This window comes from Giraffa tippelskirchi, chromosome 1 (genome assembly GCF_054371585.1).
Source record: "Giraffa tippelskirchi isolate mGirTip1 chromosome 1, T2T-mGirTip1v1.2.pri, whole genome shotgun sequence".
Classification (NCBI taxonomy): Eukaryota; Metazoa; Chordata; class Mammalia; order Artiodactyla; family Giraffidae; genus Giraffa; species Giraffa tippelskirchi.
Window position 1 is genome coordinate 226,392,321 of NC_137275.1, and position 63,018 is coordinate 226,455,338.

The 63,018-nt window shown below is 47.0% G+C and overlaps 3 long non-coding RNA genes across 3 annotated transcripts; 1 reads left to right on the top strand and 2 right to left on the bottom strand.

Moving 5' to 3' along the window:
• Positions 1-10,125: 10,125 nt before the first annotated feature.
• LOC145541058 (uncharacterized) lies at positions 10,126-15,734 on the bottom strand. Its single transcript, XR_014078737.1, has 2 exons — positions 11,476-15,734; positions 10,126-10,700 (listed from the first exon to the last, which is right to left on the bottom strand). It is a non-coding gene; the product is annotated as an uncharacterized LOC145541058 (long non-coding RNA).
• Positions 15,735-16,817: 1,083 nt separating this feature from the next.
• On the top strand, positions 16,818-18,946 carry LOC145537990 (uncharacterized). The gene is made up of 3 exons (XR_014076579.1): positions 16,818-16,960; positions 17,808-17,932; positions 18,067-18,946. It is a non-coding gene; the product is annotated as an uncharacterized LOC145537990 (long non-coding RNA).
• Positions 18,947-27,982: 9,036 nt separating this feature from the next.
• On the bottom strand, positions 27,983-30,146 carry LOC145541066 (uncharacterized). Its single transcript, XR_014078742.1, has 2 exons — positions 29,877-30,146; positions 27,983-29,263 (listed from the first exon to the last, which is right to left on the bottom strand). It is a non-coding gene; the product is annotated as an uncharacterized LOC145541066 (long non-coding RNA).
• Between the last annotated feature and the right edge of the window lie 32,872 nt (positions 30,147-63,018).

The following is a 63,018-nucleotide window of genomic DNA, read 5'->3' on the forward strand; positions in this document are numbered from 1 at the left end:
AAGTAAGTCATGTCTGCAGTCTGTCAAGTGTTTTACAATGATTTCTATGTCATTTTAGTCATAACATTTGTGCAAAAATCACTTAAGCTGCACAAACCACATGCTTCTGATGAATAAAGGCATATTTGCCAAAATGCAAGTGAACTAATTAGAAATTCTTTACGGCCTGCTTTTCAAACCCAGCAGAGCCTACGCATCACCTGTGGATCTTTTCAAAACGCGTCCCTGTGCCCCGAGCTTCCCCAGGACCTCGGGGTATGTTTTATGCCCCTCACCCACTCCCTGTCCGGGCTCACCTCCCCACCTCTGCTGAGGGGCACCCCCCTCCCCCGGAGCTGCCAAACCGAGAGTCAGGGCCTCTGCTCACGCCTGCCCGACTTGGTGGGGTTCTCCGGGGCGCTGACAGCCCCACCAGCGTAATAGCGCTTCCAGAAGCTTCCTTCTTTCTTCTGGAATTGGGGACCGACTTGCTGAACCCTCACTGTGGGGCTGAGCCACGGGTTCCCCATCCTAATCGCCCTGCTTCCTAAGTCCCCGCGGTGTGACCATCCCTGGTTACAGAAATCAGACTTCACTGCAGCAGCTTAGGGGGTGTCCACCCGCCTGAGTCCCCATCTGACCCGTGTCCGTGTCCGTCTGTCAGTCTGCGCTTCCCCTGCTTCAGCCTGGCTCCTGCCTCAACAGTGCTGGGGGCCTCAGGCTGTTCCGTTAAAACTCACCCTGCGCTCATCTCTAGACTCTGCTCCCTCCTGCTTCTGTCTGAGACGGTGCTTTGTGTGTTGGCAGGGATTTCAGTACCTGAGCACGTCGGTCAGTCAGTCAGTTCAGTCGCTCAGTCGTGTTCGACTCTTTGTGACCCCATGAATAGCAGCACGCCAGGCCTCCCTGTCCATCACCAACTCCCTGAGTCCACCCAAACCCATGTCCATCGAGTCGGTAATGCCATCCAGCCATCTCATCCTCTGTCGTCCCCTCCTCCTCCTGCCCCCAATCCTACCCAGCATCAGGGTCTTTTCCAATGAGTCAGTTCTTCACGTCAGGTGGCCAAAGTATTGGAGTTTCAGCTTCAACATCAGTCTTTCCAAAGAACACCCAGGGCTGATCTCCTTTAGGATGGACTGGTTGGATCTCCTTGCGGTCCAAGGGACTCTCAAGAGTCTTCTCCAACACCACAGTTCAAAAGCATCAATTCTTCTGCGCTCAGCTTTCTTTATAGTCCAACTCTCACATCCATACATGACCACTGGAAAAACCATAGCCTTGACTAGACGGACCTTTGTTGACAAAGCAATGTCTCTGCTTTTTAATATGTTGTCTAGGTTGGTCATAACTCTCCTTCCAAGGAGTAAACGTCTTTTCATTTTATGGCTGCAATCACCATCTGTAGTGATTTTGGAGCGCAGAAAAATAAAGTCTGCCACTGTTTCCACTGTTTCCCCATCTATTTGCCATGAAGTGATGGGACTGGATGCCATGATCTTAGTTTTCTGAATGTTGAGCTTTAAGCCAACTTTTTCACTCTCCTCTCTCACCTTCATCAAGAAGCTTTTTAGTTCCTCTTCACTTTCTACCCTAGGACCTTTCAAAAGGCATACATATGGCCAGTTAGCAGGAGGAGTGAGGCACATTCAAATACAAAATAAAGTAAAATATATCAATTAGAAAAGTGTAGAGTTGTGGGAAGAAACTAGAAGATTCCTTTATATCTAGAACACTATACATCTAAGCATATTTTCTCTGCTTAGGGCTTTATTACCACTCCAAAGAGTACAGGAAATAAATTAATACTCAAATGTCACTTTTTAGAAAAAGTCAGTAGCCAATGTGAAAAAATTCTAACACGTTCTCTCAGATGCAACAAGCAGCGTGGCCTGAGTGCCAGCTACCCTGCGACCATGGTCTCCTGGGGCTCCCAACCTCAGCTCCCCCCAGTCCGCAGTGCCCTGGGCAGCTTTCCTTTCACTGCCTCTGTGGCTTAGTCCCATCATCTGCAAAATTAGAAGAATAGTATTTACCGCCCTGGAATTCTGAAAGAATTAGATGCCTCTGTGTCCCTGGAACAGAGACCGTGCTGAACGCCCGTCAGCTGTGGGCACCATCTCTGCTCACCACCCCCTCCTCAGACCCCGACCCTGCCGCCTCCCGAACTCCCCACCGTTGCGGAGGCTCCCCGTCCTCTCACGGACAGCCTGCCTCACTCGCAGGCTAATCACCGGGTACCTCGGTGACCGGCTCCAGGTCCCCCACGCTTCCCAGGTGAGAGGCCCCTGGTCCAGGTGAGGGAACCCCTCCTGAGCCCGAGTTTTGGCCCCCCGGGTTTGCCTGCAGTTCTGCTCTGCCAGGCCCCGCGTCTATTTTCTCTATGCCCCACCCCACAGACTGATGCTCCTCCATGGCTGCAGGCCTGACCAAACCTATTCTCCACGTCTCTCTCTCTGGACTCAGCACGGCTCCCTGAGCAGGTGGAGAGCACGTGTCTCTTCGTCTCAGGCTCCCAGGAGGATGAACTACAGGTTCTTTGTGGGACCTTCCACATCTTTTCAGCGTGTTCCTCACACTTAGGCCTGTAATGCTTTTGTTGTCATAACTCTCAAAAGTCACACCACTAAGTTAGTGAAAATCTACCCAGCTCTTGCCATGTGTCTTAAGGGATTAACAGAGGGTCTATGTTACTTACCTCTGCATAGCAGATAGCAAAATTGATATGGAAAAAGAAAAATAGACTGCATTTCAACTAGCAATGAAATGGGGAACAGCTCCAGACCTGGGTCAGGGGCGAGCCCTCATCTCCCGCTGTAACACTGGGCTGCCTGCTCGCTTGTTCCTGCTCTGGGCTCCTCATCTATGGCCTGTGTGCCTGGTGGCAACCAATGGGCAGTCCTGAGACCTTTAGTCTGGGATCTTCCTGTCAGGGGTGTTATTTGCTTGAAAATAGCCTTCATTTGTTTTGGTAGTGTCAATTCAGGCAACGCCAATTTTTTTGGAACAAAATATTAGTTTTAAAGTTGGCTTAAGAAGTACAGCTGCCACCTTTATTAGACAGTAGTAAATCAGCAAGATCAGGATTACCCGCTTAGCAGCTTTTATTTCCCGTAATTTTCCTGAACAGCAGCGGAGCAGCGGGAGCACCGCGCCTCCTGTGAGAGAGCAGGGGTGGTGCTGGGGAGAAGCCCGGGGCGGGGGGACACACAGCACGCGCTCCAGGTCACAGCCAGTGACCGAAATAACACTCGAATTGCTCAAGCATTTTATTTTGACCAAAATTGTCTTTTCCTAAGGTAAGAGAACAAACCAATTTAGGATAATTTTGTACTAAAAAATGCTTAGTACCAGAAGGTGATTATACTCTGAGTATCGCAATCATTCGAAGACTCTGCCCACCAGAAGCACCTTATCATGAATGATACGAGGTCAAGGTCTTGCTGTCCTTGGGTGCCATTCTCAGAAGTGGGAGGCCAGTGGGCAGGTTCTATTCCAAGGAAATCTTTCTCTGCTCACAAGACAAGTCATTCCTTTCAAATGTACTTGGTGACTGTCATGTATTTTCACAAAGAAACACAAAATCTTTGAAAACTGGAAGACTGTGCATCTATTCACAGCCGCGTCCCCACAGAGCCCAAAATACCCACAGTATCAACTGGATTAAGAAAGTGGAGCAGAAGCAAAACAACTTAAACAAAATCACTTGACGCAGGAAGTCCCAGCTCGTGAGGCCTCTAATCAGTCTCCTGATTGAGCTTCTGCACAGAGGCTCCGAGCTGCAACAGGCGCCGGAGTTAGACGGGGCAGCTGCTCCCGCTGCGCTCCATTCACGGGAAACCACACTTGGGCTGATTGTCGCTCTCAATAACTGTGAGATCACTGTGGAAACAGCTTGAAAAAAATAGCAAAGGAAATTTAGAAAAACCGTGCAGTAGCTAGCTATGCTATGCATTTTGGAGAAATTGCATATTATAACCAGAAATTTCACTATACCTATTAATAAGCCAAAAGCTAGAGATGCAAGCATAGCTTTTAACAGACATTTAAATCCTGAAAGATGGATTACTGCTTTATTTTCTATTCTTTTAATTTCTTGAAAGTTTCTTTTGAAACTATTCATGCTTCTTATAAAAAGAAAAGAAAATTAGAGTTTTTAGAAACCAAGTTTGAAATAAGACAAATGGGGTAATTAATGACAAGAGGGTAGTTTGATGTGGCCTCATCACGCAGAAAAACGATAGCTACGTGTGGACGCGACAAGATGATTAGCTTGACTGTCGTGACCATCTCACCATGTGTATCAAACCTTCATATTGTATGCCTTAAATATACACAATTTTTATTTAAAAACATACAAATACATTTTTTAAAGTAAAAAAAGAGTGAACGTGTCAGAGAAGGACTGGGATTCATATCTGTCTACCCTAAACAATTCACTTATCTTAGTGGTCAGATTCATTTTCTAAATAAGAAAAATTTCACTCAATAAATATATTAGCCATAGAATAAACACAGAGTGAAATTATCCGTTTCTTACAGAGAATTCACTAAGACACGTTTTGAATATGTTATCCATTGATTATTAGTTTGGTACCATACTAATAAAGAGCCCAGACATTACTTTGCCGACAAAGGTGCATAGAGTCAAAGCTACGGTTTTTCCAGTAGTCATGTATGGATGTGAGAGTTGGACCATGAAGAAAGTCCAAAGAACTGATGCTTTTGAACTGTGGTGTTGGAGAAGACTCTTGAGAGTCCCTTGGACTGCAAGGAGAACCAACCTGTCCATCCTAAAGGAGATCAGTCCTAGGTGTTCATTGGAAGGACTGATGTTGAAGCTGAAACTCCAATACTTTGGCCATCTGATGTGAAGAGCTGACTCATTGGAAAAGACCCTGATGCTGGGAAAGATTGAGGTCAGGAGGAGAAGGGGATGACAGAGGATAAGATGGTTGGATGGCATCACTGACTCAATGGACATGAATTTGAGCAAACTCCAGGAATTGGTGATGGACAGGGAAGCCTGGTGTGCTACAGTCCATGGGGTCACAAAGAGTCAGACTCGACTGAGCAACTGAACAACAATAACCATACTAATATAAAACTGATACAGTATTATTAGTATCAGGCAGCGTTCTAGAGAGAAACAGAATTGATAGGATATACACACACATACCTGTGTGTGTGCACACATATGTACATGCATGTATAGGACTGGTGCTTGTGGTATGGAGGCTGAGTACCCCCAAGTATTCAGTCTGCAGGCCTGAGAACCAGGAGAGTTGATGTGTTGGCTGTTGCCCAAGCCTGGGGCATGAGAAGACTGAGGCGCAGCTCAGAGAGCACCAGGCCTCAGCACAGCAGATCCTCACTTGCTCGTCTTCTGTTCGTCAGGGGCCCACGAGGCTGGGGGATGCCCCCCGCACGGTGGATGGCAGCATTCTCTACTCAGTCTACGGACTACACCCTCCCAGACGCACCCATGATAGTATTGACCAAGTATCCTGGTGCCTGGAGCCCAGTCAAGTTGATACATAAATATTAACCATCACAATAGACATGTCAGTTAGTACTTTCAACCGAAATTGGTAATAAGTCATTTCCTAAGTCTTCCAAGACTGCCGCTCTCCGCTCCATCCCCCAGGCTGCTGCCCACCGCCTGCCCCGTCTTCCAGCAACACACAGCAGGAGTCAGAGCCCAGCTCCAGAGAGGAGGCCCCGCCAGACCGAGACCCTGCCCTGGGCTGGGCGTCCTCCCAGGAGGCGGAGGCTGCAGAGGGTGTGCCCTGGCTGGATGACGCTGGGCAGCTCTTCCCATCACAGCTTCCTCACCTGCGTTGGGGTGGTAATAAGATGACCCCTAGGTTCCTTAAAACTTCACTATTTTAGTTTATGGTCTTCCTTGTTACAGTCCTGGAATTGGGATCTTTTGTCACCTACACGGAAGGCCTTTTCCTCCCAGAGGGGCCTTGATTGACAGGCCATTCTTCCTCGTGCTGGAGAATGCCCAGGTGTCAGAAACCACACCACACTGTTCCAACAGACGGTGTGATCCTTGAAGGCTACGGACAAATTCTACTCATCTCCACATGTTCAGCTCTTACACAGGTTCCTGGAAAGTAATGCATGTTTATTACACTTATTACAAGTAATACATGTTTATTACATATATTATATTAACATAAATATAACATTCATATTGAGTTAATATGTGCTCCTTTGTCATTGAATCATTTTATATGTTTCAGTAATTTCTAGATACATATCAAGTTTTTATTCAATACAAATTAAATGTCATTATTTTCATAGAAGATACATACTTTTGTCTTTCTTTGGGAGTATCTACAAGAGAGTCATGAAGAAAAATATTTGAAATGGATAATCTGGTTTCTACAGACATGGGAAGGACTGCTCACAAGAGAATGAATCCAACTTTTATCCTCTTCATTATTATTAGACTCAAAAATCAGATTACTGTGTAAAGATGCTTCTAAATGTTTGGGGCTTCCTAGGTGGTCCAGTGGTTAAAAATCCGCCTTTGGGCTTTGCTGGTGGCTCAGATGGTAAAGAGTCTGCCTGCAGTGCAGAGGGCCTGGGTCTGATCCCCGGGTGGGGAAAATCCCCTGGAGGAGCAAATGGCAATCCACTCCAGTATTCTTGCCCTGGAAATCCCATAGGCAGAGGAGCCTGATGGGCTACAGTCCACGAGGTCGCAAAGAGTCAGACATGACTGGGTAACTTAGACTAGAAACGCTTGGCAATATTAAGATTGTCATTGTAGGTTAAAACAAGCAAACAAACCAAAACGTAGTAAATATACATGAAAATGGTTATGATCTTTCAGTTCAGTTCAGTTCAATTCAGTCATTCAGTCGTGTCTGACTCTCTGCAACCTCATGGACTGCAGCACATCAGGCCTCCTTGTCCATTACCAACTCCCAGGGTTTACTCAAACTCATGTCCGTTGAGTCGGTGATGCCATCTAACCGTCTCGTCATCTGTTGTCCCCTTCTCCTCACGCCTTCAATCTTTCCCAGCATCAGGGTCTTTTCCAATGAGTCAGTTCTTCACATCAGGTGGCCAAAGTATCGGAGTTTCAGCTTCAGCATCAGTCCTTCCAATGAATATTTAGGACTGATTTCCTTTAGGATGGACTGGTTTGATCTCCTTGCAGTACAAGGGACTCTCAAGAGTCTTCTCCAACACCACAGTTCAAAAGCATCAGTTCTCCGGCGCTCAGCTTTCTTTATAGCCCAACTCTCACAACCATACATGACTACTTGAAAAACCATAACTTTGACTAGACGGACTTTTGCTGGCAAAGCAATGTCTCTGCTTTTTAATATGCCATCTAGGTTGGTCATAACTTTTCTTTCAAGGAGCAAGCATCTTTTAATTTCATAGCTGTAGTCACCATCTGAGTGATTTTGGAGCCCCTAAAACTAAAGTCTGTCACTGTTTCCACTGTTTCCCCATCTATCTGCCATGAAGTGATGGGACCAGATGCCATGATCTTAGCCTTCTGAATGTTGCGTTTTAAGCCAACTTTTTCACTCTCTTCTCTCACTTTCATCAAGAGGCTGTTTAGTTTTTCTTCACTTTCTTCCATAAGGGTGGTGTCATCTGCATATTTGAGGTTATTGATATTTTTCTTGGCAATCTTGATTCCAGCTTATACTTCATCCAGCCCAGTGTTTCTCATGATGTACTCTGCATAGAAGTTAAACAAGCAGGATGACCAAAAAGAGCCTTGGTGTACTCCTTTCCCTATTTGGAACCAGTCTGTTGTTCCATGTCTAGTTCTAACTGTTGCTTCCTGACCTGCATACAGATTTCTCAAGAGACAGGTCAGATGGTCTTGTATTCCCATCTCTTTAAGAATTTCCCACAGTTTGTTGTGATCCACATAGTCAAAGGCTTTGGCATAGTCAATAAAGCAGAAATAGATGTTTTTCTGGTACCCTCTTGCTTTTTTGATGATCCAATGGATGTTGGCAATTTGATCTCTGGTTCCTCTGCCTTTTCTAAATCCAACTTGATTTTAGGATAATGCAAGTATTTATAAAATAATGTCTACACAAGAAAACTATTATTTATTACAAAGCAAATGTCAACGATGAGCCAAACCATTTAAAATATCTTTAAAAATTTGAAGGTGGATAGACAAGTACTAGGGAATTTTGAAATGCTGGCCCTAGAGGAAAAGAACATGGCATATCCCGGCGTCTAGCCCAACACGTGAAGAGCTTGGCCATTATCAGTCCCATCCTTACAGTAAGAAAACAGCTGAATAATTTGAAAATCACCAACTATTTATATTCATTGGAGAATTGAGGTTGCAGGGCAAACAGTCACCCTGAAACCTGAAGAGTGCAGAGCATCACCGCGTAAACAGAAGGCTTGGAGCCATCAGCAGGCAGGAGCACTTCACAGCTGGCTGAGGAATTTCTGCAGCTTGAGTATGGACACATTTGAGAGACAAAAAAAGGTTCTTTGGGGCCAAAAGCCATTTGGAAGCTCCCCAACTTTTGTGAGTTTTACCTCCAGGAACTGTACCAGGTCCTCAGAGTGAAGACCAGAGAACATCCCCCTCACGCTTTGGCAGAGGGAGGGGAAAGTAGCTGTTTTGAAATGTGCCCAGAGTACTCCGTCCTGCTTATGAGGCTTGCCTTCAGGGGAAACCATGTTACCAGAGACCAACCATTTGAGGGTTTATCAGAGACTAACCCAGCACAATTTTTCTTCAGAAGTGAAGGAAAAGTAAAGACTTTCGTGGACAAAGAAAAATAGATTTGTAGCCAGTAGATCTGCCTTATGAGAAATATTAAAAGAATTTCTGCAGAGAGAAGGAAGGTTATACAGGCCTGAGACTCAGACCTACATAGAAAAAGGAAGACTATTAGAGAAGGAATAAATGAAGATAGATTTAGGGTCTTGAAATTAATCTGTGCGACACTGTAATGATGGATAGATGACACTCTGTGTATGCTGAAACTCATAAAACTACACAGCACAAAGAGTAAGCCATAATGTAAACCATGGACTTTGCTTAATAAAAATGTGTCAACAAAGATTCATCAGCTGCAACAAATGTGCCTCACTAACACGAGATACTGCTAATAGGGAGACAGTGGGCGGGGGTGAGAGAGGGTATATCAGGGGCTCTTATTACCTTCTGCTCAATTTTTCTGTGAACATAACAGTGTTTTAAAAAAACAAAGTCCCTTATTTAAAAGAAAAAAAACACATAAATGGCAACAAATAAAGGGCATCTCCACTGTCCCCAGACTAATTTTTCTCAGATTTATCCACCCAGCAATCACCATCCCAGACAATACAAATACGACTGCAGCTTCAAGAGAATGAGTTTCTATTACCATCCTGCCTATTAATACTCATCGTACACCTGCAGGCAGACATGCAAAGGTGTGCTCTGGATGCAGAGTCAGTGTGTTGAGGGAAAGGGAATTGTGTGATCTTTAAGTGATCTCTCTGGAGGATAAAGAAAGAGAAGAGGACTGATTTTAGGACTGTGAAACCTTCATCTTTCTCAGCTGAATCACACTTGCATGTCTCTGTCGTCAGGGGACTTGCCAAGGGGGTCTGGTGGAACATTTGGAGATTATTAGACTTTAGAAACTAAACTATAAATTTGGCCTCTTCACTTGCTGAGATGACAGATGGGGCTCAGACACACACATCATTCTCCCTGCATCAGACTACCACTGCTCCTCTTTATAATTCTATGAACTTCAAACAGTGCTTTTAAGAGCATGAAGCCTGGTTACACTCACAAAAGCCTCCAAGCTGCTTCACCGTCAACTTTGAGCCAAGGGCAAGTGAGGACAAAGAATCTCTCTGTGTGGGAACAAGCAAAGTCTGAGCTGGGGGCCTGTTGAGACTGAGAGGTGATCCCTCACAGTGAAGGGAAGAACGTGAAGCACAGAGACGCTTCCACAACATTCCCTCCCTTCATACACACAACTCCCGGGCATCTCAGGAACATGCCTGCAAGCGCTGCGCCCTGTAACAGCAGCACAAAGGAGCCTGAGGGACTCCAGCCCAAAGAAAGAGCATGGGTTCACGCAGCATAGTTGATCTTTTCAGATTAAACTGGAAGAAAGGCAGCAGTAGTCTCTGACATACGGTTCTTTGTTGCCAAGGCATCAAGCTTTATTACAGAAGCACGTGGACCACAGAACCACATGAACCACAGGACTGCAGGCCCAGTGGACAACATTGACCACAGGGTTGTAGGGCCACAGAGACCACAAGACCATAGCTCTCTGCCGTGTAACCAGAATGAGACAGGAAGATTCAGCTATTTGATTTTTCTTTTTCTGTCTCTATTCTTGTTTAATTTTTGAGTGTAACAGTCCAGTATCTTTCTAGAAATGAGTTTCCCAGATGAAATGGACTGCCCTGTGCTATTTTCCTTATCTTTGGGCCACAGAGGACTCTCCTGATTAAATGCTGATGATCAACTGTCCAAGTCAGCGAAACAGGGGTGCAGACATAGAATGTGCATTTTGACAAGATCACAGGCGATCCTCAGGCAGGTGGGTCAAGGGTCCTATGTTGAGAAAGTCTCCATGGGAAGCATCCAGACACTTCATGCAGGTGCCCAGATTCAGGGTGAGGCAGGCTGTCCATACCGTCCCTTCTAATCTCCAGATTCTAGGGTTCATTGCTCAAATCTCTTCTTTGGGAAGACGAATCTGTAATACAGGTGCAAAATAGATAGGATCAGAACTCACAGGAAATGGAAAGACCACTGAGAAATCTTTGAACTCTTCCAAGTAAAACATCACGCATCCCTGGGCTGGTCCAGGGGGATAAAACTAGGCTTGTCTACTCCCTTTCCTCTGCGTCTGAACTGATGACACCAAACGTTAAGTAATTGACATTATTGTTAAGCCTTGTCCAGATTTCCCACAATTACCAGATTGTCACATGGTGTTCTTTGCTGTAATTACCTAGCAAAAAATTTAAGTCAAATTGACAAAATAATTAGTCTATTATTTTTCCCTAGAAATTAATCATAGCTCAATGATAAAATAATGAAACACAGGATTGTAGAACTTGGATTAAAACTCAGTGACATAGGAAAAATTAACAAGTCACTCCTGAGTGCTTAGATGACCGGCACCATATCCACTGTAACCCCGTTCAGATGGAATGCCTATCGGGATTATAAAGTATAATAAGGAAGACAGAGTAGGCTCCACGCTATTTGGGAAGAACCTGAGGGTGGTCCCAGGCTGGGCGGCTGCTCTGATGGAGGTGGCTCAGCTTTCCAGCCACTCTGCTTTCTTGGAGGAGGATGTCCTTGCTTGCTGCTATTTCCATGACAGCAGCACAGCCCAACTGGAAGCATCCTGTGTTCACCCCCATCTCCTCCTACCCAGAACCAGGTTGTTATGACATATGAAGGCAAAATATTCGATCATGTTAAGTCGTCAGTATATTTTTGGAGTGTCCAACTATGCTTACCTGCTGGCTTGGTCTCCCAGGAGAGCTTAACAGCTGCTCACTTTGACCTGGACCACTCACACCATCACCTGTGAGCACAGGAGACCTGTCAGCACAAGAGCACCCACTGTCAGCACGCCTCGCTGCCTGTCTGCACTCATGCACCTCACCAGGGTCTCCAGCAAAGACCGAGCTTCTCAGCTTCAGTTTTGAAGCACCGTGTGGTCGGTCCTGAGCTGGCTCCAGGGGAATTCCTGCTGGGAAACGCCTTTAATTTTCCAGGGTCAGTCTTGTCCCCTGGACATTGGCCACAGGTCATCTCAACTATTCCAAAGAGTCTAAAAATTGGAGGGTTCTTGAGAGAGTCGAGACCTTCCGATCATATTCTGACTCTAATTGCTCTGGAAATTTTCCCATTTCCCTACAAAGACAGCATGTGGAATGTGGATGATCTGCCATCCTTTCGAGCAAAACTGGAATTAAACAGCAGATTTATCTTTGTCATTTTCTAAAGTATCATACTAAGCTTATGAAAATCGACATTGAAAAATGACACACGTTCAATAAACATGCTAAGAGCAGAGACAGAAATATGGGCGCACAACCGGAGAGTCGATGATGCGGGGGGGAGGTGGGCATTGACCTTTCCAGCCAAAATGAGGTCATGGCTGTGGAAAATCATTTTGATCTTCCAGCCATTAAAATAAAACACAACAAAACTTCTCCTAACATTTCTTTCTTCAGCTCATGCCACTGACCTGACCTACTAATGTGGTTATTGCTCAGAGTGGTTGAGACAGCGCTAATTTTGCAATTGTGTTTGGGGACTGCTGTGTATCAGGCATTGCACTGAATTCTGGAGAAATTAGAAACATCATTAACCTCAGAAACTTTCCCTCCTCTTGAGGAGACTGAAGGTCAGTCCAGAGTTGAGAGCACCCATGGGTGATGCCATGAAAATGATTCACACCATTTATCTTAGTGGCACAATTTGGAGGTCTGTTAATATTAATTCAGTTCAGTTCAGTCGATCAATCGGGTCCGACTCTTTGTGATGCCATGGACTGTAGCACACCAGGCCTCCCTGTCCATCACCAACTCCCAAAGTTTACTCAAACTCAAGTCCATTGAGTTGGTGATGCCATCCAACCAGCTCATCCCCTGTCGTCCCCTTTTCCTCCCACCTTCAATCTTTCCCAACTCAGGGTCTCTTCCAATGAGTCAGTTCTTCGCATCAGGGGGCCAAAGCTTCCATATGCCTCTTATCCTTATCCATCAGAGGGCAGACAGAATGAAAACTACAATCATAGAAAACTAACCAAACTGATCACATGGACAGCAGCCTTGTCTAACTCAATGAAAGTAAGAGCCATGCTGTGTAGGGCCACCCAAGATAGACGGGTCACGGTGGAGACGTCTGACAAAACGTGGTCCACTCGAGATGGGAATGGCAAACCACTTCAGTATTCTTGCCTGAAGAACCCCAAGAACGATATTAATATTAATAAATAGGCCTATTAATGTTTTCTTTAATTTGTTTTTTTCATAAGTATACAGCATACTTATTCTACATAACAGCGAATTACAAAGATTTGATTTCAAAAGGTGTTTGAAGTTACTGAATATGATTCAACCCAGTGTTCTTCAATGTTCCACTGATCTTAACTAGTATGCATTTTCTTATATAGAAATTGTGGGAAAGCATACAACTATATTTAGAATGATGTCTAAAACAGCACCATTATGACAGTGGCCTCTATTACTAATATTTAAGAAGCTTCCATGCAAAATAACACTACATTAAAGAATCAGTTCAGTTCAGTCACTCAGTCATGTCCAACTCTTTGTGACCCCATGGACTGCAGCACACCAGGCCTCCCTGTCCATAACCAGCACTTGGAGCTTGCTCAAACTCACGTCCATCGAGTCGGTGATGCCATCTAACCATCTCATCCTCTATCGTCCCCTTCTCCTCCTGCCTTCAATCTTTCCCAGCATCAGGGTCTTTTCCAATGAGTCAGTTCTTCACATCAGGTTGCCAAAGTATTGGAGTTTCAGCTTCAACAGCAGTCCTTCCAATGAATATTCAGGACTGATCTCCTTTAGGATGGATTGGTTGGATCTCCTTGCAGTCCAAGGGACTCTCAAGAGTCTTCTCCAACACCACAGTTCAAAAACATCAATTCTTCGATGCTCAGCTTTCTTTATAGTCCAACTCTCACATCCACACATGACTACTGGAAAGATCATAGCTTTGACTAGATGGACCTTTGTTGGCAAAGTAATATCCCTGTTTCTTAACATGCTTGTCTAGGTTGGTCATAGCTTTTCTTCCAAGGAGCAAGCGTCTTTTCATTTCATGACTGCAATCACCATCTGCAGTGATTTTGGAGCACAGAAAAATAAAGTCTCTCACTGTTTCCATTGTTTCCCCATCTATTTGCCATGAAGTGATGGGACTGGATGCCATGATCTTCTTCTTTTGAATGTTGATTTTTAAGCCAACTTTTCCACTCTCCTCTTTCACTTTCATGAAGAGGCTTTTTAGTTCCTCTTCATTTTCTGCCATAAGGGTGGTATCTTCAGTGTATCTGAAGTTAATGATATTTCTCCCAGCAGTCTTGATTCCAGCTTGTGCTTCATCCAGCCTGGCATTCTGCATGATGTACTCTGCATATAAGTTAAATAAGCAGGTTGACATATACAGCCTTGATGTACTCCTTTCCCAATCTGGAACCAGTCTGTTGTTCCATGTCTAGTCCTAATAGTTGCTTCTTCACCTGCATACAGATTTCTCAGGAGGCAGATCAGGTGGTCTGGTAGTCCCATCTCTTGAAGAACTTTCCACAGTTGGTTGTGATCCTCACAGTCAAAGGCTTTGGTGGAGTCAATAAAGCAGAAGTAGATGCTTTTCCTGGAACTCTCTTGCTTTTACTCTGATCCAACACATGTTGGCACTTTGATCTCTGGTTCCTTGTCCTTTTCTAAATCTAGCTTGAATATCTGGAAGATCTTGGTTCACATGCTATTGGAGTCTGGTTTGGAGAATTTTGAGCATTACTTTGCTAGCGTGTGAAATGAGTGCAGTTGTGCAGTAGTTTGAACATTCTTTGGCATTGCCCTTCTTTGGAATTGGAATGAAAACTGACCTTTTCCAGTCCTGTGGCCACTGCTGAGTTTTCCAAATTTGCTGGCATATTGGGTGCAGCACTTTCACAGCATCATCTTTTAGGATTTGAAATAGCTCAACTGGAATTCCATCACCTCCACTAGCTTCGTTCATAGTGATGCTTCCTAAGGCCCACTTGACTTTGGACTCCAGCATGTCTGGTTCTAGGTGAGTGATCACACCATCATGGTTATCTGAGTCATGAAGATCTTTTTTGTATAGTTCTTCCGTGTATTCTTGCCACCTCTTCTTAATGTCTTCTGCTTCTGTTAGGTCCATACCATTTCTGTCCTTTACTGTGCCCATCTTTGCATGAAATGTTCCCTTGGCATCTCTAATTTTCTTGAAGAGATATCTAGTCTTTCCCATTCTATTGTTTTCCTCTATTTCTTTGCATTGATCACTGAGGAAGGCTTTCTTATCTGTCCTTGCTATTCTTTGGAACTCTGCATTCAGATGGGTATCTCTTTCCTTTCTCCTTTGCCTTTAGCTTCTCTTCTTTTCTCAGCTATTTGTAAGGCCTCCTCATATAACCATTTTGCCTTTTAGCTTTTCTTTTTCTGGGGGATGGTCTTGATCACTGCCTCCCGTACAATGTCATGAACCTGTATACGGTGTATAAATGAAAGTGTTGGGTTTAACGACTGTCTTATATTACCCATACCAGATGATCATTATGAGTAAGTTTTTGCCATGGAGAGAGGGATGAGAGAAAATCCCTTGTCCCCCGACCAAGGACTTTACCTGGTGAGTGTGTACATTGTGGTCACGCCCTTTGCTCACGCAAGTGGGAGGAAGGGGTCAGGGATAGCTGGGTCACAGGAAACCAGGCTGTCCTGGCATGACCACTGTGTTACTAAGGGCCCCTCTCTTTAGTGAGGCCCAGAGTGTCCTGACTTCAGATCAGGAGACATAATTTTCAGTGGGTACGATTTTAAATCACTTCATGGAAATCATGATTTTTGAACTGAAAATAAATGGAGAAATTTAGAGGCAAAAGAGTGAGTTTAGAATTCTAGGCTATCATTGCTCTGTGTGGGTCTCGGGATGTCACTCACGTGTGTTGTGGCTGCAACAGTCCTGCTGTTTCTTATGGTTGTAAGACGCCTTTGGCAGTAACCGTGGGGAGACTTTGAAAACACAGAGATTCTCTATTGACAGGACCTGGGGATTACAAAGCAGACCTGGTCACATGGCGAGACCAAGGTCGCTGGCGGGGGGCGGGGGGGGGGTGGTGGCGGTGGCTGGGGTCCTGTTTTCACTGAGGTGGGGGGTTTGGGTTTCCGGGGATCCCTCTTTGTTGGTGAATTTAAACACAAGAGCAGGAATTTAAAGCCCAGGAAGAGCAAAAACAAGTGGCCCAAATGATCAGTTACTGAAATCAACCCAGATCTCTAAACATAGGAACCGGCGCGGGGCGGGGGTGGGGTTCCTGGCTCTGTCTGGCGTGTGGACGACAGTGTGTTGCTACGAGCTGGGCCCCTCAGAGCGGGTCCCTGGGTGAGCAGAGCTGAAGTCAGGCACTTGCATTAAAGAGAAGACAGCTGTCAGCGTTTACACTGCGAACGTGAGTATGACTAGAGCATGATGGTAAGCGCATACTCGATGGTGGCAATGCTCCGCGCATCTCCATGCTGAGCCCCTCGGAGACCTCTGTGAGGCTCTTGCACGGTAAGCTTTGCAAATCCTTAATAGAGGAAGTTGGCTTAGGAAGCTGAGACTTTCCCAGAGTCGGTGATTATAAACCTCGACCTTCTTCCCTGGAGGCAAGCGTTTTCTGTACAGGACGGTCTCCTGTGGGACCGAGGATGGAAGCAGCCTTTGTCAGAAAAGGAGCGCAGCACTTCTGAGAGACGCGTGAGAGTCGCAGGGCCGGAGAAGGGGTGGGAGAGGGCGACGCCGAGGGTTCAGGCAGATCTGCCCAGCGCTCTGCAGCCCCCAGGCCAGGGACGTGAGCCCCAGCGGTGCGAAGGTCAGTCCAGAGAGTGGGCAGGGGCTTGACACCCTCCAGCTGGGCTTCCATCTGCCTGGGGCTCCTCACCTCACCTCCAGAATCCACAGAGTGGCAAGTTGAATAGTTCAACGAAGACACAAATTCATCTACTTGATGAGTTAATAATGGCAAATTATTCGTGTCATAGACATGGGGCGTTGGCATTTGAGCAAAACACTTGTACTGCGGTTGGGTCTCATCACAGACAGCAGAGTAACTGACAAGTCAATTGAAAGTGCCCAGATGAGGAGGAAGGGGGTGGTGAGGGGAGAGGACAGACCGATCTGAGCTCAGCAACCCCGGGCAGTTCTGTCTTCCATCCATCAATCAGCTCTTTTTTCTGAGTGAGTGTATGATGGGGAAAGACATCTGTGATACACATGAAGGAAAAGGCAAGACTGAGAGGCTAATGCATACGAGACAAGTTACAAAGAGTTCGTTACAGAAGACACTATTAAAGTTAGGATCTGCCAGAGGTTGTTTGGGCCCAAGTACTGTGTGGACGTGTGGGATGAGGGGCTGCCTTATTTGGTTGTAACCTAAAATCTCCAGAACCTCCCAGACTTTGTTCCTGGGTGATATTAGATAAGAATTTTGTATTTGCATTTTGTCCTTGTTTGGTTGTTGGTTTATTTTGGTTAGTAATTGGCCCCTGATGTTTGCAATAGCTGCCATTCCTAATTCATGAATCCCTTACTTGTCTTTTTCTAATTACTTTTTGTTTTAGTTGAAATATAATTAATTACAATGCTGTGTTAGTTTCAGGTGTATAGAAAAGTGATTCAGTTATGATGGTTTAGTCGCTAAGTCATGTCCAACTCTTGTGACCCTGTGGACTGTAGCCCACCAGGCTCCTCTGTCCCTGGGATTCTCCAGGCAAGAATACTGGAGTGAGTTGCCATTCCTTCTCCAGGGGATCTTCCTGACCCAGGAATCAAACCAGGGTCTCTTGTATTGCAGGCAGATTCTTTACCCGCTGAGCTACAAGGGAAGCCTCTAAACTCTTGTCCTTTGAGCTGCATTCAGTTATACATATATATATTTATATATTTTTTTCTGATTCTTTTCCCTTATAGATTATTACAAGATAACAAGTTCTCTTGCACTATACAGTAGGTCCTTGTTGTTTATCTATTTGTATATAGTAGTGTATACATTAATCCCAAGATGTTAATTTACTTCCTTTTCAAGGGAGCAAAGAAAACACCATCGGCCAAAGCTGCATCCATGAGGCTCCAGCGAGGTGTCTGTGCTCAGGCATCGACCTTGAACCCAGAGCTTTTGGGAGCTGCTGAGTCCTGGCAGGTTCCTGTGAGGTCGTGTCTTTTTTGTGCTGTTGACCGAAGATGAGACAGGTCACAGGCCAAGCGTGTGGAGTACATACGCTTGCAGGCCAGCAACCATGTCTTCGGCCCTGTTTTGACAGAAAGTGGTCTTCCCTTTTCTGCAGGAGGAGCACAGCTGGCAGAGCCCAGTGCTGGGAATAACACACGCACAACACACACACACACACACAGGCACACACGCATGCATATATACACCACACACACGCACACACATGCACACACATGCACACACCACACACCACACACACACACACTCCATGCCACAAGGAGCCCGTCAAAGCAGCCTGAATGACTTCAAAGCTGCCCTGGGAACCACAGCGCCGTGTGTATCCCAGCCTGTCTGTGGTTGCGAGGTGAGGGAGGGAGCGCAGTAATCAGGATGTTTGCTGAGAGACCGGACACGGACACGCTGGTCTGTCCGTGAATTACGTGCATGACTCAGAGACGTCACCTGCGCTCCCCCCAGTGTGCACGTGGTTCGTGGAGGGATCAAGTTCGATTCCAGAGTCCTCGGTTTCCATCAAGACGGTCGTTTAAGCAGCTTTCTCTGGATGATCTGTGGCTCAGTGTCTGGGTGCGTGGAGGGGAGCTCTTGCCGAGGTTCCGCAGCGGCCGTCGAGCTGAGCAGTCCCGCAGCTGCGGCTCCGTGTGTGACCATGATCTGCTCCAGACCCTGGAGAGCTGCCCCAGAAAGACCCTGGAGCTGAAACACCGCAGGGAGAAGTAAACAGACCGAGCAGGCCAGGAGGCCTCCTTCCACCCGCCCCGGCACCGGAGACGTGAAAAACAGGAACAAAACAAAACCCGTTTCTTGGCGCATAGCTCCCTTCTTCGAACTGAACTTTACCAAAGACGCCCAAACATCTGGTTTCAACTTTCGTCATTTTTTTCCACCTTATTTTCTGTTAAAAGTATGGTAAACGGAATACTTTGAAAGACAAAAATTTTAAGCCTGACCAATGAAATAAATTATATGGAAACTAATTGACTATTTAGACTATTTTAACTAATGACACAGGGATTTCCTCATGGCGCTTTGAATACACGTCCAGAGCAAAGACAGAGAATAATAACCCCTGTGCTTCCACAGAAGAGAAACTGGGTAACCGAGGGTGAGCACTCCGTGCCCGAGTCTGAGTCAGGCCTCAGGGAGCTGAAGAAATGGAGGCATCCTCAGGCCTCAGACTGCTCTCCCGGGGGACGGCGCCCCAGGGCCGCACTCACGCGGAGTGCGCACACACAGAGCTACAACACAGCGCGCACACAGACACACAATAACACGTGGAGAGATACACACAGAGACACACACAGTGTGCGCACACACAGACACACAGATACGCATACAAACACACAGAGACACACATACAATATACACCCTGAGATACACACACAGTGTGCACACACACAGACACACAGATATGCATACAAACACACAGAGACACACATACAATATACACCCAGACACACACACACAGTGTGCACACAGGGACACACAATAACATGCGGAGAGATACACACAGAGACACACAGATATACATACAAACACACAGAGATGCACATACAGTACACACTCAGAGACACACACACTGTGTACACACAGAGACACACAATAACACACGGAGAGATACACACAGAGACACACACAGTGTGCACACACACAGAGACACAGATATGCATACAAACACACAGAGATACACATACAGTATACACCCAGAGACACACACACTGTATACACACACACAGAGAGACACACACAATAACACATACACAACAGATATACAATATACAGCCAGAGACACACACAGATATACACACACACACACAGACACACACACAATATACACTCAGAGAGACACAAGAGCACACACAGATACACACACAGTATATACCCAGAGACACACACAGATACACACACAAAACACACACATGCAGATCCTCTACACTCCCCAGCCCGAACACCAGAGACACGTGGGTGGGCTGAGCCCTGTTCCAGGTCAGCTCAGACCCCCAGGTACCAGGGATGCGCGTTATGGGGTCTCACGTGGACACCAGAGGCCTCGCCTGGCTGATCTGTCAGGCTCGTTCCGAAGGTTGAGCGGGAATCCTCGTTTCGGTCCCTGGACGCTGCTCCCGCCCAGCATGTCTGCCCATGTGATGGCTGGAGGGCCCGCAGGGCTGGGGGCAGGCAGGCTCCTCACTGCAGACCCCCCCCGCCTGGGGCTACCCTCCCGCGCCCGCTCCAGACACACGGGGCCCTTGGTGCCCGGATATTTGGCTATTTTTCTATTTTCAAGAACAAAAGAGAAACAGAAGCAAGCCTCCCAAGGAATGTCCAACCTAGTCAGAGATGAGCCGCTTCTCAGAAAGTCCGTCAGCGGGAAGCTGTTGAAAGCGGCCCCGTGCCTGCGGGACAAGCAGAAACTGTTTCTTCAGAGACGCAGCGGAGCTGGGGACCAGCCTGCAGAGACCAAGGCCAGACGTCCAGCCCTGCTGCTCGCAAGTCACGGGTGGCACTGTGGCTTTGAGCTGGATCTTCTCCCGCCAAACCTTTGCTTATTTCCTGTCCTCAGGCTTACTTCTGAGATTCCAACACAGGTGCAAGGGAAACTTTTGAGATTCCACTGAGAAACATGACGAAATATCGAGACTAACAAGTTTTAGGAAGCAAAGTGAGGGATTTCAAACAGTGACAGAAGCCCAGTAATTGCTGTGCAGTAAGTGTTCCTCCATCAGTCTCCTTCATTGCAACAGGCTGTATTCGGGAGCCCAGGAAATGCGGGGTGTCGTCATATTACCTCTTATTAAAATGAGACTCCCCTGCCCCATAAAAATGCATTTGTCTGTTTTTTTCCTCTCTACTAAAGATAGAAAGTCAACTGGCGGAATTGTCCAGTAGTCGGCAAACACTGAAGCTGCAGCTTCGGCTTCAGAAATTCTCCGTCTGGTCATCTCCCTCGGGCCTTCCTGGTCTAACCTGAGCGCATCTCTCCTCAAGCCCCCTCGCTTTGGCGGCAGCAATTTATCAGACATTTCTCCTAATTCATCACCTCGAGAAGTATGTTAGCAAATGCTCTGTGCCAGACACTGTTCTAAGAACTAGAAACACCCGTGTGAACAGAGAACCGCTCCTGTCCTCCGTGAACTGGCTCCTGAGGATGAAGTCAAACCTGTGGATGTTCAACTGTGACGAGGGACAACGATGAATATAAATCAGTAAACAGAGGACACGGGGCGGAGGCAGTTCCAGACACGTTTATTCGGGTGGTGAGACGGTGAGGCTGGACAGGGTCAGGACCATGGTTTTAGAAAGGCTGCGTGAGAGAGGGCCCTTGGTCCCCAGGGTCGGGGTGGCTGAGTGGGAGCTGGCGTGTGGGTTCAGCGAGGAGGGAGGCGAGGTCCTCGGCAGGCGGAGGCCAGGCCTTGGGGTGAGTGAATCATAGGCGGGCGGATGAAGACCCAGGGGTCTGCAGGCCCGCCTGGGAAGAGGTGGGGTCCCGAGGCCAAGGGGCAGAGTGGCCTCAAACCGGACGGGCTGGTGCAGGCTGGCCCGCTGGGTCTGAGGCAAGTGGTGTGCATGGTGAAGTGAGGGTGGAAAAGTACCCACTGTCAGGGGGCAGAGAGGGGCGCCGCCACCCCAGCCATCCCCTGACAAAGAAGAGCAGGAGGTCTTGGGGTGGCTGCAAGGGTGCGTTTGATTAAGAAGATGCTTTAAAGGCATGAGAAAGTAAACTTGTTGATGAGAATGGTCCAATAAAAAGAAAACATATAATGATTCAGGGAGCGGAAGGGATGTTTGGTGGAGTGACGTCCTTGAGTAGAATAAACGAGTGGGTTCACCGCACACCTGGAGACTCTGCCCTCAGCCTGGACGAGACGCACCCAGGACACCAGGAGGCGAGGCGGTGGCAGGATGGAGGCTTCTTCAGTGGAGAGGGACGTGTGCTCATCCGCCAGGAGCGACGGGGCCTGCAGAGAGAAGGGGAGCCGACGTGGTCTCGGGAGGGTCGTGGAAACCACCCGTCGAAGCGAACAACCCAGAGCAGGGCTCGGTCCCTCAGTGCCGTCTGCCCAGCCGTCTGCCCAGCCGTCTGCAGGCCCGTCAGCCCGGGTGCGGCTTCTCACCTTGTTCAGGAGCTGAGAGCAGAAGTGAAGCGGGGAGGTTTGCCCATCGCCCAGGGATGGCTGAGCCCTCCGACACCTGGAGCGGAGAGGCGGGAGGAGGCAGGGTGCAGAGCAGGAGACAGAGACGGGACCGTTCAGACCAAGCGTGGAGGGCCCGCGGCTGAGATGCAGGAAGACACCCTCAGAAGCACGTCTTCATCTGCTCTTTATCCTTTCATTTCCCGCTCGGAACAGAACAAGGCTGCTGAGTTTTCTGCTCTTCCTTTGAGATCTGCTTCAGAGCACTTTCTCATAGTCGTTTTTCAAACTTTCGGTTGCATCTCTGCTGGATGTTCTAATATTTCATTTTCCAACTTTATATGGGTGGCACTCTCACCCCTTGCTTCTTCTACATGAAAACTCTCCTAAACTGCATATTTAACCAATTTTAACATGTGCTACATTTCATTTATCTAAAACATGATCATTGCCCTAGGGTTTCTTGAGGCCCAGGAGTGAAATATCAGCATTTTAAATTCCACTAAGCAAGATAAAAACTCCCCTACCCTGAGAAAGAGGGAACAGGGTGGGTGAGGGGAGGGAGCAGAAGAAGGAAATTCTAAGGGAGGAGGGAGGAAGGGTGAGAAAGAAGCCAGACCCTGGTCCATCTAGCTGTCACATAAACAGCAAAATTCTTCATTCATCCAGTTAATTGAAAACACAACCGCTGTCAGGGATCAATTATCATTACATCTTACTTTAAGATGTATTTATTTTTACAAAGAAACTTCTTGACTCAAGAAACACACAATTTCACCAACTTAATGTTCCAGAGAGAATCGTGTTATACCAACACTAGATGATATTCAGGCAGAGAAAAGTTAATTGTAAGACAATCCTTGAGAAGGTAGCCCAGCAGGACCACCAGAACTTCTCTCATTAAAGAAACAATGACCCTGTAAATTAAAGACCTCCCACATGTCAGACACTCGCCAGGTGAGGGGGCGAGGCCCGGTGCTGTCCTGCCCTCAGAAAGCACAACATGAGGTTCTTGAGTAAATGTCTTATTAATTTCCAGTTACTGCGAACTTAGTCCAAGGAAAGAATGTGCTTGTCATTAAGGTAAGCAGTGAGGTCATGACTGCAAAATTCAAACAGCAAATGTCCCGTTTCTTCATATGTTCCCACAGCTCCTTTTCAGCTGATTTCTAGATGTTTTACGGGATGGTATAGAAAACATTCTTTCTAGCCTGTGTGATTGCAAATGGAGCATTAATTGCCTGCTTTTTACTTCCTCGCCTTTCGGGTCAGCATGGAGGAACATGTCACCTGACCAGGGACTGCTCAAGTATTAGTTTCTCGAGTTCTTGCCTTTGGCCAAGACTCCCCAGAAGTGGCCGTGTGAACTCCTGGCTGGAAGCCGAGCTGGGGAGAGGCTGGGCCCTCACCTCTCCCTGTAGGGATGCTCCCTCTCCACTTGGGGTTGGAACTCTCGCTTCAGCCGTAGGAGGGTCCCTGCCTCCGGGGTCTCTGCTGGGGGAGGCAGCAGTGCTCAGACCACACGCACACCCGTTGGGGGACCCCCAGGTGGGGCTCCCACCCCGGCAGCATGCAGGGCTCCCCGGAGACCAGGCAGCCAAGTCTGGGAGTGCGTTCTGCCCCCAACTCTAGGGTGGTCTTGCTCCCCCGCGGGAGCTTATTAAACGCACATCATCTCCAGTCCCAGCCCAGACCTCCTAGACCACCATCTGTTTGACAGGAATCCCACGGCACATTCAAGCCTGAGGAGCACAGCTCCAGGAACTGGAGCCCCAGGGCCCTGTGTCTCCAGGATTCTGCCAAGGCAGAGAGGTGAGGTCCAGGCTCGTGGGCGGCAGGGGCTCTGGAGTCTAAGCTTCTCACGCAGCAGCAGGCTCCCTGAGCCTCAGAAGCACATGCACAGCCTGACTTCTATGCACAGGGGTCTCAATTCAGAGGTCTAAGGGCCAAGAATGTGCACTTCTAACGACTTCCAGGTGATGCCCACACAGCTGGTTGGGGACCACACTTGGAGATGCACTATTCCATAGAAAAGCTATGACAAGCCTAGACAGAGAATGTTAAAAAGCAGAGACATTACTTTGCCAACCAAGGTCCGTCTAGTCAAGGCTATGGTTTTTCCAGTGGTCATGTATGGATGTGAGAGTTGGACTATAAAGAAAGCTGAGCGCCGAAGAACTGATGCTTTTGAACTGTGGTGTTGGAGAAGACTCTTGAGAGTCCCTTGGACTGCAAGGAGATCCAACCAGTCCATCCTAAAGGAGATCAGTCCTAAATATTCATTGGAAGGACTGATGCTGAAGCTGAAACTCCGATACTTTGGCCACCTGATGTGAAGAACTGACTCATTGGAAAAGACCCTGATGCTGGGAAAGATGGAGGGCAGGAGGAGAAGGGGACAACAGATGATGAGATGGTTGGATGGCATCACCGACTCAATGGACATGAGTTTGAGCAAGCTCCGAGAGATGGTGATGGACAGGGGAGCCGGGTGTGCTGCAGTCCGTGGGGTCACGGGGTCAGACATGACTTGGCGACTGAACAGCGTTCCCCAGGCTGAAAGGTGCCCGCGCTTTCAGCCCTTTACCTGGACTCTCAGGTTAAGTGCACATCAGCCTGCAGTTCCCATAACTTTCTGAAGGTTTATTTGGGGGGGGTGTGATTGCAGGCCTCTGCTGCACCCCAGGTCCACCCGTTTTCCTGTTTCCTGTATCTTGTTCACACTTTACTTCCATCTTTTTTCTCAACTTGAGTTTTTCCCCTTATTTCTTGGCATTTTTCATCAGCCCTTTGTTTTGTTTTTTCTCTGTTTTCCTGCCTTCAATTTCACAGTTTTCTATTCTTGTTTGTTATTTCCTTCCTACTGTTTGCCTCAAGTTTATTTTTCTCTTCTTTTTCTAGTTTCTTGAGGTAAAAACTTGGATTACTAATTTGAAGTCATCTCTATTCTCTAATGCAAGCATTTAGTGCTAGAAATTTTCCTCTCAGCACTGACTTACCTGCATCCCACAATTCGACATGCTGTATTTTAATTTTCATTTATTTTTATTTTCTTTGCGATTTTATCTTCCACCCATGGGTTGTTTAACACATGTGGTTTCCACAGAGCTGACTGCCCCCACCTCATAAAACCTGGTTAAATCTCACTGTGCCCACTAAGGATGGACCCCACAGGTACTCTCCTGGTTGGAGACTCAAGGCCCTGCCTGCCTTTGCTCTGGTGGGGTGGAAGGAGATGACTTTCCTTTTCTTCTTATTAAGACCATGGTGGGGACCATCTTCTGGAATAAGGCAAATATTATCCTTTGTCTTCTGTGGCTAGATCCCCACTGCCTAGACCTTGGCTAAGGAAGTAGGTTTTCCTTGGAGCTTTGTGGCTGTGACCATCAGTAGCTCTGGTCGGAGGTTACATAGCGCCCATCTAGGATATGTGGGAGCTTTGAGGGAGCAGGGCACCCACCTGTCCAGGAGTACTGGGGCCACAAGGACTCCAGGGGACTCATCTGTCCAAAATGAACAGGAACTACAAGGACTCCTGGGGACTCGCCTGTCTAGGATGTACTGGCTCTGTGAGGAGGCTGGGCACTAGCTTGAGTATTGTTCCCCGGTCCCAAGGTCCAAGGCCCGCCTTCTCTCTCACCTTCCCTGTGGTTGCGCTGTGTCCAAGGTGTTTCCATTGTAAGGCGAGGAGCTGGGAGGAATGCGTCTCCTCCATCGCAGGCAACACGAAGTCCCGCCTCATCCCGCTGCCGGCTTTCCCGAACGCCTGTTCTGTGCTCGCAGTTCCGGTGCCCTCCTGCAGGCACAGCTTTTGAGTACAAGGGCTCACTTCCCCAGTCGTGGGCTCTGTTGATCTGGGGGTGCTCGCAGCCAGACTGGACTGTGTGAGCCCCCAGCTCCCCTGGCTGGCGGCCTCAGCGCTCACCTTCCGCTGGTGCCCTTGCACGGTCTGGAGAAAGGGCAGGAGGCCTGGCTTGGCACGTGCATGCCATCCGTGCAGAGAAGGCCGTCTTCGTCCCCTTCCCTCCGGCTTCCTGACAGCGACGTGCGTGAGACGGGAAAACACGGGGACTGCGTCTCCCCTCAGCAGTCTACCTCACATGTCCACCAGCTCACGTGAGCGCAAAACAGCGGAGCAGCAGCCAGGGCCGAGGGTGGACCAGCGTGAGCACAGACGCCGCGGGCACCGTGTGCTCAGAGGGGTGAGCTGGAAAGCTGGGCTCCGTGTCCACTGGAGGGACGCTGCACGTTCCCCAGCCCTGAGCTCAGACTGCGCTTGGCAACATGGCCTCTCCCAATTCCTCATGATGGGCTTTGGGCAGACTTGCCAGAGGACACTCACAGGTATTGTAGGAAAAGTATTTCCAAGTCTCGTATGAGCTCTGCCTTCCCCAGAGAGCAGCATGTTAAAATCATACCTGGAGAGACTCGCTTATGCATACGGGACGGAACTGATGCTCACAATAGCTAACACAAGGCAACACTTATTGTGAGAATGGCCCAGTTACTAAAGTAAAAATTTATACTCCTGACTTTTCTCTTGTAGAAAATAGAAATGTATGAGGGTTCACATACCACTACGGTTTAAGCTTGTATTTAAAAAAAAATCTACCCTAGTCTTAAAGCACCACCCCCCTCCAAACCACATAGAAAACTGCTCTCAATAAGATAGTCACCTCACCCAAAATAATAGTGACCTGCAAAATGAGGTCAGCAGCTTAGTTAAAGCCTCAGGATCTGAGCTAACTCCCAGCACAACCAAAGGTGCCCGTGTCGGCGGGGCACTGACCAGGAGGCGCACGGTGGGGTCCAGGAGGAGGCACACGGGGAGGCCTCGGGCACGGCTCCGTGCAGGCCGAGGAGGTCCCTGCGGGGCAGGCCTGTTCCGAGCCAGCGGGCAGCGCTGGGCCCCCTCCACGCCCCGCAGAGCCCAAGGACAGTGTCTGGCGTTCCACCTTCCTGCCTAATGCGCTTGCTGCACAAATTGGACTTCCCGGGCTTTATTGTCCCCTAAGGGGAGTACTGCTGGATGGCGTTCATGTATTCTTTTTCATTCTTTATCTATTATTTACAGCAGGAAATATCCCTGTTTTCTTTCTGAAAATCTGCAGTTATTCCTGGCATTAGCAGAGGATTTTTGTCAGTTTCATCAATTACCTATTACTGTAGTTTCCTGACCTGCTCACTGCCCAGTAAGTCAGGACCGAGGGTGCGTCGTCACTGAGGCTGAGGTGGGGGCGAGGAGCCAGGAGTCACCCTTTGTTTCCTCGGTTACGACCCTGCAGTCTGGGGGGCAGGGGGAGCCCGGGGGTCCTCCCGAGGGCCACCCGCCTGCCTCGTGGGGACCCCCAGGAAAGGGGCTCGGAGCACTGACCCTTCCTCCCTGCGCTGCAGGTCAGCCTGGAGCGCCTCTCTCGGGGCAGCTCGGGCTCTGCTTCCCAGGCCGAGTGTCAGGGGCCCTGCTACTCCCCGTCGAGCCCGGAGTCACGGGCCTCACACCCCCCTCCCCCCCTGAAGGCTTTCCACTTCTCCTGAGTCGTCCCAGCGCCCCCCACCCGGCCCCCAGCCCAGGAGGCTACTCTGCTGTGTGTCCCCCCTGCTCAGACGGGAACCCTGCCCACCCCTCCGTCACACCCCCTCCAGCAGTGACCGCGTGGACTTGGGCGGGCTTAGTAGCTGCTCTGACTTGGCTTCCTCCATTCTGACATTCAGTTAGTAAGTGGCCACTTACGAGGCCAGGATGAGTGGCTGAAGACGCTTGTCCTTCTCTTCTGTCCTCTGCAGGGACGGGGCCTCTGAGCTGGCCCCGTCAGGCTCACGTCTGACTTCCCTGTAAAATGTCTGGTTTGTGAACTTGTAAATGATCAATCCAAGACGTTCAGGGGCATGTTTATTCTGGTCATTGGTGAACTGAGAACACACGATCTACATTATTTGGAAACTGTATAGAATAATCTACCCTCTGTACAGGCAGACGTTACAAATCTCTAAACTGGATTCTTTCTGTAAATGATATTTTACTCCTAAACACTTTACAGAAAGCCAAGTTATTTTCACTCACACATCAGCAGGGCTTCTTTGTAGAGACCCCACCCCGACTCCCGCCGGGTGGACAGGACCATGGCCAAGAGCCTGGTGACCCCAGAGGACAGTGCCCCTAGGGGTCCCCTGATCCCGCGCCACCCCAGTGAGGGGGGGAGCACACTAACCCTGCCAGGTCCCGGGCTGAGGACAAGCAGGGCCAGACAACCGTCTCTCCCACCTGTAGGGGAGGCTTCAGGGGAAACTGAGCTCAAGGTCAGGCTGCCCAGAGGGAACCAGTGAGCTGGCTGTGCGGGAGCAGCCCTTGCCTGTTGAAGGAATTTTCTGCCCACGAAGTAGGAGAGTGAGCTGTCAAGGGACCCCAACACCAGAACCCTGACTCACACACAGGCCTGGCCATGGCCAGCAGAGCAAGCTCAGCCGAGTCACATGAGCCCCAGGGTTGTAGCCCTGGTTCTGGAGGTGAGCCGTGTCTGTGATTGTGATCACAGCAGAGACACGCTCAAGGGGCCTGCCAACTCGTGATCTGAGCTCATCAGAGGCTCTCATCACTACCTTGTTCCTGGGTTAGTATTTTAAGTAAAATCCTCCGTCTAAAAGTTAGGCTTTTATGGTGTGAGTGAGGGATCCTGTGAAAACCCTGAAATTCCAGAAGAACAGAAAAGGAAGTGTGAGACGGTCACAGGGCACAGTAGTTGGGTGACGCCACACCAAGGGAACAAAAGCCAGGCTGCACCGTGAACGTCCAGAAACGCCTTCCAGGGCGAGTGCGGGTCTTGGTCTTTCACAGACGGGGCTGGGGAGACTCCAAGGCACGAGGCTCAGAAGCTGACCTAACCAGGCCGGTGCGGGGGGTGGCATGTGGGCTGCAGCTCCCTGGCCCTGGGGACCGTCGCATCACCTCGCTCCAGACTGGGCCCCTCGGGTTCTGCTGGACATGTCAGCGGGACTGACGATCCATTCCACAGGAAACTGCGAGGACCTCCTGAAGCAGCCGGAGCAAGGCACCTGCCAGCGCCCATGCAGACCGCAGCCATTTGAGCGATTCTTCACCCTGGACCAGAACACAGGTGTTCTGCCCATCTCCTACTTTCATCGAATGAATATAGCAGTTGTTTGCTAAAAACATGGAAAGTTCAGGATTAATTAAGGTGCTTCTCTCCATCCTGGGAACAGGGGGTATGTATCCCACAGGTCCTCCATGGAGCAGTGTGTGTGTGTGTGTGTCTGTCTGTGTGTGTGTGTGTGTGTGTGCGCGCGCGTGCGCACCTACGACATGGCGTCCTTTTAAAGATCAAAAGTTTACTCGTAGGAAATACAAGAGAAGAACGCCTTTCATCATATATACACAAATGCCATATTCCTTTTTTCAGGCACAGTTTAAAGGTACCCTCTTTCTCAAATGTTCTTCCTTAAAACCGCAAACCTGACACCAAGCAAATGCGTAAGTGGACTCTGAGCTGGGTCAGGACCTACGTGCTGGGAAACTCAGATTTCCTAAGGATGTGACTTTTTCCGCTCTAAGTGTCAAAATTGCTGTGGGAGCATCCCAAGCCTCTAGTGAATATACAGATGGCCAAGAAAAATAAGCATAGCCCAGATTTTGCGAGTGGAAATAGTAACCAGCGCCGGCAAACCCTATTCCATGTTTATATACAGAATTAATTAAGTAACTTCAGCTGAGTTTCTGGTCAAGTGTATTTCATCTGAACAGCATCATCTAGGGCATTACCGGTAGGAAGAGTGTTTGTCATCAGATGGAAAGGAATCACCCCTTTTATGAAGTGGGCCCTGGTTAAGGAGGCTCTAAGAAGGCAGGTGCTGCGGCTACCCCCGTGATCATGTGTGCGAGGAGCCGGGCGCCCTGTCGACTGCTGCTGGGGTCCCGCCGAGGCAGAGCGACCCCGGGGCGGGCCTTCCAGCGGCGGTTCCCGGAGACCCTCCTGCTTTCTGCACAAAGTGAGGGAAGCAGCTGCTTCTGCAGGAGGTTGCCTTGGAAACCGGCCGACAGCAGCAGCCCTGCCCCCACCCAGGCTCCAGGGACCATGGACGCACCCCCAGGCTGGCCAGGTGCCCTAGCTCTGACCCGGCAGGAGTGGGAAGCCCCCGACAGGCAGGCTCAGCGGACCTTAGGGCAGCGGGCCCCCCGGCAGGCGCTCTCAGAGAGGCATGGGGGGGGGGGAGGGCGGAGGGATCCCCCGATGAGAACCGGCATCGGCCACCAAGGGCCGGAGGAGGGGCAGACCATCTCATCTCTGACAAGGAATTTCTGGGGCGAAAATACTGTTCATGCGAAGTAAGACAAATATGTACAAATAAAAAAAAATTGCAAATGATTGACTCCGTACTAATTTAGAGTCTCAGATCCCTGGACCTGGAACTTAGAGCTGAGGTGGCCAGATCTCAACAATTTGCTGAGCAAGACTGTCCAAGAAGGGAAGTGGCCTCTGAAGACACCGGCAGCCGGGTCAGACGCTCAGCCTCTGGGATCTGACGCCCCGACCTCCCTGAGAGCCCCGCGTCCCGCCTAGAGGCTTATTCTGTTTTGCAGGCTAAGGACACTTTTGTGTTACTTATGATTTACCGTGACTGTTTGGTAACTTACATAATGTTCAAGGGATTTTAGTGATACCTGTCTGAGAGAGATAATTAGTTATCCTATCAAATAATGAATGTAATTTTGTTGGAAGCAAATTTTTAAAGCTAGAGAATTGCATGCGCCTACCTTTGAAAAAGTAGATGAGCAAATGTTGATGCATGTTTTCACTTAATTGAACCCTATGTCATGTTTCTACAAAGGCGCGTTCCCAGGCTAAGCGGGGATTTTAGGCTAAAAGAGGAGCTACGGGACACGCTGGAGGCCCCGGACATCCCCAGGCGCCAAGTCCCTTCTCCCCCATTGCGGGAACAGCTGTGTGCTGGGAACTCATGTAATTTACATGAGGAAATAACTTTAGCTATGAAGCTTTCTCATTTTAATTGGCTCGTTTATAAACAAACTCATGACCCTTTCTTTGAGACCATAAACTAGGGGGGTTTTCATTATTGCCTTTGCAACCTCTGAAAGTGGTCTGAACACATTTGGGGGAATGATTTTGGGCACTGAGACTTTCATTTGTAAAAAATCACTCATTCATTAAAACGTTAGCATAAAAAACCCTTTTATCCATAAAACTAAAAGAATGAGTGCATTACATTAAACATTAAAGAAAATACATGAAGCCATTTGAAAGAAAACAGTGATTTTTCAATTCACTGCCTGTCCCAGAAGGAACATATCTTTCTGAGCACCTGGAAAGTGCTCGGTAATGATGTGCTGTGTTTGCCAAAACAGCTCCTACCGTCCTGGTGTCAAGGGACTTGCTTCCTCCACAATAAATGCTGGGTTTATTAAAGCTCAAACTAAATTCAAGGGGCATACTTCTAACTGAGACAGGAAAGGAAGGGAATTTAATAAATAACATGGAAGATACACATATATCCAGATATCTGTAAAACTGATGGAATCAATGTGGAATTTGATTCAATTGGTTTTAATAAATTATAATATGTATAGATATGACCATATATTCATAGATAAAATATTAATAATTATTTGACTATTATGAAACACTATTAAAATTCCTTCAAAAGTCAATCTTATAAGAACATTTCAATAAACCAGTACTAAGTAAATGAGAATCACAAATAGCTGGAGTTGCTGCCATTTTCTGTTGGAAAAATAGCAAAAGTAAATACACTACATCAGATAATTAGGAATAGATCATCCAACCAAGCTTGCCAATTACACTTACCTCAATTTGCACCTATGACAGATGCCTGAAGAACTATGGACGAAGGTTCGTGACATTGTACAGAAAGCAGTGATCAAAACCATCCCCAAGAAAAAGAAAGGCAAAAAGGCAAAATGGTTGTCTGAGGAGGCCTTACAAAGAGCTGAGAAAAGAAGAGAAGATAAAGACAAAGGAGAAAAGGAAAAATATACCCATCTGAATGAAGAGTTTCAAAGAATAGCAAGGGGAGATAAGAAAGCCTCAGTGATCAATGCAAAGAAATAGAGGAAAACAATAGAATGGGAAAGACTAGAGATCTCTTCAAGAAAATTAGAGATACCAAGGGAACATTTCATGCAAAGATGGGCTCCATAAAGGACAGAAATGGTATGGACCTAACAGAAGCAGAAGATATTAAGAAGAGGTGGCAAGAATACACGGAAGAACTACACAAAAAAGATCTTCATCACCCAGATAACCACAATGGTGGGATCACTCACCTAGAGCCAGACGTTCTGGAGTCCAAAGCCAAGTGGACCTTAGGAAGCATCACCATGAACAAAGCTAGTGAAGGTGATGGAATTCCAGCTGAGTTATTTCAAATCCTGAAAGATGATGCTGTGAAACTGATACACTCAATATGCCAGCAAATTTGGAAAACTCAGCAGTGGCCACAGGACTGGAAAAGGTCAGTTTTCATTCCAGTCCCAAAGAAGCACAATGCCAAAGAATGTTCAAACTACCACACAATTGCACTCATCTCACATGCTAGTAAAGTAATGCTCAAAATTCTCCAAGCCAGGCTTCAACAGTATGTGAACTGAGAACTTCCAGATGTTCAAGCTGGATTTAGAAAAGGCAGAGGAACCAAAGATCAAACTGCCAACATCCACTGGATCATAGAAAAAGCAAGAGAATTCCAGAAAAACATCTACATATACTTTATTGACTATGCCAAAGCGATTGACCATGTGGATCACAACAAACTGTGGACAACTCTTCAAGAGCTGGGAATACCAGACCACCTTACCTGCCTCCTGAGAAATCTGTATGCAGATCAACAAACAACAATTAGAACTGGACATGGAAAAACAGACTGGTTCCAGGTTGGGAAAGGAGTACGTTAAAGCTGTATATTGTCTCCCTTATTTAAGCTTATTTAACTTATGTGCAGAGTACATCATGCAAAATGGCAGGCTGGATGAAGCACAAGCTGGAATCAAGATTGCCGGGAGAAATATCAGTAACCTCAGATATGCAGATGACACCACCCTTATGGCAGAAAGTGAAGAACTAAAGAGCCTCTTGATGAAAGTGAAAGATGAGAGTGAAAAAGTTGGCTTAAAACTCAACATTCAAGAAACGAAGCTCATGGCATCTGGTCCCATCACTTCATGGCAAATAGATGGGGAAATAGTGGGAACAGAGACAGACTTTATTTTCTTGGGCTCCAAAATCACTGCAGATGGTGACTGCAGCCATGAAATTAAAAGACACTTACTCCTTGGAAGAAAAGTTATGACCAACCTAGAAAGCTTATTAAGAAGCAGAGACATTACTTTGCCAACAAAGGTCCGTCTGGTCAAGGCTATGGTTTTTCCAGTGGTCATGTATGGATGTGAGAGTTGGACTATAAAGAAAGTTGAGCACTGAAAATTTGATGATTTTGAACTGTGGTGTTGGAGAAGACTCTTGAGAGTTCCTTGGACTGCAAGGAGATCCATTCAGTCCTTCCTAAAGGAAATCAGTCCTGAATATTCATTGGAAGGACTGATACTGAAGCTGAAACTCCAATACTTTGGCCACCTGATGGGAAGAACTGACTCATTGGAAAAGACCCTGATGCTGGAAAGATTGAGGCAAGAGGAGAAGGGGACGACAGAGGATGAGATGGCTGGATGGCATCACCGATTCGATGGACATGAGTTTGAGCAAACTCTGGGAGTTGGTGATGAACAGGGAGGCCTGGCATGCTGCAGTCCATGGGGTTGAAAGAGTCAGACACGACTGAGCGACTGAACTGACTGAGGAACATATGTAACCGAAATCCATCTTTAATATGAAAACCTCAAGTAAATTCAAGCAATAGCTGTTGTTAAACACGTAGCATCTTTGGTTCACGGCATCTGAGATGAACTGTGGGCTGAAACCTTTTGGATGGAGGAGGGTTTTGGAGAGGTAGACACCTTCCACATAGACTCCTGAAAGAAGTCAGATTGTATGATTCCTTTTATACAGTTTTTCTTAAAATACATGTGGAGCTAAAATATTTGTTTTCGAGGTGAAGATTTTACAGCTGCAATAGGAAATCAAAGGAATGAACTTTTTAGAATAAAAATAAGAATATTCCAATTACAAGTCTTAGAAAACTCAGTCTCAGCACATGCTCCTCGGCCTGCCACCCCAGAGGGGTTGAGGGGGGCTGCTGCAGGTCCCTGGGGTCTGAGATCCAGGGCTTTCTCGGTTATAATTTCACACGTAGGATCCAGGAATGTATATCCCGACCAGTTTCCTGGGTCTGTACTAGACTCATAATTATATAGTCTGAGAGTCCTGTTTTATTTGTCTTTTTGCAGAACTATGACTGTAATTTTTTACGATAGGAGGAAATAGTGGAAACAAAATGTATCCAACCTTCTAGAGTTCAGAGCTTGAAGAATTTGTCAGGAAGGTGCAGAAGCGGATGGTGGAGGGTGACCTCAAGGAAGAACGAGTCTATGAGCCAGTGAGGGCAGAGACCAGGGACACAAACCCTTCTGAGGCTGCAGGTCATCAGGTCGGAGGAGAGGCAGTTTGCGGCAGGAAAGTCACCACTACAAGTGTCACAGGACCTGTTTTATGATGGGGAAATAGATTAGTGACTTTTAATGCCAGCTACGACTGCTAATGGGTGATTCCCAGGTGGTGCTAGTGTTAAAGAACCCGCCTGCCAATGAAGGAAACGTAAGAGACGAAAGTTCGATCCCTGGGTTGGGGAGATCCTATGGAGAAGGGAACAGCAACCTACTCCAGTATTCTCACCTAGAGAATTCCATGAACAGAGGAGCCTGGCGGGTTATAGTCTATGAGGTTACAAAGAGTCAGAGAGGACTGAAGTGACTTAGCATGCCTGTGACTACTAATAAATAAAATTTTTTCTTTAGGTTGGCGCTTACTGATATTCAAGAGACTAAGTTTAGTGCATCACAAGCTTTGACATGATGTGAAAAGGAATGATAAATCCTGATTTTGAGGAGGTTTTCTTTTTACAAGGCACAGGAAGGAAACCCTCGTTCCCAGAACCTGCGTCAGCGCACTTGTTCTTGTCTGTCCACACCCTCGTGCTTTAGGCACCTGCCCAGGCTCCTGATTTCACCTGTCACTGGTGTGAGGTCACCCACCCGACAATCCCTGTCGGGGACATGTCATGCTGGAACCTCAACCCCTTCTGTGTCTTTATGAACAGTGACTTTGAACTTTCACGTACAGGAGAGTAATTTGACCCATGTGATCTCGTCAAAGCTTTCCTGCCCCAGTGGTTTCTGATTTTGTGTGTTAACGTCTTTAAATCTTGCCTTACGAATTTACACGGTGCGCTTATTCTCTAAAACTTAAGTGATGAGCATTTACATTTATATCCAAAGTTCTGCTTTGACCGGCTCTGGGGGCGGCATGCCCATGTGCTCCATTGCTTTTCCCTCGGGGATCCACGGGCCCCTGTCGCTGTCTTCACCCCCCTGTTTGCAGCCGGTGCCCTGGGTCACTGGCACAGTCAGCCTGGCCGTGAGAGCCGCCTCTGTGACAGGCTGCGCTCTGTGGCTCTCTGACTGCTTAGTCTCACTTAGCTGTTGGTTTCCTTGGTTTTAAGTGGTTTTTCCGGAGACATCTTGCTTGCTTCGCCTCGTTCTTCAGAGCTGAGACTCCTGTCCTCTTCTGCTCCGCGTCCCAAACGGTGAACAGATGGTGGCGGGCGGGGTGCCGGCGTGGCTCCTCGCTGGTGGAGAGGGCACAGCTGTCTGCTGGGCTGCCAGAAGGATGTGCACAGTCAGGCTGCTGCTGTTTCTGTTACTCTCTGCCGTGCTGCTCCAGAACATTCCTCAGGTGTCGGAGTCCCTTTGCTTCCCTATCTATCACTTTCTCCTTAACTCAACTGATGTCTTTGCTATTCCCCTTTTCATTTGTTTAGTTTTTCTCAAAACTATCCACATTCCTCATGTCTGTGGAAATTCTCTTTAATGAGCCACACCAAGCAATCGCAGTTGGTTTTTTCTTCTGATGTACATTTGTATCTGCCTTTCGTGTTTTGTGCTACAATCCTTCTGTCTTTATTTTGGTCCTTTCTACCTACTGTCTCAGAGACACCACACCCCGGCTCAGCTGTTTGGAAGGATGAGAGGTGGCGCTGGGACAGCGCACCCGGGGTCTCTGCGGGTGGGGGCTGATCAAGGGCGGGGTGTGTTGCTGCTGTAGTTCAGCCCTGACTGGCCAGCTCGCGGAGACTTCTGCCCGTTTACCTTCCGACACTGATGGGGAGGAGCCCCCACTTTCTGCCACACTGCACGCTCTGCTTCCCGCAAGAGCCTCGAGTCACGGGAAGGGACATGAAGCAAGAGTCCCTCCTCCCCAGGGTCGTCGCCCAAGATGCCCACGGCTTCACAAGCCTGGGATCCTCTCTGCCCCCAAGAGACGGCACAACTGGCCCTGTCCGCCCTCTGGAACCGAGCTCAGCTCTTTCCTGCTCTGGGCAGCTCTTCTGACAACTCAGGGCGGCCTGCACCAGGCAGCTCGTCTCTGAATTACTGTGTGTGGATTAGTAGATGTCTCACAATTCCTCCCGGCTGTGGTTTTCCCTCCATTTTGCTTCTGTGGTTCTCGGGACAGTGAGGGGAAGACTGTAACCTCCAGTCAGGCTACTTGGCTTCTGGACTCACAGGTAATGTATCTCCTCCAAGATTTTAACAAATATTTATGAAGGACATCAAAGATCTGTACACAGTGCTCTTTTTGAATCACTGTTTAACGTTGATGCTTACAAACTCCACTCCTGGCCCTTGACTGCTTGTCAGTCACACAAAGCACTTGAGTTTCCTGGGATGGGTCCCAGCTGTTATCCCAACTTTGCTGGTGTCTCCCCACCTTTCCCAACTCCTAGTCATGTTCCTCCCTCAGATTCCCGACCATCAGGAGGCACGTTCCCATGGCAGATAAGAGGGTGGAGAGGGCATCTGTGCTCCTGTGGCAATAAAGGGGGGTTGAGTCAAGATTTCTCGAGTAATTGAAACGTTTACAAATACACCCTTTTCCAGGGTACAGTTATCAACAATTTTGAGAAGCAGAGTCAGTTTCTACAAGACTTAATCGGAGTTGTTCTATGATGCCACCCAAGATGTTCTCTGTCTTGTCACTCGCATATTCCGACAGTGACTCGGGCACTGCTTGGAAACATGGCAGTGGACCACCTCATGCACACCCATGGTGGATTCATGTCAATGTATGCAAAACAAATACAACACTGTAACGTTAAAAAATAGAAAATAAACTAATTAAAAGGAGAGCTCAAAGAAAAAAAAAGAAGAAATCCATAACTTAAATTTGTATTTACTATATATATTAAACACCAATTAAACTGTGTTCTTTAAGTTCTCAATTATTCTGTGCTCTCTGAACTTAAAAAATTGTAAACAAATTAATAATTTTAAGTGATTATTGATGACAGTACAGCCCAGAAATAAAATATCAAGAACATAATATTAAAACTTAAAAAGCATTAAGAGTAGAAGACATTGTAGTACATGGGAAAAATTGTCAGCTTGTAATTCATTTTTCTGGAAGCAATCTATAAGCACATCACTCAGGGATGCTCATGGAAAACTCCCCTCTCCCGGGGTCCGCCCTCCCTTCCCTGTTTCCAGGCTCAGGTCCTTCTTACCGTCCCCGACCGCGGCTGCTGCGGGAGAGTCTCAGCCTTGCCAGGTGCGAGCTCAGGAAGCCGCAGGTGGGGAAGGGCATTCACGCTTCCAAAGTGCAGCCCTGCTGGGTGGGGGGCTTCTCACAGGACAGCGGGTTTCTGGGAAGCATCCTTAGGGAGGCGTTTGAGGGGCATCACAGAGCCCACACTCACCGCTGACCCAGGGCCAAGGGCAAAGGTTACAGCTCCATGTGCAGGACAGGGAATGCCCGCTACGTCCCACTGTCCACACTCATGCCCATCAATTATCCTTAGCATAAAATACGGCTCACAAGAGTAAACTTGGAAATAGCAAAGTCACGGAGCTGAGAGAAGAGCCAGTTGCTCTTTTTTTTTCATTTTTATTTTAAATTAGAGGATACTTACAATATTGTGATGGTTTCTGCCATACATCACCGTGAGTCGGCCATGGGTGTACATACACCCCCTCCCTCCGCACGTTACCCCTCCAGGTTATCACAAAGCGCTGGCTTTGGGTTCCCTGCATCGTACATCAAGCTCCCACTGTCTCTCTAGTCTACACACGGTAAAGTTTATGTTCCAATGCTACTCTCTCAAATCACCCCACCCTCCCATTTCCCTACTGTGACCAAAAGTCTGTTCTCTATGTCTGCGTCTCCTGCTGCCCTGCAAATAGGATCATCAGTCTCATCTTTCAAGGTCCCATATACATGTGTCACTATCCGATGCTTGTCTTTCTCTTTCTGACTTACTTCATTCTGTATAATAGGCTCTAGGGTCATCCATCTCATTAGAACTGATCCAGATACATTCCTTTTTGTAGCTGAGTAATATTCCATTGGGTGTACGTACCACAACTTCTTTATCCATTCATCTGCCGATGGACATCTAGATTGCTCCTGTGTCCTAGCTGTTGTGAACAGTGCTGCAGTGAACACTGGGGTGCATCTGTCTTTTTAAATTATGATTTCCTCAGGGTTTAGCCACACAGCCTGAACAACAGGCACAGTGAAGCTAAGACGCAGAGACTCCAGCACCACACACCGGCGCACAGAGCGAGCTGCTGTGGGAGCCGGGCACGCACAAGGAAACCCTCAGCAAACCCACTGAAAATGCGGAATCTTGGAAAAGATGTGCTTTTGGTAGCGTCTACTGATTATATTGTGCTTTTTAAATTTGGAACTCAGTATCGCTGGGATCTCCATTATGTTTTAATTGGAGGCTACACAAAGCTCTTCTAATCACAGACTAGGATTCTGGTGAAGTGTAGCATGGAGGGGGCATGTGCCTCCTGCAGCACTCAGGCCGTGCCTGCGGGCACCACCCCAGTGGCACCTCACAGCGGATGCGGTGGACGCTTTCCTTGGCCAGAAACTACTGAAGGGCCTGGGGTCTCTCAGGGTAGTTAGATTTCTGTAAAATAACTCTCCTTCATTTCAGTCCTTATTGAGCATGGTATTATTTTTGAATTTTTTACTTTTAAATACGCTGATTTAAAAAGATTCTGAAAATATACACATACAATTACAGCTGTTTGTTGTATTTTACAAAATACGGTTTTTCAAAGTCTCTCAGGAATAAATGAATAGCTTTTTTCATAATTGAAAACGCCTCTACTGGGGCTTCCCTGATAGCTCAGTTGGTAAAAAAAAAAAAAAAAAAACCCGCCTACAATACAGGAGACCTTGGTTCAATTCCTGGATTGGAAAGATCTGCTGGAGAAGGGCTAGGCTACCCACTCCAGGATTCTTGGGCTTCCCTTGTGGCTCAGCTGGTAAAGAATCTGCCTGCTATGCGGGAGACCTGGGTTTGATCCCTGGGTTGGGAATATCCCCTGAAGAAGGGAAAGGCTACCCACTCCAGTATTCTGGCCTGGAGAATTCCATGGACTGCATAGTCCATGGAGTCGCAAAGAGTCGGACATAACTGAGGGACTTTCACTTTACACTTACCTCTTAGGTAGATTAGAATTACATAGAAAATTTTGGTATCAAGTATATGTTATTCTTAGTTATAATTATGAATTAGGACAAGATCTTAACACTTTCTTCATTTCTTTAAAACCTCTTTAATTTCCTGATTTATGAAGAAGGACAGAAGAACATAGATCACGGTCCTACTGTGAGGACTAACTAAGATCTGTGTCAAGAACTGGGATGCCACCGTGACTGGTCTTTGAACAAGAGTCTCCTGAAGTGATCAGTGGTCACATGGAGTCCATTTGTGTCTCTATCACTTAGAACAGGAGCTGACGAATAAGCAACGCTCAGCAAAGGAAAGAAGAAGTGAATGACATTCAGATGATTGGCTGAACATGTGAGCTTGAAGCACGTTTACTTAATGTGCTGTCCTCGGAGTTAGACGAGCTGGGATTGTTATTCCCTAATTCCCAGACAACAGGCTAAGCTCAGGTTCTATTTGTGGCTGTTCCAGGGTCCCAGGCTCTGGTCAACAGCGCTGCCTGAAGCCGCCCCTTCTGACAGCACAGCCAGCTCCCCTTCAGCCTCCTCCAGCCCTCGGGCACCACACGCGTTCCAATTTGGATGTTCCTGTGAACCCACAGCGTCAGCTGAGACATTCTGCGAAGGTGACCTTAAACTGAGGTGCTCAGTGGTCTGAGGCACTTGCGAGACAGCTGAAATATTTACCAAACCACATGCCTGAGGGTCAGGACTCCCAACAAGTCTGCTGAGCCCCTGGCATCTGAAATGTATGGCCGTCACCGCAGTATATTTTAAAGGATTGCAGAAATTAGTCCATTCTGTCATTCAAACTTGCTGCATTTTAAATATTTAGCTCTGCTTTATGTGGCATCCTCCCAAACTGTCTTACTTTCCCAGGCCTCTGATCACCCTGGGTCAAGAACTCTAGTAGGAACCAGTCTTTCTCTGTAATATGTTATAACTGTATTTCCAATCCAGAGAACATTCACTGAGCCCATAGTACACAGGAGGCACCATGACACCACTGTCCTCATCCTGATTCCCTCACATCACAGATGGGAAATTAAGGAAGAAAACACACTGACCGAGCTCATGTGTTTAAAGTATCTAGTCCTTGTGACCACAGCGCCGGAGGGGAGGAGCTGGGGGCCAGGGTTGGGGCTGGAGAGGATGCTCTCGTGGCCCCAGGACAGGTGACCAGAGCTGGATCAGTACCAGCCATCTCCCGAAAGAGCTGCAGGCAGAAAACAGTGTAAATGATGGTTTAAAGTGATTCTTCATTTCATCCTTTACAGATCTTTTTCTTCGTGGATGTTTTATAATGAAAATGATATGGGAAACCACTCCAAAATTAACATATTTAAAAATAGCTAGAATTTGCCATCAAAACAGCTTGGCACCCTTGTTCTATAGGATGGAAATTAATAATAAACACCCATCCTGAGGCAACCTATCCTGCCTATTGTCGCTGTTGTTCAGCCGCTCTGTCATGTCCGACTCTCTGCAGCTCCACAGACGGCAGCGCGCCAGGCTTCCCGGTCCTTCCCTATCTCCCAGAGTTTGCTCAAACTCATGTCCACTGAGCCAGTGATGCTGTTTAGCAATCTCATCCTCTTCCACCTCCTTCTCCTCATCTCAATCTTTACCAGCGTCTCAATCTTTACTCTTTTTCTATGAGTTGGCTTTTCACACAAGGTGGCTAAAGTATTGAAGCTTCAGCTTCAGCCTAATGTTAGGATCAGGTAAATGTACACAAAACCCCACCAACTGCCATCAAAGGTTAGACACAGAAGCAGAGGATGGAGGATGTTTCACACCAAGTTCAGACACTCTGGTGGCCACTGGGTCATTTTCCATCCCACGCTCTTTCACCTGTGACGCTGCGCTGTGTTCCCAGGGATGGTGCCCTCCCTAGAGGCGGACAAAGCACCTGGCCAACCTCTGTTCTGCAGCCTTGACCCACTATCTAATGAAATCAACATTTTGAACATTACTTTTGCTGCATTTTTACATTACTTTATGTTTACATATCTAAGTACGTAAAATCATTCATCTTGATATATTGAATACTAATGTATAAAATTAATTTTATAGAAGTGCAAAAGTCATGTACATATATAGAAATGTCGAAAGAGATAAAAAACATGGGCCAAAATAATAAAGAGGAATTACCTTGGGTTCATGAAAAAAGGTTTTCCTTCTTTAGTATCATTTTATTTTCAACAAACTTTAACATAAAATATCAATTTATAATCAATAACTGTAACAGTAAATATTACTTAAAAAGACAAAGCCACAAGGTCATTAAAAAAATCATTGGAGAAGCTATCCTTCAAGGGTCTGAAAATGGTGCTCTAGTGAGGAAAGTTGACACAAATTCTCACTTACTCAGACTGATTAGAGTTTAATTAATGAAAGACCCGGCGAGCATTACACCGCAGAAGCCCACAGCCTGCTGGTGCAGGGTTTGGTGGCCCCGCTGTGGCTGCCCTCTGTTCCCACGGGAGGAGCCTGAGGCCCAGGGCTGCTGGACTCACCGCTGTGGGGTCAGTGACTGCACGACGGCGGGGCTGGGGCTCTGGGCTGCCCGGTCACCGTGTGCTCACTCCCCGATTCCTCCCCCAGCTGGCTGCACCCTCAGGATAGCCGACTCTGCTCTGGGGGGCTTCCCTGAGTGGCCCAGGAACAGAAGCCAAGCGCATGTGAGTTCCACAGCAGAGTGAGCCAAAGAAGGTCCAGGAAGGAGCCGGCAGGTGCCTGCCGCCTGCCCTCCTCACGGGCTTGGCTGGAAACCGAGTATCCTTCAAGCCCGACGTCCTCCCATCCGCCCGTGTCTGCTGCCTCACTTCAACACCCACCCCCCACCACACCTGGGCTCCTCTGTGGGCTTGTTGGAGGAGATGAGGAGGAACAGAGGCCTGAAATATCCTCTCCATGAATCATGCAGACAAGCCTCCAACATTCATTTTGGAAGCCTTGAAATCACTTAGGGGCAAATACAAGTTAGCTGACTTTTTATTCTCCAGTGGAACACGAGCACAGCCCCAAACTCCTGTGATCAATTATATACATTCACTCATTGAACAGATACTCCCTGAATGCCAAATACAACCCCAGCCCCACAGAGAGGTGAGCAGACCACCCAGTGTGGCCCTCACCTCTGGGGAGTCCCTTTAAGAGGAGACAGCTGCATGCAGCTCCTGAACAGACGGTGACTCCCCAGGCTGAGGGGCACACTGCGGATTATCTCACAGGTCAGTGTCTGGGGTGACGTTAATGCTAGACTTCCGGTTCTGTACACCTGATCAAAACAGAAGTGTCAGAGGTGTCTGTGGAGGGACTGGAAATAGATGTTTCTTCACCATTGAGGACCTGGGATGAACAGCAGGAGAACGTCTGACAACCTGTACCCACCATGGGCGAGGCTGGGTCTTTGTGAGACAGTCTCCTTCCAGATGAGAATTACCATCGTTGGAAGAGCAAACCTCTTGTTACGTACGTAACACACCATGTGGTCTATACGTCGTGAGCTGAGACACCCAACTGCAGACTGAGATACTTGGGCGTGGGACCTTCTATCTCTGTATCTCCCAAACCCACTGTGATCGCTCCATAGACCAGCATTAAAACAGATATCAGTCATAAGAATGACTCGATATATGAATCTAAAATCACATTATAATTATGCTGGATCACCACTTAAGAGTAAAATTTATCCCCAAAGGGGATATTTCTCTATGAAGATATATTTCCTTCTAAAAATAATGGCCAACTTTGACTTTCAACTGAGACCCGTCAGAAAAAAATGGAGAAGAGGTGAGACGATAAAAGTTTTTATCAGTGTTGAAGCCCCTGGGTAATGAGCCACGTGACAGCACACAGGGAATGCGGGAGACCCTGCTTGTTGGATGGTTACTTGCTCGGTATCCATGTCCCGCACCCCAGAGCCGCATGCGAGGGCTACCGCTTTATTGTAAAAGTCGGATACATGTAGGAAAATGTCTGCCTATTAATATAAAGCTATTTGATCCTGATACCACTTCCCCCTCACATCTAAGGTGTACAGCCTCTGCCGCATATCAATAATATATCAAGAGAAAATGCACCTTCAAGTTCCAACAGAGCACTAACACATTAAAGCTACTGTGCGGGTGATAATTAGGAGGAGGAGAGTCTGGGATTCATCAGAGGCAAAGGCACGAGTCAATTACAGATGCCGTGGACACAACACAACTCTGACACGCGGTTCTAACAGTCCTGCATCCGAGCTCCCAAACACCCATCTACTGCTCCCGAGGTCTTTGCCATTCTCATCAGTTTTCTAGAGTTCTGATGGTAATTGCACCCTGAAACAAGGCTCTGTTTCCCAACACACTTCCTTCCTGCGGTTTGTCTTACCACAGCCCGAATCACCGGAGAGCTTTACGGAAACTGCAAAGGACGTGCTTCAGGGTCTTACAGGCAGTGAGGTCACGTCCTGAGGAGCGAGGGCACCTTTCAGCCCAGCCTTCTCTGCTGGAAGGATGCTCTCGGCGCCCCTCCCCGCCCCTCCGCACACTTCCCCAGCATCACGATTAGGCCCGGGATGTGGATCGCCTAGCTCAGCTGAGCGCCGGGAACCAACCAAGAGCCAGCCCACAGGGAGACAGCTGGGGCGTCTTTACCTCTCTCTGCTCCTATCTCTACCTCCTTCTCTGTCTCTAACTTTCGGATTCGGACACTCTCTTTCTGTCTTGAGAACCCATAGGTAGTCTATGATAAGTCTCGGGTTTGAGCTAAGATAATACATAAACACCTTGCAGTTTCCTGGTTTGGACATTATAGGCTCAAGCTCAATTTTTAATGTTTATTTTCTTTTTTCCATTGTTCCTTTATATACTTTCACAATTAAAAATGTGAAAAGGAGCAGAAGTCAGGTATTCCTGGATAACATATTAATATCATCAAAGCCTATCTGTGAATTACAGTAGTCAAGAGTTTGCTTGCTTCTCATCAAAAATAAATAAATAAATATGTGAGGTGATGACATGTTAATTAACTCTACTATGGGATCCTCTTGCAATGTTTATGTAATAATATATCAAATCATTACTTTGTGCACTAGAAATATATTACAACCTTATCTGTCAATTATATCTCAATAAAGCTGAAGAAAGAATGGATTGTAATTGGATCAAAATGAGGATGTGAGGTGAACAATCTCATATATAATGAACAGTTTCAGCATTAAAATCCATCCCACTTCACAAGATAAATATAAAACAATGCAAAGAGCAGAAGAATAAAACTGGACTCGAGCAGACCAAGCAAAGAAGAAATGGGAAGCTGACACACACTCGCTGTCCCCTCTCCTGAGTGTGAATGGAGACCAATTTCAGGCCCTTGTCTAGTTTCTTAGACACACACTCGCTGTCCCCTCTCCTGAGTGTGAATGGAGACCAATTTCAGGCCCTTGTCTGGTTTCTTAGACACACACTCGCTGTCCCCTCTTCTGAACGTGAATGGAGACCAATTTCAGGCCCTTGTCTAGTGTCTTAGGCCCCTGGAAGTGCCTCTCTTTTCCTCACCAGAGGCACGTCACTGGTGGCCTTTGTTTCTGACAAGGCAACAGAACTGTTTTTATCCAGAACATACATGTAAGAAGAAAATCTCGTTTGCAGTAAAGGCATGAAGGCTATTAAGAGGACATAGATGTTTATGCTCTGTTTTGCTGAGTTAAATTATGTGCTGTGAAGTGCCACATTTTTAAAGACAAAGTCTAAGGACGAGTTCTGGCACATGTATATGCCCAGACCCAGCACCCCAGATAAGGTTTCTCACCCAAAAGTTCCCGTGTCTTTTATCCCAGGTAACCCCACTCTAGAGGCAACAACCGGTTTTTTTTTTAACACCTTAGATCACATGTGTCCATACGGGTAAATTCCACGTAAACAGAATTGTGAACTGTGAGATCTTTCTGGTCTGGCTTCTTTTGTTCAGAAACAGGTTGGTGAGAATCACCGTTGAAGCTGGGTGTATGGATAGTTTGCTGCCTTTAATCATGAACAGTGTTCTGTTGAATGAATACATCTCCCACAATGTATTTATTCCTTTGTCGGTGGGATTCGCATATGTTCGAGTTTCTGGCCGTCAGAAGGGTGAATTCACTGTGACTCTTCTTTCCGAGTCTTCTGAAGACACGTGTCTACATGTTTCTTCAGTCAAAATCTGGAAATGGGTTGGTTGGCCACAAAGCAGGTGCAAGCTAACTTTCAGGACATTACCAAACCTTCTTACCTCTCATGAGGAGGGGTGAAGGCCCATTTGCTTCACCTCCTCAACATCCTTGCTGTTTCCAAGAGGTGGAATAAAAATTCTTACTAGAAATTCATCCTGCTGTCAGGGATATACTTAGGAAAGCAAATACTGGTCATGGCAGGTGACTTTCAAAGTGAATGTGAAAGTCACTCAGTCTTGTCCAACTCTTTGCGACCCCATGGACTATACAGTCCATGGAATTCTCCAGGCCAGAATACTGGAGTGGGCAGCCTTTCCCTTCTCCGAGGGATCTTCTCAACCTAGGGATCGAACCCAGGTCTCCCACATTGCAGATGGATTCTTTACCAGCTGAGCCACAAGGGAAGCCCAAGAATATTGGAGTGGGTAGCCTAGCCCTTCTCCAGCAGATCTTCCCAACCCAGGAATCGAACCGGGGTCTCCTGCATTGCAAGCAGATTCTTCCCCAGCTGAGCCATCAGGGAATCCTGCTCTCAGGGAGATACTCAGGACAGCAAACGCTGGTCACGGCAGGGGACTTCCAAAGTCAGAGGCAAAGGGAGACTGGTGGCTCAGCTCTCCACCACTCCTAGAGACATGCCTCCCACACGCCTGGAAAGCGGAGAGGGGAGGGACTGCGACCATTTAAGGAAAGGGGGTGGCAGATGGGCTTGGAGACCTAGGAGCAGGGGCATCTTGACATCAACAGAATCCCCAAGGCTTTCCCAGCCAACCCTGCCTCTGCCCCTCGACATGGCCGCAGACTCAGGGCAGGCAGTGTCCTGTAACAGCATGATCGGAGTCTACAGAGACAGCACGAGGGCCCAAGTCACGGGGGGCGGGGGGGCTGCAGGAGGGAAAGGAGGCACCATCCCAGCCTGAGAAGTGAGTGGCCGGGTGCGGTGACCCAGCAGCTTGTCCGGCCTCTCCAGGCACCAGCTCTCTACCCAGAGAGCGCAGGGCTGGCAGACCGCACATCACAGACCAGCTGGGATATTTGTAGGTTCTTCACTGAGCAAGTAACCACTATGTGTTTTGTCTCCAGAAGAGCCCTGGGCTCCTGTTAGTTTGGCCACCACTTTGCCAGTCCTCACAGAAACTTCATAACCCTCGTCCACTGCCAGACGGAGACTCACTGTCCCCGAGGTTGCCGCCCTTCAGCTCCCAGAGGGGACGTTCCAGCCGGAAGGTCAGGGGTCAGCCCGCAGGAGCTGCCGGCCCCCAGCTTCGTGCCGATGGCTCTGGCCCTGTGAACATGTTTGCTCACTCACTAGGGTTTACTCTAAGCACAGACTCATTTGTTAATAGTTTTCAGCAATTGACTCTAGAATTTTCAAGCTGATAAAAAGTTAATCTGCTCTTTTTAAATTCCAATATCATGTTTTCAGTGTTGGTCTTAAAATGTAAAAAACTCATGGAGAATGAAAAGGCATCACGGATGAGACCGTAAACACATTACCCTTGAACCCAAGTCAGTGTTTCACTCATTTCCCTCCTGATGATCCTGTAATAGTGTTGTCAGAATGAGGGAGAAATGTGCAATTTTTATACTTTTTTTCCTGTCACACTAGTTTAACTTCCTGGGCAAGTGCTCTGTGTTCAGCCGTCCAAGGAGGCATCACACCAGGTCCTGGAGATTCCTGGAACTTTCCGCTTGTAAAACCACCCGTAGATATGTTCACTAGATTTGCGTAGTTTTTATTATGTGCCGGTGATGGAGGTTCTGTACTCACTGTATTTCTAACCCTAAGATGCTGGAATGATGAGATCAGTCGGGGTGAACCCAGCGATGGCCACGTGCTGCGGTCAGCGGGGAGGTGACGGCTGCAGCGGTAACGGGCTCGTTGCCGCCCTCTGTCCTGGGGAAGCCACCAGCAGGTAAAGTCGACCAGTCCTGGCAGCCGGTGTAGGAAGCAGGGTAACTGACTCTCCTCCGTGTCCAGGGAGATGGTCTGCATGCAACTCGCATGTGAAAATGATATAAGCCTTTTATTGACTCGGTTTGACACTCAAGTAAATTGTTACTGATTTTGGAACTCAGTGAAGAATTCATATTTGGTGCAATGAGCCTACGGTACAGCTACAGGAAGAGTCGTGGAGATGAGAGCATTTTTAATTGTCGGATGAAACAGATGCCACACTTCCTCCCCCTCCTCCCTGTCCTTCCCCTCAGAGCTGGGCACGCAGCTTCCTCCCCCTCAGAGCCAGGCACGCAGCTGCCTGCAGCCCGCAGTGAGGACACACCGCTGCCCGAGCCAGGCGCGCGTCTGGCGTCAGAACGGAGTCACGACCCGGCCCCGTGAACACTGTTCATTCGTGTGCATCTTCATCCAAAGAATGCTCCCCCACTGGGTCCTCATGGACCTTGTCCAAGGCAAAATTAAATTTAAAAATTTATGTCCACCAATAAACCGAACTTCTTTCTTTGGAAATAAGGCTCATCAGCCAGAGCCATGATATCTGATGAAGACGCAGAAGGCGGAGGCGGCTCCCCCACAGGGGCACCTCAGTGTTTCCAGAAAATAAAACTGTCTCCGCAGGACTTTCTGAGTCTGAGGCTCTGGCTCCAAAGTCCAGACTCGGTGCACACCCTGAGGGTCCCCCTACCTGCCCAGGGCTCAGGATTGGAAACTCACAGCTTCTTGGAGGACAAGGGCAGAAACCGCAGAGGAAACCGCAGCGTAGATGCAAACACCCAACCGTGAGGACACGGCTGCCCCTCGTCCTCCTTCCTGAGATGAACCTCAGGGAAGGGAAGGGACTCCTGGGATCCGAGGAAAGGTTTGGGCAGACACACGTGGAGGCGGGAAGAGGAGCTGGAGGCCCTGGTGGAAACAAGATGCCGGGGAGCAAAGCCGGCGTGGGGGCCGTGGGTGGAGGGCAGGAAACCGGGCCGGTCAGGGCTCCGTCCCCGCTGGGGAGCGGGGGTCACAGAAAATGAATAACTCGTCATCAGAGAACCAGAGATGGGAGCAGAGTGAGCTCACCCACGAAGGACCCCCAGCCTGTGATTCCCACCAGGAACTTGGCACAGACGGGCCGCAGCACCTTCCACCTCTTAGATGCTTAAGGTGACCTCAGTTTCTGCTGCTCTGAAAGAATATAGCATATTTTATAGGGACAGTGGAGCACAGAGAATGCCAGAGAGATGTTACCTGTCAACATCCATTTAAAAACATGTATCATGTGCTTAATTCTGAAACGCAGAATGAAGGGGTCCCTCTTCTCTAAGCAGAGAGAGGCTGGAGGGATCAGTGGGGCTGGCAGAGGCTCCTGCTGCCCTTGCGGGTCACTGGCTGCGGAGGGGCTCGGAATCCACGCTCAGATGCAGAAAAAGAGCATCTCTCGTTTGGGTTTTTTAAAGCTGTTTTGCAGATGACCATCTATTACCGTAGCTCCACTCCGGAATCTTTCCTAGAAGAGTCCACTAGCCCTTAGCTGTCAAAGGTTGATGGGAAAGGCTCACCCTCTCAGCAACTGGAAGCGATTTATCCTGGTGGTTTTTCCTTGAATCACAGAAGCCGACCTCCATTAACTTTATTATAATGTGAGATCTGTTTTTGAAGGCTTCTACTACTAAAGACAAAACAATGTACATGAAAGTTGTAAAATAATCTGCAGAGTTTCCTAATTGCCTTCATTGTTGGTTGCCTCGATCCGTTTCTGTTATGTGAGCATTTTGAGGAAAGAAAGCTGGCTTCCTTTTTTATAATGTAAAAGATGGAGCTTTTTCAAAATACGTCACCAGAACCAAGTATGGACTGCTGGCTGTTGTGTCTGTGTTATGAACAGGACTGTGATGGGATCTTGTCTCCCAGGGTCTTGCATTACGGTGGGCACTGAGACTGTCACACAAGCAGTGGTTGTCAGCACAGCGCCCCGCCCTGCCCCGGCCCAAGGCGCAGCCAATCAAGCTTTCCCTTTAACTGCCACTGAATTTCCTGTGGTCTCATCATTAGGACACAGACTGATCTGTAGATCTGAGGTCCCCGACCCAACTCCACCCCCGGGGGAACACGGGACACAGGAGCGCACGCTTGGGGACAAGCCATAGGAGGTACCTCGAATGGCAGAGAAGAGCAAGGACCAGGTGTGGGGAGCTTTACAGAGAAGCCTCCAGGGAGCTGGGAGGACCCAAGAACCTGGCTGGGGCCAGAGCTCAGCTCCGCTGACCCGGTGACCTTCAGGAACGTCCCCAGCTCTGCCCACATGCCGGGAGCCACTCCAGATGACCACGTGTGTCTCCCCATGAACGTCTCAGGGTCCCGCTCTGACTGGGGGCCAGATCAGAGGCCCTCCTCAAAAGCTGCCAAACATTGTGCAATTGGAGTTGGTGGAGGAAGCCTGGGGGGCAATTTCCAAGGGTGAGAAAGCTTGGCCAGGGACACCCTGGAAGAGGGTTCCCTGGAGGGCTGGTCCCAGAGACTGAGTGTGAAGGGACCTCAGCACGTTGCTCTGAGGGCTCAGTATGGCGCTCGCCAAGGATTAGGTCTGCGTGCAGCAAGCGTGTCTGGGGCGGGAGACTGGCCCTGGGACGCAGACGTGCCAGAGATGGGAAGGCAAGAGGGAAACGGGCTTCAGACTCAAAGCCTCCCCTGAGGAAGTCGAAGTCGGGGTGTACAGCCAGAGGGGTCTGTGTCCTCTCAGACGGCCGACTCTGCCTCTGCCATCTTCTGTGCTCCTGTGGGAACACAGCTCCACCGTCCAGACTGCTGGCGACCAAGGCTCTTCACGAGTTAATTCTGAGCCACTCATGCTGAGCCGTGCTGTTGCTGAGTGGTGTCCGGCTCTTTGAGACCCCGTGGACTGCAGCCCGCCAGGCTCCTCTGTCCATGGGATTCTCCGGGCAGGAATCCTGGAGTGGGTTGCCATTTCTTCCTCAAGTCACTCCTCAAGTTAGAGTTACCAGGCTTCCCTGGTGGCTCAGACGGTAAGGCATCCGCCTGCAATGCAGGAGACCCGGGATCGATCCCTGGGTCGGGAAGATCCCCTGGAGAAGGAAATGGCCACCCATCCAATATCCTTGCCGTGAAAATTCCATGGACAAAGGAGCCTGGCGGGCTACAGCCCATGGGGTCGCAAGAGTCGGACACGACTGAGTGACTAACACACACCTCAAGTCACCCGTGGTACTTTTCAAATCCAGGAATATCTGAGCAGTCAAGAAACCATCCCCACGTGCTGGCGTCAGGTAGAGTGATGAGAGAACCGAGCTGACACTTAAAGAGGGATTGAATGCCACGCTCTTCAAATGTCTTTGAGCTTTCCCCAGAGAAGCGGGCTGTAGCTAGTGAAAGCTGGGATGATCCTGAAACGGCCCAAGAACCTGCAAGACGGTCTTGGCCTGTTGGTTACCCAGGGCATTTCCCAGGGCCTGGAATGGATGGTGGGAGCTGTGATCATTCACAAAGAAAATGCAAGGCCTGCCGAGAAAGTCTCTTCATGTGAGTCCAGGGCAGACATCGAGCCGCCGACCTCCTTGTCTTCAGGCCTCTGTTCCCTTGTCTACAAAACTGGTTTCGTTCGAACTAATTCATGGAAGTCTTGAGAACGGTGCCTGGCGCGGGGCAAGCTCTTAATAAATGCCAGCTCCTTCCCTCCCCCCTCTTTAATCTCGGGTCTACCCCAGCTCCCGCCTTGTGCCAGGCACGTAGTAGATGCTCAGTGAAATATGCCAGAGGGTCAGTGGGCAGAATCCTGACTGGAGAAGAAAACCAGTTAGTCCATCGCAAGGAGCAAAAGAGCCAAGTAGCGGTGGGCGCAGAGCAGTCTTGTAACTGTAAACAGATGATATAGGGAACATTTAGAAGAAATTATGTTTACTTTACTGAAAAACGGCCTTACAAAAATAGATGGGATGCTTAAAATTAGCACTAAATAACAAGAATTAGCTAATTACCGATATGAAATATTAAGTGGTCTGAAAGAACAATGGGAAGGAAATTGCAGAGCAGAAGTCGCACTAATGTCCAGAGGAGACACATTAATAGAACTGCACTTTCCTATTAAAATGAGTCAGTGATCGAGAAGAGGCTGTAAAGATGCAGCCGAGCTTGTGCCCTGAGAGCTGAGGCAGGGCCTAGGGAACCCAGGCTCAGAGAAACTAGCCGTGTGGCCTGTGTTACCGCACAGCTTCCTATGCCTTCTTGCTAAGAATCACAGTCGGGTCGAAATCTCTCAGGTTCAGGGAGAAGGATATCAACTTTTCTATAAAGTGGGATGGTATGAACCAGAATTCAAAAAGTAATAAGGCACAGGAAATTAATAAAACCGACTTCCACACTCGTGGGTGAAGGCATGTTAACCCAGGCTGGTGGCTCTGCACAGAGGTCCTGAACTTCTGAAAAGCAGTTCTGTCAGCTTACAGAAAATGTACACTCTGACCACTGTTTCCGCTCCTGGGAATAATTATAAGGAAGCAATCAATGGCTTGTAGATCCAGCTTCCCTCACATTCTCCAGTGATACTGTGCGATCCTGCCGGCGAGGGTGAGCACTGTCTGCGCTCCCTCTGTGGACAGTTCGATAATAATCAAACCAGCAAAAGCGGCAGCAGGGTCTTCCTGCTATGCACTGGAATGTTAAATGATGCCGAGAATGAAATACCCCTCTCCTAAACAGCTTGGTGCTAATCTAAGCTCGAAATAATTGCTAAGGTTCCTACTGAGTTTTAATAATATCTGTTAACTTCAAATTATCATGTTTTATTGTGCATTCTTTCATAACATGGTATTCCTGGCGAACACTGGATCTGAGACACGTTACACACGCGTCTCCCCCCCAACAGCATGCCCCTTCAGGGGCGGCGCCCTTGACTTTTAAGCGGCAAACTCGTACTGAACACAGTGACGCTGTGGTTAGAAACACAGAGTGACATAGAACGTGAGACCAGCAACAGCTCCCTCAGAGTTTTTGTGTTTAAAATTTTAAACAATGAAAAAAAATTAAAATGATAGAACTGTAGGAACTTTGAGGCATAATGTTGTCGTTTGGGAATTTTACTCAAGCAATGAAACCCTTACTGGAACAGTATCGTCGAAATTGACTTTATCCTATACAAGCAGTTGCTGCTGCTTTCAAATAAAAGAACAATTTAGGAAATAACATTTTCAGGACCAGCACAGGCAGCCCAGAGGCCAGGAGGCCTGGGCATGATGGAAGGGGGTTGAGGAGGGTGCTCGGCCATGAGGGACCCCAGAGAAGGAGAGGATGAAGAGCTGCTGAGGACAAATGCAGAGGCACCTAAGGAGGAGCGAGCGTGTGGTTGCAGAGCCACACGCACCTGCACACAGGTGTTCATGCATGTACACACAAGTACATGCTAACATGTGTACACACATGCACATGTGCACACATATACATGTGCACACACATATACATGCACACACATGTACACAAACCGTGGATGACTCTAGGTGGGCATGTTACCATAAAGCTAAATTAATTGTAGGCATTTCACTAAGAGAAAACATGGATGGATGGTTTTGTAACCTATGATGCAAAATACAGAAGCACTAGGGGCGAGGCGGTGGGTCTCTTGGTATTGAAGTTATTCGCACGGTCGTCACGAACATGTAGACAGAGGTCTGCTCCAGGGAGTCCGCCTGATCCAGCACTGCTTGTAAAACCAATTAAAGTAACAGGCACACAGACAGACATACTGGAAAAACAGCCTAGATGTCCATCAAGAGGGGTCTGGTGGGAAAAAAAAAGCGTGTTCTTTTTATACAAGAAATAGTATGCAGTTTAAAAATGAATGAGAAATATCTCTAGTACATATTAACAGTAAAAGCAAGAAGGAAAAAAAAGTACTTATTTGCTTGTATTGAAAAAATGATAAATTATATATTGCATTCCCTATAACCTACCATCCAGTTATAAATTCATAACTCACCTTGTCTCATCTATAATACCTCCCTTCCCAATTTTTTTGAAGAAAAATGTCAGCCATCTTTTAGTTTCCAAGAGCTGCCATAAGAAATCACCACTAACCGGACAGCCTCAAACAAGAGAAATCTACTCTCCCCAGTCCCGCAGGCAAGAAGTCAGAGATATTCTATCCGGCTGCTTCTATTATTACATCTTTCTCTCTTCTAATTAAACTCTATCGAGTATAGTTGCTTTACACTGTTATGCTAGTTCTACTGTATAACAAAATAAATTAGCTTTAGGTATGCATGCATCCTCTGTTTTTTGGATTTCCTTCCCATTTCGGTCACCACAGAGCACTGAGTAGAGTTTCCTTGGCTATACAGTAAGTTCTCATTAGTTATCTATTTTATACACAGTACTGTATATATGTCAATCCTAACCTCCCAATCCATTCCCATCCCTCTCCCCCCACCCCGATACCCATAAGTTTGTTCTATACATCTTTGTCTCTATTTCCACTTTGAAAATAAGATCATCTATACCATTTTTCTAGATTGCACATTCATTCAGTTCAGTCGCTCAGTCGTGTCTGACTCTTTGCGACCCCATGGACTGCAACATACCAGGCCTCCCTGTCCATCACCAACTGCCAGAGTTTGCTCAAACTCATGTCCATTGAGTCAGTGATGCCATCTAACCATCTCATCCTCTGTTGTCCCCTTATCCTCCTGCCTTCAATCTTTCCCAGCATCAGGGTCTTTTCTAAGGAGTCAGTTCTTCGCATCAAGTAGTCCAAGTAATTGGAGTTTCAGTTTTAGCATCAGTCCTTCCAGTGAACACCCAGGACTGATCTCTTTTAGGATGGATTGATTGGATCTCCTTGCAGTCCAAGGGACTCTCAAGAGTCTTCTCCAACACTGCAGTTCAAAAGCATCAATTCTTCAGTGCTCAGCTTTCTTTATAGTCCAACTCTCACATCCATACATGACTACTGGAAAAACCATAAATTTGACTATATGGATCTTTGTTGGCAAAGTAATGTCTCTGCTTTTTAATATGCTGTCTAGATTGGTCATAGCTTTTCTTCCAAGGAGAAAGCGTCTTTTAATGTCATGGCTGCCGTCACTGTCGGCAGCGATTCTGGAGCCAAGAAAATAAACTCTGTCATGGTTTCCATTATTTCCCCATCTACTTGCCATGAAGTGAGGGGACTGGATGCCACGATCTTACTTTTTTGAATGTTGAGTTTTAAGTCAGCTTTTTCACTCTCCTCTTTCACTTTCATCAGGAGGCTCTTCAGTTCCTCTTCACTTTCTGCCATAAGGGTGGTGTCATCTGTGTATCTGAGGTTATTGATATTTCTCCCAGCAGTCTTGATTCCAGCTTGTGCTTCCTCCTGCCCAGCGTTTCTCATGATTTACTCTGCACAGAAGTTAAATAAGTAGGGTGACAATATATAGGATTGACGTACTCCCTTCCCAATCTGGAACATTCTGTTGTTCCACGTCTGGTTCTAATTGTTGCTTCTTGACCTGTATACAGATTTCTCAGGAGGCAGGTAAGGTGGGCTTGTATTCCCATCTCCTTCAGAATTTTCCACAGTTTGTTGTGATCTACACAGTCAAAGGCTTTGGCATAAACAATAAAGCAGAAATGGATGTTTTTCTGGAATTCTCTTGCTTTATCTATGATCCAATAAAGGTTGGCAATTTGATCTCTGGTCCTTCTGCCTTGTCTAAATCCAGCTTGAAAATCTGAAAGTTTTTGGTTCATGTACTGTTGAATCCTGACTTGGAGAATTTTGAGCACTACTTGGGTAGTGTGTGAGATGTGTGCACTTGTGCAGTAGTTTGAACATTCTTTGGCACTGTGCTTCTTTGGGATTGGAATGAAAAACTGACCTTTTCCAGTCCTGTGGCCACTGCTGAGTTTTCCAAATTTGCTGGCATACTGAGTGTAGCTCCTTAACAGCATCATCTTTTAGGATTTGAAATAGCTCAACTGGAATTTCCATCACCTCCCCTAGCTTTGTTCGTAGTGATGCTTTCTAAGGCCTGCTTGACTTCACATTCCAGGATGTCTGGCTCTAGATGAGGGATCATACAATTGTAGTTATTTGGGTCATTAAGGTCTTTTCTGTATAGTTCTTCTGTGTATTCTTGATACCTCTTCTTAATATCTTCTGCTTCTGTGAGGTCCATACCATTTCTGTCCTTTATTGTGTCCATCTTTGCAAGAAATATTCCCTTGGTAGCTCTAATTTTCTTGAAGAGATCTCTAGTCTTTCCCATTCCATTGTTTCCCTCTATTTGCACTGATCATTGAGGAAGGCTTTCTTATCTCTCCTTGCTGTTCTTTGGAACTCTACATTCACATGGATATATCTTTCCTTTTCTCCTTTGCCTCTAGCTTCTCTTCTCAGCTATTTGTAAGGCCTCCTCAGACAACCATTTTGCCTTTTTGCATTTCTTTTTCTTGGGGATGGCCTTGATCACTGCCTCCTGTACAATTTCATGAACCTCCATCCATAGTTTTTCAGGCACTCTATCTATCAGACCTAATCCCTTGAATCTATTTGTCACTTCCACTGTATAATTGTAAGGGATTTGATTTAGGTCATACCTGAATGGTCTAGTGGTTTTTCCTGCTTTTTTAAATTTAAGTCTGAATTTGACAATAAAGAGTTCATGATCTGAGCCACAGTCAGCTCCTGGTCTCGTTTTTGCTGACTGTATAGAGCTTCTCCATCTTTGGCTGCAAAGAATATAATCAATCTAATTTCAGTATTGACCATCTGGTGATGTCTGTGTGTAGAATCTTCTCTTGTGTTCTTGGAAGAGGGTGTTTGCTATGACCAGTGTGTTCTCTTGGCAAAACTTCATTAGCCTTTGCCCTGCTTCATTTTGTACGCCCTGACCAAACTTACCTGTTACTCCGGGTATCTCTTGATTTCCTACTTTTGCTTTCCAGTCCCCTAGGATGAAAAGGACATCTTCTTTGGGTGTTAGTTCTAGGTCTTGTAGGTCTTCATAGAACCATTCAGCTTGTTCAGCATTACTGGTTGGGGCATAGACTTGGATTACTGTGATACTGAATGGTTTGCCTTGGAAATGAACAGAGATCATTCTGTCATTTTTGAGATTACACTCAAGTACTGCGTTTTGGACTCTTGTTGACTATGATGGCTATTCATTTCTTCTAAGGGATTCTTGCCCACAGTAATAGATACAAGGGTCATCTGGATTAAATTCACTCTTTCAAGTCCATTTTAGTTCGCTGATTCCTAAAATGTCGATGTTCACTCTTGCCATCTCCTGTTTGACCACTTCCAATTTGCCTTGATCCATGGACCTAACATTCCAGGTTCCTATGCAATATTGCTCTTTACAGCATCAGACTTTGCTTCCATCACAAGTCTCATCCACAACTGGCCATTGTTTTCGCTTTGGCTCTGTCTCTTCATTCTTTCTGGAGTTATTTCTCCACTCTTCTCCAGTAGCATATTGGGCACCTACCAACCTGGGGAGTTCATCTTTCAGTATCCTATCTTTTTGCCTTTTCATACTGTTCATGGGGTTCTCAAGGTAAGAATACTGAAGTAGTTTGCCATTCCCTTCTCTAGTGGACCACGTTTTGTCAGAACTCTCCACCACGACCCATTCATCTTGGGTGGCCCTACACAGCATGGCTTAGTTTCATTGAGTTAGACAAGGCTGTGGTCCATGTGATCAGTTTTATTAGTTTTCTGTGAATGTGGTTTTCATCCTGATGGATAAGGATAAGAGGCTTATGGAAGCTTCCTGATGGCAGAGACTGACTGTGGGGGAAACTGGGTCTTGTTCTCATGCCATGCTCAATAAATCTTTAACCCAATTTTCTGTTGATGGGTGGGGTTGTGTTCCTTCCTTGTTGTTTGACCTGAGACCCAAACTATGGTGGAGGTAATTAAGATAATGGTGACCTCCTTCAAAAGGTCTTGTGCACACACTGCTGCACTCAGTGCCCCCAACCCTGCAGCAGCCCACTGCCAACCCACGCCTCTGCTGGAAACTCCTGGACACTCACAGGCAAGTCTGGGTCAGTATCTTGTGAGATCACTGCTCCTTTCTCCTGGGTCCTGGTGTGCACAAGGTTCTGTTTGTGCCCTCCTAGAGTCTGTTTCCCCAGTGCTGTGGAAGTTCTGTAATCAAATCCCTCTGGCCTCCAAAGTCAAATTCTCTGGGCATTCTCAGTCCCTTTGCCAGTTCCCCAGGTTGGGAAATTTGTTGTGAGTCCTAGAACTTTCTTAATAGTGTGAGAATTTCTTTTGTATAATTGTTCTGCAGTTTGTGGGTCATCTGCTTTGTGGTTCTATGGTGGCTTAATGGTGACCTCCTCCAAGAGGGCTTATGCCACATCCAAGTGTGCTGCACCCAGAGCCCCTGCCCCTGTGGCAGGCCACTGCTGACCGTACCTCCACAGGAGACTCAAACACAGGTCTGGCTCAGTCTCTGTGGGGTCTCTGAGTCCTGGTGCGCACAAGCCTTTGTCTGAGCCCTCCGAGCCTCTCTGGTGGGTATGGGGTTTGATTCTAAATGTGATTTCACCCATCCTACCATCTTGCTCAGGCTTCTGCTTTGCCCTTGGACATGGGGTGTCTTTTTCTGATGGGACCTAACAGTCTCCTGTCAATGGTTTTCCAGCAGCCAGTTGAAACTTTGGAGTTCTCGCAGGAGAAGATGAGCACACGTCCTTCTACTCTGCCATCTTACGCTGGCTGAGAAGATTCCACATATATAGTTAATATATTTGTTTTTGCCTGTCTGACTTACTTTACTCTGTAAGACAGTCTCTAGGTCTATCCATGTCTCTACATGCAATTTTATTCTTTACTTTCATTTTTGATTATTTCTTGAAGCTAAATAACCTAAAAGTGTAATTACTGAGTTAAATGGCATAAAAACTTCAAGAGCTTTGAAAGCTGTTTTCAAATTGTTTTTTAGCAAGTTCACATCAGTTTTCTTTTAACTTTTATTGGAGTAGCGTTGATTTACAATGTTGTGTTAGTTTCAGGTGTACAGCAAAGTGAATCACTATACGTATGCATATATCCACTCTCTCTTTTTTAGATTCTTTTCTGTATAGGCCACCACAGAGCATAGAGCAGAGTCCCCTATACTATACAGTAGGTACTTATTACTTATCTATTATATGTGTATATATATATGTATGTGTGTGTGTATGTCAATCCCAACTTCCCAATTTATCCTTCCCCTACTCTATCCCCTGATAACCATAGATTTGTTTTCTACATCTGTGACTATACTTCTGTTTTGTAAATAAATTCACTTGTAACCTTTTTTGTTAATTAAAAAATGCTGTTGTTGTCGTTGCTGCGCCATGGGGCATACAGGAAATTAGTTCCCCAACCAGGGGTCAGACCTGTGCCCCCTGGACTGGAAGCACAGAGTCTTAACTAAAAAACGCTGGACTGCCAGGGAAGGCCGCTGAACCCTTTGTTTTATATTCCACATGTAAGCAATATCATGGTATTTGTCTTTCTGTGTTTGACTTACTTCATTCAGCATGATAGACAATCCCAGGTCTATCCATGCTGCCGCAAATGGCATTATTTTGTTCTTTTTTATGGATGAGTAATATTCCACTGTTTATATACACTACATTTTCTTTATCCATTCCTCTGTTGCTGAGCACTTATAGACTGCTTCCATGTCTTGGCTATTGTAAACAGAGCTGCAGTGAACATTGGGATACATGTGTCTCTGAATCATGGTTTTCTCTGCGTATATGCCCAGTAGTGGGATAGTTGGGTCATATGGTAGTTTATTTTTAGTGTTTTAAGGAATCTCCATACCATCCTCCATAATGGCTGCCCCAATTTGCACTCCCACCAACAGTATAGGAGCATTCCCTTTTCTCCACAGTCACTCCAACAATTATTGTTGAAGATTTTTTTGAGGGTGGCCATTCTGAATAATGTGAGGTGATACTTCATTGAAGTTTAGATTTGCATCTCTCTAATAATAAGGGAGTGGCAAACCACTTCAGTATTCTTGCCTTGAGAACCCCATGAGCAGTATGAAAAGGCAAAAAGATAGGATACTGAAAGATGAACTCCCCAGGTCAGTAGGTGCCCCATATGCTACTAGAGATCAGTGGGGAAATAACTCCAGAAAGAATTAAGGGATGGAGGTAAAGCAAAAACACCCAGTTGTGGATGGACTGGTGATAGAAGCAAGGTCCAATGCTGTAAAGAGCAATATTGCACAGGAACCTGGAGTTAGGTCCATGAATCAAGGCAACTTCGAAGTGGTCAAACAGGAGATGGCAAGAGTGAACATCAACATTCTAGGAATCAGTGAACTAAGATGGACTGGAATGGTTGAGTTTAACTCAGATGACCATTATATCTACTACTGTGGGCAGGAATCACTTAGAAGAAATGGAGTAGCCATCACAGTCAACAAAAGAATCCGAAATGCAGTACTTGGATGCAATCTCAAAAATGACAGAATGATCTCTGTTCATTTCCAAGGCAAACCATTCAATATCACGGTAATCCAAGTCTATGGCCCGACCAGTAATGCTGAAGAAGCTGAAGCTGAACAGTTTTATGAAGACCTACAAGACCTTTTAGAACTAAGGCCAAAAAAAGATGTCCTCTTCATTATAGGGGACTGGAATGCAAAAGTAGGAAGTCAAGAAACACCTGGAGTAACAGGCAAATTTGGCCTTGGAGAACAGAATGAAGCAGGGCAAAGGTTAATAGAGTTTTGCCAAGAGAATGCACTGGTCATAGCAAACACCCTCTTCCGACAACACAAGAGAAGACTCTACACATGGACATCACCAGATGGTCAATACTGAAATCAGATCGATTATATTCTTTGCAGCCAAAGATGGAGAAGCTCTATACAGTCAGCGAAAACAAGACCGGGAGCTGACTGTGGTGCAAATCATGAACTTCTTATTGCCAAATTCAGACTGAAATTGAAGAAAGTGGAGAAAACCACTAGACCATTCAGGTATGACCTAAATCAAATCCCTTATGATTATACTGTGGAAATGAGAAATAGATTTAAGGGACTAGATCTGATAGACAGAGTGCCTGATGAACTATGGACGGAGGTTCCTGACATTGTACAGGAGACAGGAATCAAGACCATCCCCAAGAAAAAGAAAGGTAAAAAAGCAAAATGGCTGTCTGAGGAGGCCTTACAAATAGCTGTGAAAAGAACAGAAGTGAAAAGCAAAGGAGAAAAGGAAAGATATTCCCATCTGAGTGCAGAGTTCCAAAGAATAGCAAAGAGAGATAAGAAAGACTTCCTCAGGGATCAATGCAAAGAAATAGAGGAAAACAATAGAATGGGAAAGACTAGAGATCTCTTCAAGAAAATTAGAGATACCAAGTGAACACTTCATGCAAAGATGGGCTCAATAAAGGACAGAAATGGTATGGACCTAACAGAAGCAGAAGATATTAAGAAGAGGTGGTAAGAATACACAGAAAAACTGTACAAAAAAGATCTTCATGACCCAGATAATCACAATGGTGTGATCACTCACCTAGAGCCAGACATCCTGGAATGTGAAGTCAAGTGGGCCTTAGGAAGTATCACTACAAACAAAGCTAGTGGAGGTGATGGAATTCCAGTTGAGCTATTTCAAATCCTAAAAGATGATGCTGTGAAAGTGCTGCACTCAATATGTCATGAAATTTGGAAAACTAAGCAGTGGCCACAGGACTGGAAAAGGTGTTTCCATTCCAATCCCAAAGAGAGGCCATGCCAAAGAATGCTCAAACTACCGCACAATTGCACTCATCTCACACACTAGTAAGGTAATGCTGAAAATTCTCCAAGCCAGGCTTCAGCAATACGTGAACCGTGAACTTCCAGATGTTCAAGCTGGTTTTAGAAAAGGCAGAGGAACCAGAGATCAAATTGCCAACATCCAATGGATCATTGAAAAAGCAAGAGAGTTCCAGAAAAACATCTATTTCTGCTTTATTGACTATGCCAAAGCCTTTGACTGTGTGGATCACAACAAACTGTGGAAAATTCTGAAGGAGATGGGAATACCAGACCACCTGACCTGCCTCTTGAGAAACCTGCGTGCAGGCCTGGAAGCAACAGTTAGAACTGGACATGGAACAATAGACTGGTTCCAAATAGGAAAAGGAGTCAGTCAAGGCTGTATATTGTCACCCTGCTTATTTAACTTACATGCAGAGTACATCATGCTAAATGCTGGGCTGGAGGAAGCACAAGCTGGAATCAAGATTGCTGGGAGAAATATCAATAACCTCAGATATGCAGATGACACCACCTTTATGGCAGAAAGTGAAGAAGAACTAAAGAGCCTCTTGATGAAAGTGAAAGAAGAGAGTGAAAAAATTGGCTTAAAGCTCAACATTCAAAAAACTAAGATCATGGCATCTGGTCCCATCACTTCATGGAAAATAGATGGGGAAACAGTGGAAACACTGGCTGACTTTATTTTCTTGGGCTCCAAAATCACTGCAGATGGTGATTGCAGCCATGAAATTAAAAGACGTTTCCTCCTTGGAAGGAAAGTTATGACCAACCTAGACAGCATATTAAAAAGCAAAGACATTGCTTTGTCAACAAAGGTCCGTCTAGTCAAAGTTATGGTTTTCCCAGTAGTCATGTATGGATGTGAGAGTTGACTACAAAGAAAGCTGAGTGCCGAAAAATTGATGCTTTTGAACTGTGGTGTTGGAGAAGACTCTTGAGAGTCCCTTGGACTGCAAGGAGATCCAACCAGTCCATCCTAAAGGACATCAGTCCTGGGTGTTCATTGGAAGCACTGATGTTGAAGCTGAAACTCCAATACTTTGGCCACCTGATGTGAAGAGCTGACTCATTTGAAAAGACCCTGAGACTGGGAAAGATTAAGGGCAGGAGGAGAAGGGGACGACAGAAGATGAGATGGTTGGATCTCATCACTGACTCAGTGGACATGGGTTTTGGTAGACCTTGGCAGTTGGTGATGGACAGGGAGGCCTGGCGTGCTACAGTTCGTGGAGTCGCAAAGAGTCGGAGACAACTGAGCGACTGAACTGAAGTGAATAACTTGTGATGTTGAGCGTCTTTTCATGTGT